The sequence below is a fragment of the Arvicanthis niloticus genome, chromosome 1 (genome assembly GCF_011762505.2).
Source record: "Arvicanthis niloticus isolate mArvNil1 chromosome 1, mArvNil1.pat.X, whole genome shotgun sequence".
NCBI classification, from domain to species: Eukaryota; Metazoa; Chordata; class Mammalia; order Rodentia; family Muridae; genus Arvicanthis; species Arvicanthis niloticus.
In genome coordinates this window covers 2,315,140-2,376,087 of record NC_047658.1, presented here as the reverse complement: position 1 = coordinate 2,376,087, position 60,948 = coordinate 2,315,140, and the positions used below count along the sequence as shown (strand labels likewise).

General features: G+C 47.1%; 2 protein-coding genes across 5 annotated transcripts; one reads left to right on the top strand and one right to left on the bottom strand.

Moving 5' to 3' along the window:
* The first annotated feature begins 2,761 nt into the window (after positions 1–2,761).
* On the top strand, positions 2,762–21,865 carry Ccdc61 (coiled-coil domain containing 61). 4 transcript variants are annotated; one of them, XM_076928489.1, is made up of 15 exons: positions 2,840–3,117; positions 3,634–4,689; positions 8,821–8,979; positions 9,221–9,303; positions 11,718–11,875; positions 13,343–13,498; positions 18,583–18,793; positions 18,876–18,958; positions 19,392–19,561; positions 19,661–19,736; positions 20,172–20,317; positions 20,407–20,485; positions 20,646–20,706; positions 21,348–21,420; positions 21,565–21,865. In XM_076928489.1, the coding sequence occupies exons 2-15, from the start codon at positions 4,644–4,646 to the stop codon at positions 21,660–21,662; spliced, it is 1,599 nt and encodes a 532-aa protein (XP_076784604.1). In that variant the 5' UTR covers positions 2,840–3,117; positions 3,634–4,643; the 3' UTR covers positions 21,663–21,865. The 4 variants fall into 4 exon arrangements, with proteins under 4 accessions (XP_076784609.1, XP_076784604.1, XP_034341176.1 ...); XM_076928494.1 differs by lacking the exon at positions 3,634–4,689 and having other exon boundaries at positions 2,762–2,890; XM_034485285.2 differs by lacking the exon at positions 3,634–4,689.
* A 434-nt stretch (positions 21,866–22,299) lies between these two features.
* Pglyrp1 (peptidoglycan recognition protein 1) lies at positions 22,300–27,804 on the bottom strand. Its single transcript, XM_034485307.2, has 3 exons — positions 27,483–27,804; positions 23,355–23,476; positions 22,300–22,565 (listed from the first exon to the last, which is right to left on the bottom strand). Exons 1-3 carry the CDS (start codon positions 27,728–27,730, stop codon positions 22,387–22,389), a joined length of 549 nt encoding a protein of 182 aa, XP_034341198.1. The 5' UTR covers positions 27,731–27,804; the 3' UTR covers positions 22,300–22,386.
* Between the last annotated feature and the right edge of the window lie 33,144 nt (positions 27,805–60,948).

Genomic DNA, 60,948 nt, shown 5'->3' with positions numbered 1-60,948 from the left:
ATTTCATCTTGACAGCTACTTTCCCGATTCAGACGACCTTCCAAATCACTTTAGACTGTCCTCATTGACTCCCACCCATGCGCGCCATGTGATCCATCGGCAAACTCTGCCACTGCTACCTTGAGAACACACGCAGATGTAACCACTCTTGCCACCTCCACTGTGTCCACCCCTGTAAAAGCCACCATCGCCTCTCATTCGAATTATTTCTTAGTCCTTTGCTTAAAATTGTTTTATTGAGGTGAAATTTACATAACATGAAACTAACCATGTTGAAGTGCATGAGCCAGAAGCATTGGATCACATTTACAGTGCTCTTCAGTCACTACCTCTATCTGGTTCGAAGGCATTTTTAACACCACCTCCCTGTAGCACCCGGCATTAATAACCCACCTGTTGTCTCTATGGACTTGCCTGATCTGGACATGCCATGAAATGGGCTCATAGATCACGTGATGTTTTTGTGTGTGACACCACTCACATAGCATTGTGTTTTAAAGATTCAGCCATGCTAAGGCATGTATCAGTACTGCATTTTTTATGACTGAATAATATTCCACTGTAAAGGTGTGTCACATACTGTCCACTTGTTCGTCCTTCGATGGCTGTTCAGGCTCTTCACATACTGTGGCTGCAGTGAACATTGCTTTGGTGAACATTCATGTATCAGTATCTGTCTCTCTGTTTTCAGTTTTCTTTTCTTTCTTTCTTTTTTTTTTTTTTTTTTGGTTTTTCAAGACAGGGTTTCTCTGTGTAGCTCTGGCTATCCTGGAACTCACTCTGTAGACCAGGCTGGCCTCGCCTGCCTCTGCCTCCCAAGTGCTGGGATTAAAGGCGTGCGCCACCACCGCCCGGCTGTTTTCAGTTTTCTTGGGTGCAAACCTGGGAGTAGAATTACTGGGTTATGTGATTATTCTATTGCTGCAGAATAATATATCAATATTCAAGATATTCATCTTTATTATTCAAGAATAATATTGTATATGTATGTATGTGGTATTAGTACACATATGTGTGCATGTGAAGATGTTCTGTGAGAAAACTTTTCCTAGGGAGATGCAACACACATGTCTTCTCATCCTAGATAGGAAAACTATGATAGATCAAAATATAGATACCACCAAAGTCCAACTTGGTCAACAATGAGTTTACGTCTAAGAGCAGAAATGACTCAAAGACAGCTATATCACCAAAAAGCCCACCTCAGTATGGGTGACAGGTCACCAAAGCTAGGATCCTGGAGCACACTGCCCAGCCTGCAGGCAGCTCAGCATGTTGGAGAGTGTCCTTTCCAAATGACTGTGGTCTAAATCTTTACCAGGCAACTTGGCTGGTTTCTGCTTCTTCCAGGCATCTGATCTGCTGTCAGAGTCTTCTTTGAAGCTTTCACTACCACACCCCTAGATCCTTCCTGGGAGATTAGGCAGGGACTCTACCACTGAGCCACGTCCCCAGCCCCTCACTGGGGGATTCCAGGCAGGGGCTCTACCACTGAGCCACGCCCCCAGCCCTTCACTGGGGGATTTTAGGCAGGGGCTCTACCACTGAGCCTTTGTCTGCCTACGCACAGACCAGAGGTGAATATTGCATGTCTTCCTCAGGGTCTCTACACCTTAATTTTTGAGAACAGGATCTCTCATTGAACTAGGAGCTCAGTGAGTGGCTAGGCAGGCTGGCCAGTGAAAGCCTGGTATCCTTTGTTTTGTTAGGAATAGGATGCTGTGTTTGCAGCACATGCACCCTAACACACACACACACACACACACACACACACACACACACACAAATGAAGAAAGTGTAATCAAATAAACAAGTAAACTACTCTAGCCTGATGCGATGTGCTTTTAATCCCAGAACTCAGGAGGTAGGGGGCTGTCGGTGAGTTTGAGGATAGCCTGATCTATATAGTGAAATTCAGGCCAGCCAACACTATAGAGTGAGATATCTGTCTCAACTTCAGGAGGTTGGGGAGAAAGAAAAGAAAGAAAAAGAGCGCTGGCTGTTCTTCTAGAGAACCTGGAGGTCAGTTTCCAGCATCCGTAAGGTGCTTCACAACCATCTGTAACTATAGTCCGAGGCGTCTTCTGACCTCTGCAGGCACCAGGCACACTCGTTGTGCACACATGCAGACATAAAACTCATACACATAAATTAATCTAAAACTATTGAAAATAACGCTTACTTTGCTGTGTTGTTTGAGCTTTAATAAAACCAAATTCCATGCCAGGCATGGTGGTACAACTCCCGTAATCCCAGTACTGGGAGGTGGAGGCAGGAGGATTAGGAGTTAAAGTATGTATAGGGTGTTGGAGACCAGCTTGGGCAATTTGAGGTTTTGTCATGCACGCACTGACAAAGCCAAGTCTAGCAAAGTAATCAGGCATACTGACCTCTGAGAAACCTGGACCTGTCCTTATACTTGAGAATATCCTCCAAGCTCCGGTACTCGGAGGCCAGGACCCTCCTCTGAGCTTGTACCACACTCTCTTCGGCCCCTCCCTTCTCTGTGGGCGCGGCCTGCCTTGCTGGGAGGGGGGGCGTGGTAGGCGGAGTTAAAATTCTATTTCCGGGATCCTCCCTCCTTCTATTCCAAGGGACCACCTTTTTCTTATGATTGGCAGTATGTCTACCCAATAATCATGGAAAAAAAAACCCATACGCCATGGAGGTCTCCTTACACGTGTTAGGAACGACTCTTGCAACTAGACCAATTGCAAACTTCCGAAGGCGGGTTCTCCTATAGGAGGCGGGACAGAATGACAGGCGTCACTTTTGACTTATGGAAACATGGCTGCCGATAAGACCACACCAATCAGAAGTGAGAGGCCCGGATGTAGGCGGAGCTAAAACTTTGGCGGTTGAACCGCTCGTGAAGAGCAAATACGTGGAGGTGAACAGCGAGTACACGGGTGCTGGTGCGGGCGCGGGCTCCAGGCGCGGGCTCCAGGCGCGGGCAGTGGGGCGTCTCCGGAGCACAGATCCCTTCACGCAGGTGGACGCCAGAACCTATGCAAGCTGGACGTTTCACAGGGTCTTTAATGCACCATGTTGTCGCTCGCGGGATACGCGGTTAGAACTTAGAGGTCCCTTACCGAATACTGCACTAGAGCTTGTGAGGTAGAGCTTTATTTTGTATCTTTTACACCCCGCGGAGTGCGTGGGGGGGGGGTCCCCGAGATGCCGTGAGTTCCGAACTTGAGTTGGTTTGAAGGATGGGGGAAGGAGAAGTCAGGGCAGGAGCTCTCCAGGGTTGAGGCTCCAGGGTTGAGGGTGTGTTCGTTCCTACCCTATGAACAAGAGGCGTAAAGTTTACCGTGTGCACACTCTGAGCAAGTTATTTTACGTGAAATCACTTTTAACCCTCCCCGCTTTCTCTGCAGTGCTAGATAACAAACTTATGCATGTTAGTCAATAGTTCTACCACTACTGCTGAGCTCAAAATGAATTTAATGTTTTGTTTTTGAGACAATGCTTCACTTTGTCTTTGAATGCATATAAATTATTGTGTGTTTGCACAAGTGTGTGATGGAGGGATTCATATCACAGGGTGGGTGTGTAGTGACAGTTTTGGAATTTTGGTTCCTTTAAAAAACACAGAAATACTATAAGAATATGTTTTTGTTTTAATCCCAGGAGTACCAGTTGGACCATCCACAGCTTACTATGATTTGCCACTTGCTCTAGCAGAAAAACGGTTTTGCCAGCTGCTGATTTTTTCGATTGTGTGATGTTTGGAATTCTGGGAAGTTTTAGAGAGCATATACTACTAGGGCCCCAAAGAAGTGTGTCTGTGTCTCTCTCTCTGTGTGTGTGTGTGTGTGTGTGTGTGGTTGTTGGTCATTTAGGAAGGTTGGTTGTAGTTTGTTAGTAGCCGAGGTCAAAGAGGTCAAAGAAGAAACAAAAGGAAAGAAATTAGATTCAGGGGTTTTCCTAATTACCCTCCCTCCTCTGTCCTCGTTTCTTTCCTATCTAGTGTTAGGGGGTGAAACTGGGTGATAAAGTGGGGAAAAGAAGAACCCACAAAGTAGCAGAGACCAGCTACATGGCTGTGGAGATCAAAGGACAGCACTGGAGTCCAATAGCTCCTTCCTCCTTTATGTGGGCCCTAGGGGTCAAGCTCAGCTCTTTAGGTGTGCACAGCAGGAAGCTTTACCCATTGGGTCATCTGGACAGCCCCTCTGAGTGAACCCTGAAACATCATAACAAACCCTACAGCGGTACGTACTTGGTATTCCAGGACTAGGGAGCTGAGGTGGAAGGACTGGCAGTTTGAGGTCAGTCTGGGCTACAGAATGAGTCTGAGGCTTGCTTTCCCTACATGGAGAGACCTCGTCTCAAAATGAAACAAACCAAGAGAAGAGAGGGTGGGCTCTGGTATCTGTTGGCCCAAGTTTGAGCCCTGGCATTGATTCTGGGATCCACTACTAAAATAATATGGCTCTGGGCAAGCTCTTTAATCCTTTCATGCCCAAATTTCATGTTCTGTGGGATCACTTTTCTATACCACTTCCATCACCCTGTTAACCCAGTAGTGCCTCCCAGATGTCTCTTTCCAGTGTCCATCTCTGCCCTGAACTCTGTGCTGTATCCAGAGGCCAACTCTTCTTTGCTTGGAAGTCCAGCTGACATGGAGTTGCCCCCAAATGATTTTTCGGTATCCCAATTCAGCCTGTCAGACCCTTCTCTCAGGTACTTAGGGCCTGGTTCTTCATCATTCCTTCCCTCCCATTAAAAAAAGTGTATACACACACACACACACACACACACACACACACACACACACACGGTGAGACTATCTCAATAAGTTAGGGTGAGGATGAATGTTGCACAGTTGGGAGAGCGCTTTCTTAGCTTGCACAGTTGGGAGAGCGCTTTCTTAGCTTGCCTGAAGCTCTGGCTTTGATCCCCAGTTCTGTGAAAGCCAGCCAGGTGTGGTGATGAGGACCTGTAACCCCAGAATTTGGGAGGTGGAGGCGGAAGGATCAGGAATTCAAGCCAAGCCTGGGTTCCATGAGACCTCTTTGTAAGCAAGTGAACAATCAAGTCCTGTGTTTCTCTGTTAACCCCTCCTGCATCCTGCCTGCTGTTCCCTAGGCCCCACCAGCTCACAGGATCTCCAGGTAGTCAGAGCTCTGTTTTCCCTCTCCACAATCCCACACCTTCGGAAATGCCTTGCTTGCACTATTGGGACCATGAAGGTCTTGGTGTCTTTTGGACATAGCAAATACATGCTTCATACTGCTGTTTCCCCTTCCTCTTGGATTGGCTTCCCCAGATGTCTGAGTGATTTCCCCATTCTTGCCAAGGGTCTGGGTCCGAGGCCTTGCTGGCAGCTTGTCTAGTCACCTGGCTTTACTTTGTCTCTTTCAGAGCCACTACATCCTTTGTTTATTCTTTTGGATTTCTCAGATCTGTCCACTAGTGTTGGGCTCCTGAAGAACACATAGGTAGAAAGTTAGTATGCTAGAGTTACGTACCCTTCCTCTGGTCTCCTCATCAAGGAAGGTGGAGTAGAGAGCTGGGAGGGGCTCCTTCCTGCAAATGGAGTCAGCTGCAGCAATAAACTAGACACACTGTAGTGCCCCCAGGGCCTTGGAGCTGAGACTAGAGAGTGTCAGGAATGACCTTGCATGTATTCCTAGTGCCAAGACATGATCCCCATAGGTTGGCATTCCCCCATAGGTTGGCAAAAAGATCTATGCCAGGCCAAGGTACTGAAGAGACAGGAAAAACAACTATCAGAAAAGTTTGTTTTTATTTATTTATATTCAAGGGACTGGAGCCTTGTACAAGGCGGTGAAGTGCTGTATGACTAAGCAGTGGCCCCAGTCTCTTACTTGTGGATTCTAGGCAAGCTGGCTGTCTTCTGCTGAGCCAAGCTTGCAGGCTGTGGGGATAAAGTTTACGTGGCCTCTGGGCTGTCAGCTAAGAGTGGGCGGTAAGGGGAAGTACCAGGCATCTTGTGCATTGACTAGCTCAGTCCTCACTTTACTACAAAATGGCAAGTACCTTACCCATGGCACACTGGGGGGTGAGTGAGGAGCTTTGATCTGAACCTGTGGGTTCCAGGCCTGCAGCGCTGATCGCAAGGCATGTGCCTGTGCTTGAGTCAAAGGCTGTGAGTCAGTGCTTGAAGAACCTTGGGAGGGAAGCATAGCTGGATAGTGAGTAGGAGATGGCTGCTGTTCCTAACCGTAGGAGCCTTAGTTTCATAGTCTGTAAAATGGGGGGATGATTGTAATGTCACCAGAGTAGTAGAATTAGGATGAGACACTGAGTTGGTAAGTGTGTTTTGGGGACACCCTGGATGTGCTGGGAAGCTGCAGGGTATATTGTAATGGTCTAGATTGTGGGGTGTTCTACACTTGACTTTAGCAGAAGGCAGAGAAACCATGTTCAGTGGCCTGAAGGGCTTTTGTTGCTGGGACTCCTGGGGGTCAGCGGAGGGCAGGCTTCATTGTATGTTGGGGAAGAGCAGGGTGAAGATGGAGAGAGCTCAGGCTAGCTCATATTCATCCAGAGTTAGGGAGAACAACTCAGAGTGGGGTGGAGGTCAGGCTATGTGGCATGGTGTGGTGTGTAATATTCTTGTGAGAACCCAGTAAGGCTAGAGATGGGTGGGGGTATAAAGTGGCTTGTGGGCAAACAGCCTAGGGTGGGCTGTGGACAGCGGTTTGCCCATGGTGATGGTGGGGTGCAGTGGTAGGGCAAGCCCAGAGTGCTTCAGGGTTCTCTTTTCTACTGAAATTTTGGAGCACGGTTCTGGGAGGAGAGCAGTGACCTGTAGCCCCCCTACCCCCCACTCCCCCGCATTGATTGATCCCTACTTCATTCTATTCTCCTGGCTTGAGGCGAGGGGAACCAGCACATTGCTTCTCTCCATTGCCCTCCACATTCTCTTAGGACCCTGCCCCCTGAATTTTCTGTCTGAATTGTCATGCCCCCTTTTATTCTGCTTCAATTCTGCCTACACATTCAAAGTTCTAGCCCACGCACACATCACTTTCTGCCTGTGTTCCATATCCCCGTATTTTACCTGAATTCTGCCCAAACTGTACCTAACGCCCTCCCCTGACCCACAGGCTCACACGTTTACTGCCTTCCCTCCCCCACAAACACAAGGATGCTGGTCAGAGTGGGATTAGAAGAGAAGCCCAGAGAGATGGGCAGGCTGGATGTCAGTGACCAGGATGAACTTCAGGTCCTTTAGCACATATGGTATGAGCAGGTAGAGGGAGGGAGTCTCAAGGAAGTGAGAGGGACTGGGCCTGGATAGTCTCAAAGGTGGGGAGGGCTGCCCAGGGGAAGAGAGGAGGCTGGGGGGGGGGTTCCACCCTTGCCAGGCCTTGATATCACACCCCAATACTACAGGCACATGGGATACCCCTTGACCCACTTCTGCCACAACCTCTTGGGGTTGCTCTCACACACACTAACAGTCTCCCAGCCTCCAGCCCTCACTAAGGGAATCTCAATCTCTTTCCCAGGGCTACAGGTCACTGTAGTTTCCCAGGGCTACAGGTCACTAGTGGTTTGGCTCCCACCATGCGCGGCAGCACAAGGAGCAGGAAGTAGAGGTCTGCCAGGAGAGGGGTCCTGAGACAGGAGGAGAGGAGTGCTCTGGGAGGGAGTTGGGGCTAAGGAGGGAGCTGGCCAGAGTGTAGGCCTGGTTTGTGGAGTTCTTGCCTGGCAATAGCTAAGGGACATTTTCCAAGCCTCTAAGAGGTGATGGGAGGGAGTGTAGGTATGCATCGAGGAGAGTGGATTTTAGGCCTGTTATTTAGAGGGTGAATGTCTGGACCTAGGTGGTGGGAGTGAGCCCCAGATGCTGGGCAGGGCTGTGTGACCCAAGTGATGCAGGCTGGAGGACAAGGTCAGTTTGACAATGGGGCTGAGGGAGCACGGCTCCCTAGGACTTCTACCTTAAGTGCTCTAGTAAACTGCTGCCGTGGCTGCCCTGTGCGGTGGCGGTGGCGGTGGCGGTGGCGGTGGTGGCAGATGCTTCAGCTGACTGCTGTGCGGCGCTCAGGTCTCTGGGTGGGGCCAGAGATAATACTCCAAGCTTCAGAACTCCTAGAAAGTAGAGGCGTAATTGCTACGGGCTTCCAGATTTTATGAAGTCCTCCATTAAAAAACGTTCCAGAAACCAGAGTCCCAAGCCAACATGGCTGTGTGTATTTTCTTCAAACCTGTTCCAAAACCAAACCAAACTAAACAATAGCAGTGATGCCAAAGCCACCACTACTACCACTAAAAACCCAAAGTTGGAACTTTGTGGTGTTGGCTGCGTTTTGTTTTGGGGATAGGATTTCTGTTTTGAGATCTTGTTATGCAACCCAGGCTGGCCTCAAACTTTTGGCAACATTTTCTGCCTCTGAGTGCTGGGATAGCTGGTGTGCACCATCATGCAGAGCAGAGTCAGTTTCTGGATCTATCGTTCATCTCAGGAGAATGAGGTCACTGTTCTGTGCCTTATTTCTTGTCTGAAAGATGAGTTTAAAAAATGATGCCTTCCTACCAGAGCTGTTAATGAGGATTAAACTGGGTAACCGCATATAAAGCACAAAGAACTGTGCTGGGTGTGGCCATTCCAGAACTGGGAGGCTGAGTCAAACCAAGTCTCGAAAGACCAAGGTTGAGGGACTTGGCTGGGCTCAGTGCTTAAGAGCGCTGGCTGTTCTTCCTGAGGACCTGGTTCAATTCCCAGCACCCGCATGGCAGCTCACAACCATCTGTAACTCCAGTTCTGGAGGCAACACTGTCTTTTGGCATCTGTAGACACCAGGAGTGCCTCTAGATCTGTCTTGTCCCCATTTTCAGGGACCCTGGCCATGGACCAGCCAGCTGGCCTGCAGGTGGACTACATCTTCCGGGGTGTGGAGCATGCTGTGCGGGTGGTGGTTTCTGGGCAGGTACTGGAGCTGGAGGTGGAGGACCGGATGACAGCTGACCAGTGGCGTGGAGAGTTCGATGCCAACTGTGAGTATGCCTGCTGGGTGGGCTCCCCTCCCGTTGCCCTGAGGTCAGCTTCCTCCCAAAGCTGAGGCTGAGCCCAGCTGTGCTCTTGCCTCTCCTGAAGCTCTTCAAGGTGGGTTGGGAGTGTGGGTCCTGTTGATCTGCCAGAAGCAATGGGGGGTGGGCAGAGCTGGAGAACCTGAGCATGTTGCCTTTGGGCTGGGCAAGTGGTCAGACCTCAGGAGGAACTTTTCTTTCCACTCAGTCATTGAAGACTTGACTCATAAGACAGGGAACTTTAAACAGTTCAGCATCTTCTGTAACATGCTGGAGTCGGCCCTCACCCAGGTAAGGACCAGCTTCAGGGACGGAAGTTTTTGTTACCCAGAATTTGGGGTGTGAGACTGCATGGTTACTTGATGTATGCAGGGTGCTTGGCTGTCAGAGCTTCTTTTGCACATGCCCAGTGGGTCTGATTCTGGTGACAGTTACCCTCACAAAAAAACCAAACCAACCAAACAAAAGTATTGCTGGGGGTGTGACTCCATGGTAGAGTGCTTACTTAGCATGCTAAAGCCTCCGGTTAGATCACCAGCACCTCATGATCTGCCATGATGATGTATGTCTGTAATCCCAGAATTTATGTGGTGGTGGTTAGAGGATGAGAGGTTCAAGGTTTCCCTTGCCTACTAGTGGGATGGAGGCCAGCCTGGAATTTGAGAGACCCTGTCTCAAAATGATAAAACAAGGGGAGCTGTGGCAATGGCAGTTAAGAGCACTGGCTGCTTTTCCAGAGGACTCGGGTTCAGTTCCCAGCACGCACCTCAGGCAGTTTACAACTGCGTGTAACTTCTTTTGCAGTGGTTCTTACGACACCATCTGACCTCTGAGGGCACTTGCACTCGTATGTACATACCCCTCCAAGAATTAAAAGTAAAATAAAGGCTAAAACCAAAAAAGAAAAGAAAAGTAGATTCAGGTCCCAGGGAAATGTAAAGCAGAGAGGAAAAGCGTTCCATGGATGATGTTCTTGTTAAGATATTGGCGAAGGCTGGCGAGCTGGCCTAGTAGGTGGAAAGGTGCAGCTTGGCGACCTGAGTTCCACCTGGTGGAGGGACAGAACAGAATTCTGGAAGTTGTTCTCTGACTTCCACATGTAGCACATGAATGCAAGCATTCACTTGCATGCATGCACGACACACACACTAGTACTATTAAATAAAATATGCAATAATGTTTATGTTAGAAGTACTGTTTGTTCTTACAGGTGTACATTTTCAGGGAGTTCATAATTTTTTTTTTTTAAATTCTGAACCTTTTTTTTTTTTTTTTGAGACATTGTCTCATGTCATGTAGTCCAGGCTGCCCTAGAACCCTCTGAGCTTACTGTGTAGCCAGGGATGATCCTGAATTCCTCATCTTCTTGCTTCTGTCTTCCAGTACCTGGAATACAGGTCAAGGCAGCATTGTGGTCTTGTGTATGTGGTGCTGGTGGCTTAAATGGTGCTGGGCTGGAACCCAGGGCTTTGTGCATACTGGGCAAGCATGCTACCAACTTAACCCCTGCCACAGTGTTTTGGAGAAGTGGCTCAATGGCTAAGAGAACTTCTTGCTTTTGCAAAGAGCACAGGTTGGTCCCCAGCACCCACACAGGGTGGCTTACAATAGTCTAAATAACAGGCAGTGAACGGCCTAATATGGGTGCTGGGAATCGAACTCGGGTCTTCCAGAAGCACAGCACAACTCTTAACCTTTGAGCCATCATCTCTCCAGTCTCCTGACTGCATTGGTGTGGACTGCTTGTCTGCACTAACACACTAATGTGCACAGGTATATCTTCTGGAAAGTTAGTTGCCAGGGCATTGGCCACCTTATCAGGTGGCTTTTATTGCGTGCCTGTCATCTCAGCATAGGGAAGGTAGAGGCAGGATGATCAGAAGGCCATCCTTAGCTACAAAGTGAGTTCAAGGCCAGCCTGGGTTACATGTGATCCCCATCTCCCCCAAACTAGAAAACACCTCAACCCCAAACCACACAAAACCCCACTGATGGGTCTTGCACTTTCCATGGGATGTGTGACCTGTACTACTCCGTAATGCTGTGTGTGGGAAGTGACTGTCTATGAGTTACTTAGAAAACCTGAATGCTGGCCCATTTCATCCACTGCTGCCACTGCTTGATTCCTTTCTTTCTGACCCCCTTTCTCTCTATTTCTCTTTCCTTTTTTCTTTTTTCTTGTCTTTTCTTTCCCTTTCCTTTCTTTCATTTCATGTAGCTCAGGCTGGTCTTAAACTTGCTATGTGGCTGAGGAGAACCTTGGACTCCTTCCTTATCCTCATACCTCCACCTCCCCAGTGCTGAGAAGACAGGCATGTGCCACCAAGTCCAGGCTTTGGCTGAATTTCTACTAAGGGGTCAGTACTCACCAGTACTTTGTACTTGTTAGTGTGGCTGTGCACAGCAGGAAGGACATGTGTTGTTTCTCTTAGGAAAATGGTTTGGCCTTGTGACCCTGCATGTGTCTGATAGCTCTACAGACTCGCAGGTGTGAGGTGCCTCGGTACTTAGATTCTCTCCAGTATATTCCTCCAGTCATGTCTTCCTGCCTGCCATTGGTCAGTGTCATGCCCACCAATCTCCTTGTCAGGAAGCTCGGGCACCCTGTGACCTGGCACAGTGTCTGGGAGGGTGGCTGTGGTCCTAGGGTGGCTGTGAATGTCCTTGGCATCTCCCTTCCTTCTCTTCCTCCTCCTCTCCCACAGAGCAGTGAGTCTGTCACCCTGGACCTGCTCACTTACACAGACCTGGAGTCTCTGCGCAGCCGCAAGCTGGGGGGCCGTCCGGGTGCCTTGGCCTCCAGGTCGGCCCAGCTCAACTCCAAACGCTACCTCATCCTCATCTATTCTGTGGAGTTTGACAGGTGGGCACGGGGCCTGGCTCGGGTAGGTGGCAGGGGTGGGAGGAGCCCCAGTGCCAGGTGGCTGGAATGATTTTACTTCACCTGCAGAGTCTGTGGGCTTTGTGTCATTTTACTGTTGTGACTGGCTGCAGGTGGCAGAATGGTCAGTGCTGTTTCCTTACGCTATGCAGTTGAACATGCCTTGCACATGGTAGGCAAGTTCTCTGCCCCAGCTACGTCCTCAAGTGCTTTAAACACAATCATTTACCACACAGCTATCCAAATTGCAGCTCAGATTCCTGTTAGGGACGTGAAATCTTTCTGTTTTGTTCTCTGTGTATTTGAGGAAGGAACAGGGCTATATAAGCCCTCAGCGGGTCACTCACAGGTGGCCCAGAAGTCGCCGTATCCTGGGAACTGGAGCTAGACCTCTGTAAGAGCAGCCAGTGCTCATGACTGCTGAGCCATCTCTCAAGCCCCTTCCCTTTAAAAAGTTTTTAAAATCTCTTATTTTATGTGTATGGATGTTTTGCCTGTACATATGTCTGTATACCTCAAGCTGTAGTGCCTGCAGAGGCCAGAAGAGGGCATTACATCCTCTGGGGCTAGAGTGAAGTTGTAGGTGCTGGGAATGGAACTTGGGTCCTTTGCAAGAACAGCAAGTATTTTAAACATTGAGCTATCTCTCCAGTCATTCTGTGCCTCTCACTTTTGTTATTTATTTTTGCCCATCTTTATTTTTAAAGAGAGATTCTTGCTATGTAGTCCAGCCTGGCCTCAAACTCATGGAAGTCCTCTAGCCTCAGCCTCCTGAGAGCTTGGATTACAGGCTGGAGCAAGCACACGTAGCCAGGAATGGTTCTTGAGTAGCTGGGCATCAGGGTCTGTGTGTCCTGGTACCTGGGCTGGTGCCTGGGCTAGTGACTGGGAAGCTGGCAATCCCATAGGATCTGCATGGTGGGCCCCCACCTGAAGGCATCCTGACATTGCTCCAGCTCAGGGCCGACTTAGCTCAGGCCAGATAGTGTCTTTCTGGGAGATGCTGGGTTATGTTGTGTTTGAAGATAGCTCTTCCTGTAGAGTTCATGTGACAGTGCCTTCTCTGCAGGCATGACAGGACAGTCAGGCAGCACTGTCTAGCCAGCCAGGTGTCCTCAGAATCCTGGAGGCAGAGGCTCAGAGGCACCAGAGCTTAAATGACTTGGCACAATGGTATGTGGGACAAAGAACCTAGAATCAACCACTTTCCCAGCACTCAGGAGGAAGAGGCAGGTAGATCTCTTAAGTTTGAGGTCAGCCTGGTCTATGTAGAGTTCCAGGACAGCCAGGGCTACACAGACGTTGTCTTAAGAACCCAAACAAGTGAAACACCAAGAATGCAAGCTCCTGGGGACTGCAAATGCTTGTGTTTTTTGACTCACAGACCTGTGCTCTCGGGTAGGTGGATCTTGGCCTCTGAGATGCCATGGTTCTGATCCCCTCTCTCAGGATTCACTACCCGCTGCCCCTCCCGTACCAGGGTAAGCCTGACCCAGTGGTCCTGCAGGGCATCATCCGCTCACTGAAGGAGGAGTTGGGTCGCCTTCGAGGGCTGAATAACGGCCAGGATGCTCGGGAGACAGAGATCTGGCACCTGAGGGAACAGTGAGTCTGGGGTGTGTGTGGTGGATGGGGGTGTGGTTGATGAGACAGGCACTGTCTGTCATCTGTTTCCTTGGGAACACTGACCCTCTCCTTCTGAACCCTGCCTCTGCCTTTTGTTGGGTGCTGGGGATTCAGCACGGATTGACAGCCCTGGCTCTGTCTTCCTGGGCCCCAGGCCAGTAAGGGAGATGTGCAGATGGAGATTCAGCGTATGGGGTCCCAGAAAGAGGGACAGAAGCAGAAGCATCATCAGCCAAGGTGATGCAAGCCAGGCTGGAAGGTGGGCTGAATAGCCTTCACCCTGACCTCTTGGTGTTGCCTGGCTCTCCGCCCGGGGTACCTAGCCAGTCACCACATGAACATGTAATTAGATATGGATCAGGTGAGGAGGCGGCACAGAGGGAGCTGTGACCAGGATCTGTTAGGTCTTGAGGTGGGTTAGGTGAAGGAGTTAGGAAGAGTGTGCTAGGTTGAGGAAGCAGCATATGCAGAGTCCATGAGGCCGGTGTGACAGTGGTGAGAGCAGGAAGAGATTGGAGGCTTCCGGCACACTTACTGACTCCTGCTGTGTTCTGTCATCTCCAGGCAAGGGTTTGGTTTCCACCTGGAAATGGCCAATTCTTTAAGGAGGTCTTTAAAAAAATTAAGTGTGTTCATTGTGTATAATGTGAATGGTGAGTACGTGTATGTTTTGGGGTACACATACCATGGATGTGTATGGAGTCAGTATTCTATATTTACATGGCTTCCAGGGGTAAAATTCAGGTTGCCAGGCATGCGTCACGGACCAGCAAGCACACTGAGCCAGCTTGTGGATCCCCTTTTTCTTTCTTTAGAGAAAAAGTCTTAGGTATTCAAGACTGGCCTTAAGCTCTCTGTAGTCAAGGATGACTTTGAACTCCTGATGGGCCTGGCTTATGTAGTGCTGGGATCCAATGTGTGTTAGCACCATGTGTGTTAGCACCATGTGTGTTAGCACCATGTGTGTTAGCACCATGTGTGTTAGTACCATGTGTGTTAGCTAACCAAGTCACGTCTCAGTCCCAGACTACTGTTTGTAAGATTCATGTTCTTATGTATTTGTGTCTGTGTGAGGGTTTGTGCACATGTGTGGATCCATGGAATTCAGACAGTGGCTGTCCTCACAGGAGCCCTATGAGACAGGCATTGCTGTCATCACCATGTTCAGAGATGCTAGGGGACTTCCGCAAGGCACACAGCAAATTATATGGCCAGGCTATGCCTCGGATGCAGCCAGAATTTTGGCACTGTTGGCACATAGGTGCTGGTCCACCTGAGTGCCAAATGCTGCCAGAGAGGAATGGCCTTCTCTTGAGGGTGGGGATGTGCAGGGTGGCAGGCCCCATGGGTACTGCTGATCAGAGGCGAGGTGGAGGAAGGGCACAGTGGGAGGCTGGGGCCTCATCCTCCATCCAGGCCATACCTGTATGCACTTCCCAAATTGACCACAAGGTTATGACCTCTACCTGTCTACAGTACTGGAGAGGGCACCTTGAAATCTCTGAGCTGGTGGTGTCTCCCCCTGTCCTGTTCCGACTCTGCCAGTCCCTCTCTTGGAACTCAAGGCTTGCTATACAGACCAGGCTTACCTTGATCTGTTGGCCCTCTTCCCTCTGTTCTAAGTGCATGTGTTACCACCTCCCCACAAAAAACTCCTCAGGAGGAAGCTGCCCTACAGGGGTGGTAGTCCAGGCATAAGGCAGAAGGGCCATGCTGACAAGTGTCCATTCTACAGAGGTTGGTGGTAGAAAGAGAATGGCGGAGAATGGGGGTTACAGGTGTGCCTTGCTCAATGTGTGTGTACACTTACTTTAAAAACAAAACCAAACTTTCTATGTGTTTGCTAGTTAGGCAAGGCTATCACTGCCTCTGCCTCCCAAGTACTGAGATTATAGGTGTCCACCATGTTTTGCTCTTGTCTTGTTCCCCTCCTTCCGTCCTTGTATGGGTCAGGGTTTCTCTGTGTAGCCCTGGCTGGTCTGGAACTCGCTCTGTAAACCAGGCTGGCTTGAACTCAGAGGCCCACCTGTCTCTGCCTCCCAAGTGCTGTGATCAAAAGTGTGCGCCACCACATTTTGTCACTTCTTGAGATTGTTGGCTAGACTGATGTATTAAGGGATGACCTAAGTTCATAATTCTTTCACTCTTGTTGGCTGGAGTAAAGAAGCATGTCCCTGAGGTGTGTTTCCCCAGGAGTGATCACTGCTGAGTCTTTTTGCTCATCTCTGACAGAACATAGAGTTGGCTTCCATTCTCCACAGACAGGTAGCTTAAAACATTGGAGTAGGTTGCTGTTAAATTAAAGGTGCACACACACCTTTAATTTTAGTACTGTGGATGCAGAGGCAGGCGATGGATCTCTGTGAGTTCTAGGCCAGCCTGGTCTACAGAAGAGTTCAGGACAGCCAGGGCTACACAGAGAAACCCTATTTGGAAAGACAAAGCAAAACAACAAAAACAAAACAAACCAAAACCCTCCAAACAACAACAACAATGACAACAAAAACAAAACATTGGAGTGGGTCAGTGAGATAGCTCATCCTGTAAAGGTGCATGCCATCGAGCCTGCTGCTCTGTGTTCAGTCTCTGGGACCCACGTGTTAGAAGGGGAGAACCAATTCCCACTCATTGCCCTCTATTCCACATGAACGCTATAACACGTGGGTGTGTCTTGTGCATACACACAAATAAACACAATGAAAATAAAACCAAATGAAAAACCACTGCAAGTGTATTCTGTCTCCCTCTGGAGGCAGTGTCTGAAATGGTGTTCACTGGGCTGCAGCGCAGGCATCAGTGGGCCATCTTCCCGTAGGCCCTTGGGAGGATCCCTTTCTTGCCTCTCCAATACCTGGGAGCTGCAGCTGTTCTGTGGCTTATGTCCTAGCACTCTGGTCTGAGCCTCTGTGGTCACATTTCCCTCCCCTCTTCTGTATCTAATCGTTGTGATCTGCCCTGGTAATTCAGGAGAGTTCTTTTGTCTCACCATTCATATCAGATCTATAAAAGTCACTTGTTGCCAAATAGTGGAATGTTCACAGGTTCCAGGAGAAGACCTGGGCATGGTGCAGGGTGTGCAGGGAGGCAGTATTCAGTTCATAGATGTGACCTAATATATCCATTGCAGTGGAGTTTGATCTCATGTTGGTGTTGTCTTTGGCCAGGTGGACCTGTTCATGTTGGGTTCTATATCCTTTTGGAAGAGCTCCAGGAATCTTTTGTTTTTCAAGTCCCAGACATAGGACCCAGACCTTGTGCATGTTAGGCGAGTGTTCCACCACTGACTGATCTATACCCATACTGGGGGATCTAGGCAGGTGCTCTACCACTGAGCCACGCCCCCAGCCCCTCACTGGGGGATCTAGGCAGGGGCTCTACCACTGAGCCACGCTCCCAGCCCCTCACTAGGGGATTCTAGGCAGGGGCTCTACCACTGAGCCACGCCCCCAGCCCCTCACTGGGGGATCTAGGCAGGTGCTCTACCACTGAGCCACACCCCCAGCCCCTCACTGGGGGATCTAGGCAGGGGCTCTACCACTGAGCCACGCTCCCAGCCCCTCACTAGGGGATTCTAGGCAGGGGCTCTACCACTGAGCCACGCTCCCAGCCCCTCACTGGGGGATTCTAGGCAGGGGCTCTACCACTATTTTTCCAATATGTTTTATTTATTTTATCAGGAGGTAATGTTAACATGATCTGTTGTTACATTTATAATTTTTTTTTTTTAGTAGAAAGGGCCAGAAGGCAAGTACAGTCTTAGAAAAGGAATATACTTTCTGTTCTTTTTCCTTGAATTTACATCCATTTTTTTTCGGATGCAGAAAAATCAGTTTCCAAGGAAAGTAACAGTTTTTTAAATGATTATTTTTGTCTGATGTGCATTGGTGGTTTGCCTGCATTCCTGTCTCTGTGATGTCGTCAGATATCAGATCCCCTGGAACTGGAGTTACAAGACAGTTGTGAGTTCCACGAGGGTGCTGGGCCCTTTGAAGGAGGAGCCAAAGCTGTTAGCTGTCGAGCCATTTCTCCAGCCCCAATAGCAATTATTTTCTTTATCCTGAACAATAACAAGGCAATCACCAATGAGACTTTGGAGGAAAGGTTAGATTTCTTTGCAGCCCTGAATTTCTTTGACCCCGATTTTCTTTGGTCCTGAATCTGTGTATCACATTTGCTAAAACCCTGTATTCTAGTCACATCATATCATTCTGCAGTGTTATTCTTCCTTTGATGTACTTTTGTTTCTTGGAGCCTGTTGATTGTCCCCTCCCCGCAACCCTGGTGATAGTTCCTGAGGCAGGAGGATTGCTTGAACTCAGAAATTCAAGATCAGTCTGAGCAATATAGCCAGAGCCTACATAAAGTATTTTCATAGTTCCAGAGTCAAGGGTGCATCCAGAGAGGCCCAGTTTCTCTGTCTGTTCCTTCCCTCTCCCCATAGGCAGCCCCTTCTCTATTTGAAAGTTTTTCATTTAAGCTTTTTAAAGATACGAACAAACTCAGATCATTTTTAGCCCCTCCCATTTCTTTTTACAAAAGAGGACTTGGTGCATATATTCTGCACTGTGTGAAATAGTGAATATCAGCTCTCCTTCCTTTTCACGGAGGCGCTTCACTGTGGATGTGCAGGGAGATTCAACTAGCTCTGTCCATGGACACTTGGTTACCTTTGCTTCTTGCTATTTATGCGCAGCAGGGAAGGAAGCATACGTGGCGTTTTCTTAAGGGTCTTTGAGCAGAGTAGCGATCTGCTCAGTGTTTTTGGCTGGCAAATAAGATGATCTGGCTGGGAAAGGCTTGGAGGTGGGAACAAGGTCAGTTGGGCTAGGCTTGCTGCAGGCATCTTTTAGGGAGGTCACCATGTCACTAGGGCAGATGTGCCTGCCCTGGTGGATGGATGAAAGTGAAATGACTTCAGTATCCTTCTTGTTTTGGAGGGAGTTGACAGGAACAGACCCTTGACCGGGGACTGTATTCCTTCTTCCTGGGGAGCCTTGGGGATTGTCATCTGTGGAGCAGCGGGCAGGGACTCTCAGTGCTCAGTTTCCTTCTCCGCCTCGCAGGGTGACCCGCTTGTCGTCCGAGAAGCGAGAGCTGGAGGCGCAGCTGGGCCGTACCCGAGAGGAGGCTCTGGCAGGTCGGGCAGCTCGCCAGGAGGCCGAGTCGCTGCGCGGGCTGGTGAGGGGCCTAGAGCTGGAGTTGCGGCAGGAGCGCGGTCTTGGGGGTCGGCCCGCTGGCCGCCGCAGCCAGGATTGTCGCCGACTGGCTAAGGAGGTGAGGGGGCGGATGCGGGAGGGGGCGCCGCGGTGGACCTCTGCCTGCTCTGGACCTCGGTGGTCCCTGTTTCCCTCCGCAGCTCGAGGAGGTGAAGGCATCGGAGCGCAGTCTGCGTGCAAGGCTCAAGACACTGAACAGCGAGCTGGCCCTGTACAGAAGGGGGTGAGAGGCGTGGCCTGTGGGGAGGTGGGGCTAAAGGAGGGGTGGAGTGAGAAAATGGCTTTGGGAGGTGGTAGGGTCCTGTGGAGAATTTAGTAGGGCCTGGAGGTAGGTCGGTGGGTGTAGGGTGAAGCCTGAGGGCCTAGAGATCCCAGAGCTAACTGCTAACCTTGATAGGCATAGGAAGGGCTTCCAGGGAGCTGTGAGAGAAGGAAGACCTCGGAAAGAGGGGTCTGGCGAAGGTGTTAGGATGTAGGGAAGTGGCAGGTCCTGGAAAGGACTTGGAGAAGGTGTGGTTTAGAAAGGTATCTGTGAACTGGGTGGTAATGTTTGGGGAGATAGAATGTGGGCCTCAGGGTACAGAGGAGGTGCATGTGACACCAGAGTGGGGGTGGGTTAGTGGATGGGAAGCTGATGGTGGACTCCATGCTCCCAGGAGACGCACCTTGCTGCCGCCGCCGGTTGCAGCTAGGGAGGACCGAGCTTCATCGTCTCGGGAGCGCTCTACCTCTCGTGGTCGCGCGGCCACTCGCTCCTCGTCGCGGGAGAGCAGCCGTGGGGCCCGGGGTCGCGGCCGGCCGGCACACCCCTCGCCCTCACCCACAGGTCAGTGACCACCCCCGCTTGCTGTGGAGAAGGCGAAATGGTCTAGGGACGACAGGTACGGGCCGGTTTGTAAGCCAGCCTCCTCCCTACACTGTCTAGGTAGTCGTGCGCCCCGTTTTGACCCCACGGCCTTTGTGAAAGCCAAGGAGAAGAAGCAGAGAGAGATCAGGATGAAGTAAGTCAGTGCCAGTTTTCCACCTGTGTTCTGTGCTGGGTCCTTACCGCACTTCTTCCCACCTCTCACCAACCTGTAGCTAAACCTTGTCTCCTCTTCTCTGGGCTCCCACTTCTCTACACCCCCACCCCCTTTCCTTCATTTTCCGTACCGAGCTAACCTCTCGGGTCACCTAACTCTGCTTTCCTCTGCTCCCATCTCCTCCCTTGGTCCTGCTCTCTTTCCTTGTCGCTGTTACCCCTGCACCGTGATTCAGTCCCTTCTCGTGGCCCCGCCCCTCCTGATCTCGTTTTGTTCTCCTAACCCCTTAGGTGCACTGCTCATTTTTTCCCACCCTCACATATCAGCGTCTCCAAGTGACCTCTGGCTGGCCACCGACTCTGGCTGTGGCTGGTTCCAATCCCCGCAGTGCACATTCCTAGTCTCGTTTTCTAGGCAGCAGCAGCAGCAGCGGAACCGAATGGGCAGTGGAGGAAGCGGGGACGGTCCGTCCGTTTCATGGTCTCACCAGACTCGGCCCGCTGCTGCTGTGACCGGCCGAGGGGACGCAGCTAACCGCTCCCGGAACCGCAGCTCCTCTGGTAACCAGCTTGGAGAGGCAGTGTCGCGGGCTGCGGGCAGTGGGCGGGCCATGTGGTCTGTGGGCCTCACGCCCTTCGTCTCCCCCTAGTGGACAGTTTCCGCAGCCGCTGCTCGTCAGTCAGCTCCTGCAGCGAGCTGGAGGATTTCTCCCAGTCAGTTTCCAGAAGGTAATGCTTGGACTGGGGGAAAGAACACTTTGGAAAGGGTGCCTGGGGAGAGTGGAAGCAGTCTTTTTCAGGGAAATTAGATGATGGAGGTTGCAAGGCTTAAAACCACGAAGTGGGTCAGGAGGGAGGTACCGAAGATAACTCTGTGGTCCTTTTCTAGTCGTCGCTGCCGTGGCCGAGGGAAACCACCCAGTCCCACACCCTGGAGCGGGTCCAAGACGGTGAGGCTCATTCCCAGGCTGGGAGATGGGGAGGGCAGTATTTAAGCTACAGAAGATCAGCCATCATTTATATTCTGTGATTCTCTATCCTGGGGATACCGGGCTGTAGAGGGGACTCTAGAATGACCCTTGAAGCAGGGTGTTTGGGTAGACAAAATCTTAGTGGCCACAATATGTTGTTTTAAGTTTTGGACTGAGGACGTGGCTCAGTTGGTAGGATGTCCCCCTAGCTAAAGGCTCTGGGGTCCATATAAAGTGGGTATAGTGACATTGTCAAACCAGCACTCGGGAGGTAGAGGCAGGAGGATTCAAAGTTTAAAATCAGCCTTGGCTACAGAGTGAGTTTGAGGCCCACGTGAGTTACATGAGATCTTGTGTCAGAAGAAAAAAAGGAAAAATATTCTTGTCTCAAGTAATGGCAGCTCCTCCAGCCTGGCCCGTCTTGTGTCGTGACTCAGGAAGCCTGGTTAGCCTCTCTGCGCCTCAGGCCTCCTGTTCATCCCTTGGATGGCTCTTGTGTCAGGAGGAGGCTCTTGATATAGTGGCGACCTGGAGATCCTCAGATTCAGAAGTCCCTGTGGGACTTGGGGAATAGGAGTAGAAGGGGTTTGCCTGACCCATTTCCTGCCTCTCGTCACCAGAAATCTACCACTCGAGAACGGAATAATCACCAGAGACACTTGGCCAGTTCTGGGGGCTGGGTCCCCATGAAAGGTGAGCCCAGGGTGTCCCATATTTGTCCCTCCTGTCCCCTTCTTCTCTCATCCCAGAACCCTTTGGAGGTGATAACAAGGGCAGTTTATTGGTCCTTGCTGCACTGCCCTTCATGGTCCCCACCCCGAACCTTTGTTTACACAGAGTACAGTTCCGACTACCAGGGAGCTGACATGGCTGAAATAGATGCCCGCCTGAAGGCTTTGCAGGAATACATGAACCGGCTGGACACCCGTTCATGACTCTGGAGAGGTGGTACCTTGATTTCTCATTCTACCACTACCATCAGTGGGTCTGGTGTGGAGGCAGTGCCCCTTCCATGTTCCACATCTCCAGGTGCTCCTGGAGTCTCAGGTGTGTGAGACCCTGACTCCCTCCTCTCCCAGGAATGCATTCTAGGAGAAGAGGGTATGTATTTTGTAAATAAATATGGTTGTTCTTGGGACCCCCTAGCCTGTGATTCAAGGGTAGGCCTGGAGTGGGCAGAAGTGAGGATGGAGTTGACAGTGCTAACTAACCTGGAGGCAGGAGGGCAGCAGTGAACCCTGTGTCTCCAGAGGAGTCCGAGCAGAATTAGATGTGCCTGGCTGTATGGCAGGGGACTGGGATCTTGCAGCATGGCCCATATTGTCTGTTTCTTTTGAAAGGCTGTGGGTGACATTGGGACCTGCCTGGTATTGATTTCTGGGCTCTCACAGGAGACCTCTAGGTTCTAAGCTGCAATGTTGGTTCTGAGCCAAGCTCTCTGGGGTCTTAGTTCAGCATTGGGCTGTTGGGTTTTCCCACACAGTGAGAATGGAGTGGAGTGAGCAGGAGGAATAGCCCGAGATGTGTGCAGAGACAGTGAAAGGGTGGTGGTCGAGCTTCACCGGAGCATGGTTGGTGCTGAGTTTTTATTGGGGTCACTGGGAAGGAGCAGGTGGCAGGAGGGATTTCAGGGTAGGAACTCCACAAGGTCTCAAGGTCTCACTCTCGGTAGTGATCCCAGCGTTGGATGACCTCATAGAGCTGGTCACCTGGAGAGAGAGTGCTTTGCACATCCCGGTGTCCTTTGACCTCATAGTTGGATCTCAGGAAGCCCTGAGACACCCCACATTTCAGAAGATTTAGGGCAGCACGGAGGGCCCGCTTTGCGGGTACCCGGTCTACAAGGGGAGGAACAAGATACAGAAAGTTAGGTGGGCTTTTTTGAAAGGCAGAGAGGTGTGGGTAAACTGCCTTTTGTGTCAGCTTCCTCATCTGTGAGGAGAAAATCAGGCATCTACCCATAGGGCTGTAGGAAATAAATAATTAACTGTCAATAAACCACAAAAGGAAGCTTAGCACAGGGGGCCCTTAGCAAGCATTGCCTGTTATGATTGTCACTTGGCCCTGGCCCTCCTCTGCTCCCAGGCTGTTGGGTCTTATCCAAACAATTAGCTGTCACCTATGAAACATGTCTTAGGTACCTAAGAATTAACTGGTTGATTTGAGATAGGGTCGGTAGCCCAGGCTGGCCTGGAACTCTTGTGTAGCTGAAAGAGATCGGCTTGAACTGGTCATGTTACCGGCTGCCAGGGCCTGAGATCAAGGTTTGCACGATGTGATTTGAATCCAGGGCCTTGTGCATGCTAGGCAGGTATGCTATCAACTGAGCTACAGGTACTACCATATTTTATTTTGCTGAGACAGGGTCTTAAACTCACAGTCCTTTTGTTTCCACCAGAGGAGTGCTGGCATTACACCGGTATACTGCTGTGCTTGACTCCCCCCAACCCCAATTTAGTGCAGATCAGCTACTCCCAGCATAGGGTCTAAATGACCCTATTATCCAAAGATAAAAATGAGGTACAGGTCTTGAACTCTCTTATTAGAGATATGAGCATATAGGTGGCAGAACCTGTAGCCCCCTTTACTCCTTACACCATCCCCAGTGCAGGACACTCAGTACTTACCCATGTAGTTACCCATGAAGGTGATGCCGATAGACATGGGATTCCAGGTGGGCCCTGTGTGGTCACCCTTGATGTTCCAGCCTCGGCCTTCATAAACATGACCATCCTCTCCAATGAGGAAGCTGTGAAGGAGGGGAGGGGCAGAGCTTGAGAAGGGTAGGAAGCTTCAATGTCCTTCACTCATCTTCTACAGTATTAAAGCAACCACACTCATTTCCTGCACCTCTGTTCCTTGCCAAGCATCTTTGTAGGAACTGGTGAGCACCTACCCCCAACTTACATAGAATCAGAGAGGTTCAAAGTCATACAAAAATCATCATTAATCACACAGCAAACCATTGCCTATGGGTAAGGTTGAGGTTTATTGTCTCCTCCTGTCTCCCCATGCCTGTGAACTCACCACACCACACATCAAGCCTCTAAGGTTGGTACTGCTGCCTTCCCACAGGCTCAGCTGACAATTAGGGACTCAGAAAGCTACTTACTTGCACAAAGTTACAGGCTCAGACGGCTCTGCCCCTCAGAAGTCTGTCCTTGGGCCAGTGAGATGGCGCATCCAGTAAAGGCCCTTTACTAAACTTGACAACTGAGTTCTATCTCTGGGACCTGTCAGAAGCCATCTAGGAAAGGCTAAGGGTAGCAGGTAACTTTCCTGGAGGTGGCCTACCATTTTTTGTATGGCTTAATATGGGTGAGCTCTGAGAGGCAAGGTCCCAAGAGACTTCAACCCAGGATCGATTCTTGCAGCTGATATGCCTTTCCTGTCACTGTTGCATAGCCTAAGGGTTCCTGGACAGCATCCTTTCCTGTTGGGCAGATTTCCTGCAGATCAACATGAAGATGAACTTTCATGAATTAATGTTGTTTAGATGAATTACTGATTTTATAGAACTCCTGATTTAATTCATGTAATTTTAGGAAGAAAGTTTAAGGAGATGATTGTAATTGTTTTGCAGAATGATGTAATACAGTCAGACTAAAGAATAGCATGTGCCCTCCTCCTAGAATAGTGAGTAAAGGCTGCAGAATGAGGAACACAACGAGCTTTCAATTGTTGCACTAAGAAGAGAAATTGGCTTGGGACGGATTTGTGATTAAGGGAAAACTTTCATTCTAGGTCAGGTCCAAGGATGAGGCCACAGGTGTGCACTGTGATAAAGTAAGGCCGTGGGAAACTGGCTTTGAACTTATAATGAGTTTATAGATGAAATATTGCTTTGAACTTAATATCAGCATCCTTCTGTAACTCCCGTTCTGTGTAACATTTTATTTATGAGGTAAGTTTCTAAGAACTTTTGTCTATAAAAAGGTCAGAGAAAAGAAATAAAGTGTGGCTTGGGAGTCTCTGCCCCATCCATCGATCGATCGATCCATCTAAATGTATGAGTGTGGCATTTGGGGCTCAGCCTCTTCCACCAAATGTATATATGTATGTATCTGTTGTCTATATTTTGTGTGTAGGTATATGTGAATGTAGGTAAGCAAGCATAAATACCTATGGAGTTGATTGAGACAGGTGGCCGGGCCTGACCAGTGTGTGTGTGTGTGTGTATTTGCTTGTGTAAAGGATTTTAATTCTTCTCCTTTCTTTTCTCCCTCGTTCACAAAGAATTAATGAGTCCCAAACCTCTTGACTAGCCAGCAAGAGGTCCTTGAGCCAGCGAGGAAAGAAATCAGTGCTTATTAAAGCACACATAATAAGATTATAAGGCCAGGGATTGTCTGTCTTTAGTCTTCATTCAATGCTGTGTCCCACCCAGAACACTTGTTCCTCTAAGGTTGGCTCAGGCCCCCAGCAGGGACCAACATTCCACGGTGAACTGGCTGATTCCTGCAGGTTGTCCTCTGACCTCCACACAAACATTATGCCGCGTGTCTGCCCCCAGCCAAATAAACAAATGTAAAAGAGTGAGTCTCCAAGGATGTTTGCGTTGGTCCAGCCTGCCTTGGCTCTTGGAGTCCTCTCAGGCATGTGGACTAAAGGTGGAGGCTCATCTCTCTGGAGGTTTCCAATCCTAGCATGGTACCAGATCTGTGAATCCTACTCATTAACCAAGTCTCATCTGAGAACCACCCCTGGTGGGGCACCTTGGAGCTAGATCGGCAGCCTCGAGTTGGATGGTAGACGTGCTGATGAGGCAGAGGATGCTGCCACTTAGGAAGCCAGCTCACAGCCTGCCTCACAGGAGACTGGATCAAGATGGGGCCGTGGACACCCAGACCCAGTCTTAAGCCTGGTGTCCTGGCAAGCCACGGGCCTTTTTCTGGAAGAGTAGTGGACACTTTGGTGTGTGTGAGGCAAACCTGTCTTCAGCACAGGAACAAAAGTCCTGTCACTTTAGAGAGATTCCAGATCCACCAGCGGGGAAGCCACTGGCCGACTCCTGCATCCCCTTTGTATTACGATGTCCTAACTTTCACACCGCCTGGCCTTGGGTGGAGGCACTGTGTGCTTTTACAGGGATGCCTGTAAACTGCAGCCACCATCATAAGATAGACGTAGTCAAGAGCGTCCTATAGGGGCTGGAGAGACGGCTCAGTGGTTAAGGGTGCTTAATGCCTTGCAGAAGACCGGGGCTCGATTCCCGGGACCCACATGGTGGCTCACAACTTGGAATTCAACTTCAAGGGGATCCAGTGCCCTCTTCTGACCTCTAGGGCTCTTGCACACACATGCTGTATAGATATACACTGATGTATAGACATGCCCACATACACAAAGAGAAACATGCACATGCACACAGATATCTAAATAGAACAAACCCAAACACAGGCAAGGAAAGTGAGGCTCAAGGCTGTGGCCCCAGTTCAGTCTTCCCCACACTCCACTTCAATCCAGGGAAGGAATTTTGATGTTGGAGCCTTAGAATGATTAAAATCTCGGATGGAATGGCCTTAAGACATTTTTTAGGTTTCTGACCCTCTGGTGTTTGCAGAGCAGTCTGATGGACTGGGAACCCACATTTTCAGTAAATTCTGTAGCTGCTTGGCTTTTTAGCTCAGCCTTAGAAGTCATAGGGTTCAAATATTCCTTTTGGAAACAGGCCCAGGTATGACACCCTGGCCTGTGACACTGAAAAGCAGGTGTGACAGATGGCTATGTACTTCCAGGTCCATCTCTGCAGACCTTTGTGGCCAGCCAGTGGGAGCCTACTAACAGCTGGGTCAGTCTATGCCTGTCCCTCACCCAGAACCTTCTTGTGGATACTGTTTGACCTCAGTCCTCACCATGACTTTTGGGTCCCTCTCCCACCCCCACCCCCATCCACCCTTACTGGAGAGAAGATCTTGCTGAGAAGCCCAGGCTGGCCTTGAACTCACAGCAGTTCTCTTTCGTCAGCCTCCTGACTGCTGGGATTACAGGCATCAGTACCATGCCTAGCACAGCAAGCCTTCCCTTCCCCCCCCCCCCCTTTTAAAGCATGTGTGTGTGTGTGTGTGTGTGTGAGTGAGAGAGAGAGAGAGAGAGAGAGAGAGAGAGAGAGAGAGAGAGAGAGAGAGAGAGAGATGTCAGGACACCATCAGTCCATCAATAGTTGGTTTTCTCCTTCTACCTGGGTTAGAGCTCAGGGTGTTGTACTTGCTAGCGAGCGCCTTTACATGCCAAACTATCTAGAAGTCCTTTCTCCGTGGGTTCCTCGTCCACCCCAAACCCACCAAATCTTTTTCTGTCTTTATGCACACAGGGCTATAGTGATATGCTTCAAGCAATGTCCCCTTCTAGAACTCTTACATACAGGAGACATTAGCCCATAGATTTGGGGCTCCTACCGTATGTTATCCAGTGTCTTGGGTATTTGGTATTAGGGGCCATAATACCATTGGCCTTTGCAGAAGAGGAGGCTGAGCTCTGAGCATCTGTTTCCCTGGCCCTGCCTTGCATCTCAGGCAGCAGTTTTCCCATTGATGCCAGAACTTGATGCAAGGCTCAGTTAGTCTGGTGTCCTGGCAAGGCCTCGGCCTTTAGGAAAGATATATGTGAAAGTAGAGCAGGGGACACCTTGTGTGTGAAGCAAAGCCTGTCTCCTCTTCAGGGCAGAAAGCCTCAGCACCCAAAGGAGACAGCAGATCCAGCACCAGGAGAATTGGAAGGTGTGGCTGACCTCCTCCAGCCCACTCCATACTCACTTGTAGCCTACGTCACACCAGCCCAGATTTTTCATATGGTAAGACTGCACATTGCGGGCCTGCTGTTCACAGGAGTCCGGGCTGCTGCAGAAGCTGCCCGCTGTGTGTGAGATCACCACGTAGCGAACTGGGTGCTTCAGGCTCTTGGAGCACTCAGATGGCAGGGCCTTCCACTCACTGCGGGGCACGACGAAACTGCAGGAGGCTGCCAGGCCCAGGAGGGCAAGGAGAACACCAGCAAACAACATACTGGACAGGACGCACAGGACTGCGGGCCGCGTATGAGTCAGGCCCTGGCCCTGTGCCCTTTATCTTCTGGGCAGGGTGGGGAGTGGCAGAGGAAGGGCTTGCTTTGTATCTGGGCGGGACATTCCAGCCCTTGTTTCTGAGGACCCCAGGCTCAGCTTCCTCCTTTAACAAGGGTGGAACAGTGATATGGCCTTGGCTGAGTGTGGGATAGGTGGGGAGATGGGCATTCTTATCAGGAAGGGCACAGAGGACTGGAACATCCAGTTATTGCCTGGAATTTCCAAGGCTTAGATCTCTGTGGGGCATTGTGTAACCTAACAGGAACTTGCATAGGTAAGGGGCCCAGGGCTTTGGCACAAACTTCCTTCCTGCAGGTGGGGCTAACAAAAGTTTCCTTTTAAGAATGTATTCCTGTATAAGCTCTCGTGTAGCTTAGGATGACTTTGAACTCACTGTTTAGCCAATGACCTTCAGCTTCTGATCCTCTTGACTCCACACCCTGAGTACTGAAGTTACAGGTGTCCACGGCCACTGCACCTGGCTGCAGACCCCCGTGGTCCAGGTCTGAAGATGCTCAACCCTACGGGGCAGGCAGGAGACTAAGTATGTGGAAGCCCATTTCACAGTTGAACTAAAGTACTTGGAGACTGGAAGTTGCTTCCCAAGAAACGGCAGGCAGTAGTATTTCCTGTCCAGAGTCAGACTCAGAGCCCGCGTGCCTGCATCTCAACTCCAGCTATTTTCTCCTGTGTGAGCCCACATTAACGACTTAACCTCTCTGTGTCCACTTGTCTGACTGAAATATGGAATTGGTAACAAGGTTTCTGACCCTCATGGTTGATGAGAATGAACTGGGTTGGATGTCTGGCACACTGTGTAATGTGTGCATCACTCCTGTTCACTCAGGCCAGCTCCTGACCATGGTGTGGTTTGCATGGGTGACCACCACTTCTCTGGAGAGAAGTGACTGGGTGCAGAGGGCCACATTCACTCAGGTCTTTCGGAGAGCTGTCCCGGGCTTCTGTCCCACCCAGACTCCAGTTGCCATGCCTCCCACAACTCATGGGAAGTCAGGGCAGACAGCCTTGTTCTCTGCTTTCACTTTGAATGCTTTTGGGTATTCCTCCATTGGAGACTCACATTCTCCAGGGACCTTTCTTACTTTTCTTCAGTAAATCTGTTTGCTCATAAGTAAATAAATAAATAAAAAAATTTTATTTACATTTTTTTTTTGTTTTGTCATGCTACAGATGGACCTCAGGGCCTGTGTTTAGAAGGTAAAGCACTTTACCACTGACCTATGCCCCAGCCCCTCACTGGGGGACTCTAAGCAGGTGCTCTACCACTGAGCCATGCCCCCAGCCCCTCACTGGGGGATTCTAGGCAGGGGCTCTACCACTGAGCCACGCCCCCAGCCCCTCACTGGGGGATTCTAGGCAGGGCCTCTACCACTGAGCCACACCTCCAGCCCCTCACTGGGGAACTCTAGGCAGGGCCTCTATCACTGAACCATGCCCCCAGCCCCTCACTGGAGGATTCTAGGCAGGGCCTCTACCACTGAGCCACACCTCCAGCCCTTCACTGGGGGATTCTTGGCAGGGGCTCTACTACTGAGGCATACCCTAAGTTCTGCTTTGTAATATTAAAACTAAGGTTCCTTGAGGTTCTTCTCTTTGGCACTTTTACAGGGTCCTCATGGGAGCAGAGTAGGCTATACATGTTTAGCATGTTCAGGTGTAGCAAGAAGGTAAAGGTTTTGATGGTAATCTGACACATCTGGAATAAGGGAAGCACATGCTGTCAGCAACAGTGAGATATTTGCAATTCACTGTAAGGGTCTAATAAGTGACTAAAGAATATTACTAGTGGGGACTGGAGAGATGGCTCAGTGGTTAAGAGCACTGACTGCTCTTCTAGAGGTCCCAAGTTCAATTCCCAGCAACCACATGGTGACTCACAACCATCTGTGATAGGATCCAATGCCCTTTTCTGGTGTGTCTGAAGACAGCTACAGTGTACTCACATACATGAAATAAATCTTAAAAATAAAAAATATTACTAGCGTTGAGGATGACCCTCAGAAAAGGCCAGCTCAGATCTGAGCTTTGGTCCCACAGAGCCAGACTACATGCTGGGAGACCACTGACGGGAGAGAAAGCAAAGTCCAGGTGGGAGAGTGGAAATATTGATAGTAGTGGCTCTGAGTGAGATAATGCTGGGGTGGGGGGCTGGAGAGACGGCTCAGTGCTCAAGACCACTGGCTGCTCTTGCAGAGGACCTGGGTCTGCCAGGCACTCAGTACAGCTCCAGGGGATCCGACCTCCTCTCCTGGTGTCTGTCTGTCTGTCTGTCTGTCTGTCTGTCTCACACACACACACATACACACACACATACACACACACACACACACACACACTCACACACACAGCTAGCAGGGAAGAGCCCATGACTTGGTGGTAGACTGTACATCCATTCATTCACCTAGTAACTATTGAGTGCGTGTTACGTGCTGCCCATCACCTGAGGTCCTGGATGCAAGGGGAGGTAAAGAAGGACTCAGCTTCCTGGCTTGAACACTATGGCAGACAATGCTCTTCCATCCCCTCAAGAGAGAGGGCCAGTGTGAAACAGAAAATCTGCTTTAATTGGATTTGCTGGTGTGGCATGCCCTAGGGAGGAGTATTAGGCAGGACAATGCACAGAGCCTGGACTCAGGTTGGGGGAGGAAAGCAGAGGGAGCTGGAGCCCTGGGTCTGTGGGGACCTGCTTGGCAGAGCTACATGTTGGGACAGGTGCTGAGCACCAGTGAGCTACACACATTTCAGGGCTGGCATTGGGGACACTAAATGGCCCCTGAAAGGCCCTCCTGTTAGCCAGGACCTTGGCATCTGAGAGCAGCACCTTCAGCCCAGAAACGGAAAGAATCTACCCAAGTCTCTTGGGACTTGGAGACAATGTGGGGCAGAGCTCACAGCATGTGCTTCCCTGAGAGATTGTTCCTCCTGCGTGGGGACAGAGGACTCTAAGCATGCTTCTGAGGCTGTTTATTGCTCCTGTTTGAGGGTTTGAGGCCACCATCACTGTACAGCCCTGGTTGGCCTGGCTTGGTCTTGCTACCAAAACTGTATTGACCTCGAACTCACACATATCTGCCTGCCTTTGCCGCCAGGGTGCATGCTGGGATCAAAGGACTGTGCGTAGCAGTTACTTGGTTTTGAGGCAGAATCTCAGGCATTCCAGCCTGGCTTCACATTTGCTGACCAGCTGAGGCTGATTTTGAACTCTTGAACTTTAACAACCCCCTCAGACTCACTGCTGGGTGGGCAGGGGGTGGGGGTGATGGGGGAGAGAACAGAAGTAGAAGGAAATCTAGGACCATGTCCAGTAACAGAAGCTAAAGGAAGTAAACATGTCAAGAAGGAAGTGGTCACCTGCTGTCTTTTGTCCATATCTGTGTTTTTGTTTCGGGTTTAATCTGGAGGCTGACTGAGACAAAGCGGGGTTGTATTTTTTCCAGACCCCCTACCAGAAGCTGGAGAACTTGCTAGTTCTCATCGGATTCTGATTGGCTGTGGGTCTGTGGGCCTCCCGTGCACAGGGAGGAAGACCACCTGAGGCAGCCTTTTAGTTTGTGTTTTCCCAGGAACATCCTTCTGGGTCCGATGTGTGTATTCTGTTTGTACTTTTTGTCCTCTCGTACAAAATTTTCTTTGATTCCTAGGATGGGACAGGCAACAAAGCACCCCACTCAGCTTGGTCCTGAACCATTTTAAGGACTTTTTCGGAGTCTCAGGAGACTCCGGTCTGGTTGTTCATACCTGCAAAACTAACCAGGAGTAAATGGTTCACCTATAAAGTGAGATGGTCTGAGGAGGGTTGGCCTTGGCCCCTGCCTTGCTCAAGCCCCTTTCTGTCCTCCTCCTGCATAGGTAAGGGAGGAGGAGCCCCCGACTCCCCTGACTCTCCTGATTCCACTCTGGCCCGTACTGTCCAGAGGACTGACCCTACTATGGCCTTACCCCTCTGGGCTACCCTCAGATGCTCAGGGGGGACAGTTTATAACATGTGTCATTTGCCAGTAATGATCTTTGCAATTGGAAGTTACAGGACTCCCCATTTTTAGGCCACCAGCTGTCACAGGTCTTCCAGATTCAATTATGCTGACTCACCAGCCCACCTTGGTGACTGTCAGCAACTGCTCCAGGTCCTCTTTACCACAGAGAAGAGAGGGGGAGGGGGAGGATATGGTGAGGGGGAGAGGGTGAGGGGGAGAGGGGGAGGGGGAGGGGATCGTGGGAGCCACCAGGAAATTGGTTCCAGGAGCAAGTGGATTGCCCACTCAAATCCAGGCTGGTTTCGGTGCAGCCTTTCCTTTGACTTGACTCAGCTGGGACTTTAACACTTCTGAAGATTAAGGAGAGGCTGTGTGTCTACTGACAGATCCTGATGGGGGGCCTCCGAGAGGCTGCCAGACAGCCCACCAATTTAAGGTGAGCCAGGTGATGCAGGGAAAGAATGAGAATTCCAGGGAACATCTAGAAAGACATTTTAAAGCCTATAGGACCTACACTTTTGACCCAGAAGCCAGAAAGCATCAGTCAGCTGTGAACATGGCTTTTGTTAACCAAGCTGCCCCTGACATCCCTTGGAAGCTTCAGCCACTGAATGGCTTTGCAGCCTGCCTCTGGTACCCGAAAGCCAGTCTCTGTTTGCCTTTGAATGGCAAGACTTGGAGAGATGCTTCAAGGGACAACATGCCTGCCTCAAGGATTCACAAACTCACCCACCATCTTTGAGGAGGCAGTGCATGAGGTATTGGGTGAGTACCTGCAGGCCTACCCCCAAATAACTGTGCTCCAGTTTGTATTTCTGGCCCCTGACTTGGAGACATGCCAGGAGACTGTAGAGTGAAAAATTATAAAGGCCATTTTATGAAATATGTATAGATTTTTCGCCTTAGACCTGAGCAGATAAGTGCAGATTCCAGAACAAGGAACTGAAAATAAGATTTCAGGCCTTCACTTCCCTGGAGCACATTCCAGATGGGAGGACATTATTCCCTGAATCAAGCCTCAAACAATAGGCCCACCTATGGGTGAGAGAGGCCCAAGGCAGGAAGACACATTCCTGACTACAGATAAAGATGCTGCCACCTAGGTGGGACTGTAGCCAGAAAAAGTAAAGATAGTTAATCTGAAATGGCAGGATAGGACACAATGACATGGTAAAAACCACATTTTTGAGAAGAATGAGTGTGCAGAGTGATTTTCACATGACTCTAGATCATTTGGGCTGGATTTCTCTGAAATGTTCCACTGTTCTTAGTTACCCCTCCCTCCCTTGGTCTTCCCAGTGCTATGTTCAAAATTTGTAAAACAACCAATCATGTGTAGCTGCTCGAAAGTACAACCAATCATATGTAACTGCGCCAAATTTTCCCGCTCTCCCCAACCCCTACCCATAAATATCCCAAGTTTCCTGGGTTCTGGATCGGAACCTCTATCTCCTGCGTGAGATATGTTCTGGCCCGAGGGCCCTCATCATTAAACCTCCTCTGCAACTGCATCAAGAAGGTCTCTGGTGTGTCCTTGAGGTGTGCAGGCCCGGACTTGGGTGAGGGTCCCCTTGCGGGGGTCTTTCAGAGACCACATGAGATCTGCCACAGGAGCTGAGTCAATTGGCTACCAAGTGACTGCTAAGAAGGCCCAGCTTTGTCAACTTGAGGTTACCTATCTGGGGTACATATTCAAGGGAGGGGGCGATGAACACATGCTGTTAGATGCCCTGGAAACAAAGCATCCCAGTTCTGTCAAACCGAAGGCAAGTACAAGAATTTATGAGATCTCTTGTGTTCTGTAGATTTTGGGTGCCAGGGTTCATTGAGATAGCCAAACCGTTATATGAGGCCACTAGGGGCCAAGAACAGAATGGACCCCTGAGATGGACATGACATTTAGACTCTAAGAAGCAGCTTATTGGAGGCACCGGCTGTGGCCCTCCCACACATTCACAAGCCTTTCTACCTGTATATGGGTCGGAGAAAGGAGATAGCAAAGGGTTGCACCCAGACTTTGGAAATGTGGACAAGTGTTAGGAGCCACGGTGAGCGTGACAACATTCGCCATTACAAGATGGCACGGGCATCCTGTGCTCCAACAAGTAAACAACTAACTGCGCAGGTGCAAAAGGCAAAAGCGCGCCAAGCCACTGCCCATCCCGGGGCGTAATATGGGGTGATGAGTGAACAGCCAATCAGAAGTGAACACACCACTCTAGGGTACATATAGCAGTGCCTTTCCCGGGCTTGGGGTCTTCTGCTTCTGCTGATACAAGAATAAAGCCTCGCTGTAGTAACCACCCGAACACTGCCTCACGTGTCTCTTTCGTGGGCGAAGGGGACTCGGAAGGGGCACGGAATATCTGGTGCGGAAACCCGGGAATTTCAAGGCGCCTCGGAGACCCCCTGAGACTCGGGGCGGGTTAAAAGACTACAGGATCGAGGTACGTCTCTGAGAGATATGTTTGGGGTGGAAGCCTTCGTTGCGAGCAGATTGTCACCCATTGTTGTCACTGCACTAGTTGGCCTCTTTGCTTGTGTTGTTTCTGCTTTTAGCTTATTTGTGTTGTGGGGATCCAGCTCGCAGCACAGCTAGTAGTGCAGGTCTTTCAAGAGAGGTCCACTCCAGGGTATCAGAAACAGAGTGTGTTAGCCGGCATCAGGCCAAGGAGTCTGGGGAAAAAGATAAGGCCAAGGAGCCTGGAAAGGAGAAGCAGGCAAAAAAGCCTGGGCAACAGAGACAGGCTAAGGAGCCTGGTCAAAGAAAAGAGTACTCAAAAGGAACAGGGGCCACTGCAGGGCCTGTTAAGGATAAGGACCCTTCACCGGCTGGTGAAGAGAGAGTGGAGGTCAAAAGGACCCCCCTATACTCCATTAAGGAGCTTGCTGCCATAGACCTTAGCAGCTCCGAAGAAGAAAGCCTAGAGGAGGAGGCAGCCGCCTATGCAAAAAATAACCGTTCTGAGATAAGATTAAGAAAGACCTTGAGTCTCTCGGCCCTGCCCTTGCCACCGGCCTATGTCACGGTTTTGGCACCAGATCTAACGCGCTCCCCTGAGCCTAGCATCCGTGGGAGAGAAAGCACGAGACGCAGAGATTGGGTAGTTACTGCAAAACGAGGCTTTTTAATCTGTCTCACACACGTGGAAAAACGCGGAGAGGCACGGAAGGGAAGGGCTGTGGAAGGGGCCTGGCTTAAGTACAGTCTAGAGTGACGTATTCACCTCTGATTGGCTGTTTGCTCACCACCCAATATTCAGTGACTTTGGCACGCCTTTCTGCCTAGCAGCTGCGCAGATCACTGTTTACATCTGGAGAAGACATGAGGCTAGCGCCAACTTGGGGTGGCAGATTATATTGCGGCTCCTTACATCTCCCCCTGTTTAAATTATTAATATGAAACAGCCTTTTGCCTATTAAATGTAGTACCAAATAAGATTTGAACTCAAACCCGATCAAGCAAACTCCATCTTGGGGGAATAAGCGATCAAGAGCTTATAGCCTGAAGATTTTTCCTTACCCTTCCAGGTGCAATGGAAACCAGTCCTCTGGGTGCACGGGCTAAGGAAATGTAAAGAGGCATTGACACCCATTCCTGTGCAATGGAGTATAGCTCCCAGGAGTGCAAGGGCTGTCAACCTATTATTTAGGTACCACAATTATTTAGGTAAGGGCTGGCTGGACTAGACCTCTCATCTAACCCAGTGCAATGGGCTGAGCCCCTGGGGTGCATAGACTGAGAGGGTCTCTGTCATAGGCTATTTTCTTAGCCTAGATAGTCAAATTTCAGGGAGAGACTCTTGCTCTAAGGCTGCGAGTGCTTAGGCTTTAAGCTACCTTGTCACTTTTTTGTTGGACTCTGAGCTTACAAACCAACCATCTATGAATACTAATTCACATCATAGGGCTGTACCAAGCAAGCCTATTCCCGCTCTTTAGAAAGAAAGAAAGAAAGAAAAGGCAGAAGAAATTTAAGAAGTAAAATCTCCACGGGAAACAGGTTCCATCCGCACTCCATCAAGGCTGGAAATCCGGATTTGCAATTGCTGCTGTACCTGGTCCAGCTTCCCATTACACTTTCCTTTTAAATAAGCAGAAAGATTATGGCTTTAAGTAAATGCATCATTCACAAATCTCAGAGGTGTAACACCTGGATGTGGGGCTGTTGACACACAGCTTATTTGAACCACATCCGTGAGCTGCTTCACATGGGCTTAGAGCCAATCAACTCTCTGATTGACCAAAGTCTATTTTAAGTCTCCATAATGATGTACTGAGATGGGCACAAAGGTAGGCACATGCACAACCAAGACTAGGTCTAGTGATCCATTCCAGCATTGTGCTAAAAGCATGTAACATTTTTACAATCCAAGGTATCAGAATTATTCTGAAGGTTGGATAACATAAAGAAAAATGAAGGGTCTACACACACCAACACCAGTTGTGTAGATGCATTTTTAAACACCTTATTAATTTTTAATGTTATTCAAATGGCTAAAGATATTAAATCTTGTAGCCGAAACATTCTGCACTTTATGAAACATATTTAACAAGACAAAGGCAGATATACCCCTTATTAACATTTTAAAACAGTGGCTACAACACATAATTTGTGTTGAAGCAAGATAAACTCAAGAAAATACACATGTGATTTAATTTAGGACTTACATCCCTTTGAAAACATTAAACAGAGGTTTTAAATCCTCCAATGTTAAGCTTAAAATGAGGTTTTAGTCAATTAATATCTCTTAACAACTTTTAAAATCACTAAGAGCAAATCAAGATTAAAAGTAAACTATTTTCCTTTGCATGTACACTCACAAGCCAGAAGATGGCGTTAGATCCCCATCACAAATGGTTGTGAGTCACCACGTGGCCGCTGGGAGTTTAGCCTTTATATTTTAAATTAAGTCAAGCCTTTAATGGCTGAGCTATTTTTAATGCCAACTTGACTCAAATATTGAAAGACACTGTCTTTGAATCCTTTTTTGAAGTAACAAGTATTTAAAAAAATTTTTAAAGCTCATTATATTGAAGCAATAGCTTGCAGAAAAAATTTCTTTAGAGAAATCCACTAATAAAATATCACATATGAATAATACACACCAAAAGATTTAACCTCTTAACTTTTTGTATTAAAGCAACAACAAAATTTATATATATATATATATAATGTAAAACATTAACTATTTTTTGAAGCAATTATTTTTAAACAAATATCGCTCCATGGGCTTTTAAACATTATGAATAAATTTATTACCTGTAAACCTTTCACCTTTATCAGAAATGTAAAGGAATGGTATAAAAATATCTTTTATGTAAACATTTATTGAAATGGTAGCTGGAGAAGACAAGTTATGTTGTATAAATCTTAAATTTGAACTTTATTTTGGATTAATTTAATAACCAATCTTTTTTGTCCCATGAGAATATCGGATAAAAGCCGATTTTATTCTCTAATAATTGTTACACATATTAGAGGAATTTAAAGCATTTCATTTTTAACAACTTTGATTATAAAGGAATTAAAATAATTTGAACCATATTTTATAAGCACATTTCTAGGATCTGGTCTTTAGACTCAGAACGAAAGCTGCTGGGCTTTTTCTGGGCACAGCCTGCATGTCTTAATTCAAATGTAAATGCACTTAACCTCCCTCTGCCTGCCGAGGTTTGGCGATTCAGGCGCAGTCCCGAACTGAGCGATTTTGCTTTTATTTAAAACCTTAAATTTGAACTAAAAGCCTCTGGAACAGTTTAAGATCTGATCAAAGCCCACAGCGATATACTCATTCACAAATGGCTGGAGAGTCAGAGCTGAAATCTTGTAATCCAGCTTCCTTCTTTATGATCCTCAGACAGTTCCAGCTCCGCCTCCTGCGCTGTGCCTGCACCTGGGGGGGGGGGCAGAGACTCCAGGCCTCGCTCCGCCATCTCGACTGACTGCACCAGCCGTGTGGGGACCCAAATTAAATTGTCTTCACCTGTGAAATAAGCACAAATAGCCCCTCTTCCCGGCCCGCAGCACGCACCTAGGCAATCTCGCAGCCTCCCGTTCCCACGAGAGGCGGCTGCACTGCCGCGTTTTTTTTCCCGTTTTGTCGCGGCATCCTCTGCCTGCCTGTGCCTCCCAAGTGCTGGGATTAAAGGCGTGTGCCACCATCGCCCGGCTTGCTTTGTCTGCCGCATGTAGCAGAACTCAGACGCTCTCCCAAAGACTTTTATAAAGGCGGATTCCTTTTTTCTCCCACCTTCCCCCACCTGCCGGTGGTTCCATGGACTCTGCAGCAGTCCGTGTTCCCTTTGAACACCCCCTTTTATCACCAGGCCTTTTTTGTAGCCTGCCAACACACTTTAGTTCTGATATGTCCGAGTAGCCATAAAACAATTGCAATATGAGCAAGAGTTTAATTAATGGAGTGGCCGCGGTGGATTTAAATCCGCTTGTCATGACCCCTACTTCAGACATAACTCCCAAAGGTGTACCTCGTACAGCCGCAGCAGTCTTTCAACCTTCCTCGAGGCTTGGGGTCCCCCCCCCCTACCCCCACCCTCCCCCACCCCCTCCCCCCTCCCCCCTCCCCCCCCACCCCCCGCTAACGCGTAGAAATTTCGCCGCCTGGAAATTCCGAGCGCCTGGAATTTCCTGGGTTCTCGGCACCAGATCTAACGCGCACCCCCCGAGCCTAGCATCTGTGGGAGAGAAAGCACGAGACGCAGAGATCCGGTAGTTACTGCAAAACGAGGCTTTTTAATCTGTCTCACACACGTGGAAAAACGCGGAGAGGCGCGGAAGGGAAGGGCTGTGGAAGGGGCCTGGCTTAAGTACAGTCTAGAGTGACATATTCACTTCTGATTGGCTGTTCGCTCACCACCCAATATTCAGTGACTTTGGCACGCCTTTCTGCCTAGCAGCTGCACAGATCATTGTTTACATCTGGAGAAGACACGAGGCTAGCGCCAACTTGGGGTGGCAGATTATATTTCGGCTCCTTACAGCGTCTCTAATTCATTTCTCAGCCCAGGAGATTGGACACAGCTACAGCTGGCATTTCCGGTCTTTGAAGGGGCAGAAGGGGCCCGTGTTCATGTCCCAGTAGAGTATAGGCAGGTCAAAGAATTAGCTGAGGCAGTATGTGCATATGGAATTGGGGCTAATTTTATCATATCCCAAGTGGAGAGATTAAGTGCAGCTGCTATGACGCCAGGAGACTGGCAGGACACAGTGAAGGCGGTACTTACCAATATGGGCCAATATTTGGAATGGAAAGCGCTCTGGCATGAGCAGTTACAAGCACAAGCCAGAGCTAATGCAAGCATTGAGGGTCAATAGTTATGGACTTTTGACATGCTGGCAGGAGTTGGTGCGCATACCAACGACCAGACTGCTCACCCTTGGCAGGTATATGCACAAATAGCAACAGCTGCTGTTAAGACATTATTATGTGTCATAAGGATTTAATTACTTTACAGACCTCATACCCCTTATTATTAAACATCTTGGAACAGTGGGGTCTGCATGTTGCTACTGAGAAAGTTCAATTTTCAGAAATTGGCTCCTTTTTAGGGACGGTTATCTATCCAGAAAAGATAATCCCTCAGACATTGGAGATTCGTAGAGACCATTTACATACTTTGAATGATTTTCAGAAATTATTAGGTGATATAAATTGGTTAAGACCATTTTTAAAAATTCCCTCGGCCGAGCTGAAACCTTTATTTGATATTTTGGAAGGGGATGCTCATATTTCCTCACCGAGGGCCTTAACACCGACTGCGAGCCGTGCTCTACAAGTAGTAGAAAATGCTTTACAAGATGCCCAACTAAAACGCATAGATGAAACCAAAACCTTTGACTTATGTGTTTTTAAAACTAGACACTTACCAACTGCTGTGTTATGGCAGGAGGGGCCTTTGTTATGGATTCATCCCAATGCTTCTCCCGCAAAGATTATTGAAAGGTATCCAGATTCAGTCGCTCAGCTTGCCCTTCGTGGACTAAAAGCAGCCATTACCCATTTTGGAAGGGAGCCTAAGGTTTTGATAGTGCCTTATACTGCCCATCAAGTCCAAATATTAACGGCGACCTCTGATGTTTGGGCAGTGCTGGTTACTTCCTTCAATGGTCAAATAGATAATCATTATCCTAAGCATCCCATCTTACAATTTGCCTTAACTCAAGCTATCATATTTCCACATATTGTGTCTCAGGAGCCACTCCCAGATGGAATGGTAGTTTATACGGACGGGTCAAAAATAGGAGTGGGTGCCTATGTGGTTAATGATAAGGTTACATCCAAATAATACCATGAAACCTCACCTCAAATTGTGGAATGCCTAGTGGTGTCAGAGGTTCTGGAAATCTTTCCAGGTCCCTTAAATATTGTTTCAGATTCTTTCTATGTGGTTAATGCAGTGAAAGCATTAGAAGTTGCTGGGTTAATTAAGACATCTAGCAGACTTGTAGAAGTTTTTCAAAAGATTCAGCTTACCCTGGCTAAGTGAAGATTCCCTGTCTTTATAACTCATATTAGGGCTCACTCAGGCTTACCGGGACCTATGTCCCGTGGAAATGACCTGGCAGATTGAGCCACAAAGTTGATTGCAATTGCCCTTTCGCCAAAATTGGATTTGGCTAAAGCCTTTCATAAAAGGTTTCATGTGACAGCTGAGATGCTACGATGCCGATTTAACATCACTAGAAAAGAGGCTAGAGATATCGTGACTCAATGCCAAAACTGCTGTCAATTCCTACCTGTTCCCCATACTGGAATTAACCCTTGGGGAATTAGGCCATTACAGATCTGGCAAATGGATGTTACTCACATCCCATCCTTTGGCAAATTACAATATTTGCATGTCTCCATTGATACCTGTTCTGGAGTTATGTTCGCCTCTCCATTGACCAGAAAAAAGGCGGCCCATGTTATTCATGCAGCTTGGAGTGCCTGGGGAAAGCCTAAAATCCTTAAAACTGACAACGGACCAGCCTACACTTCTCAAAAGTTTGGACAATTTTGTCGCCAAATGGAGGTGACACACCTGACAGGTCTTCCTTACAACCCTCAGGGACAGGGCATCATTGAGCATGCTCATCGTACCCTTAAAACTTATTTGATAAAACAAAAAGGAGAAGTTGAGGAAGCTCTGCCCACGGTGCCACGAGCTACTGTTTCTCTGGCACTTTTTACTCTCAACTTTTTGAATTTGAACAGTCAGGGCAACACTGCGGCTGATCGCCATTGCCTGGAACCAACTCGGCCAAAAGAAATGATAAAATGGAAAGATGTTTTGACTGGTCAATGGAAAGGCCCGGATCCTATTTTAATAAGATCCAGGGGAGTGGTTTGTGTTTTTCCACAGGAAGAAGACAACCCATTTTGGCTGCCAGAGCGACTGACGCGGTGACTCACGGTTCCTGAAAATGACCCCCCCAAAAGATTCATCTGCAGACGCTCTCAGTTCTCATTTGGCCTCTCCTAAATTGGGTTCCTGGTATATATAGTGAATTTAGATGGCTATCCTATCTGCTTTTCCAAAACCTATGCCCTTGCCTTCTTAAAAGGTGCCACTTCTGCTAAACAGAATTTCTCCTATACCTTTAACTATACCGAGCGAATTAATGCCTCACTCTAGTTTGTGTGTATCCTCCATTTCTTTTCATCTTATCCAACCACTCCTTTAATACTTGTACCAATGTAACTTGCTTTATGTCCCAGTGCTGGTCTGCTCTTGTCTATAAGCAGGCCCTAATAGCCAGAATACCACAATGGATCCCTATCCCTGTTCAGATGTCTGGGACCTTGACTTTATTTTGACAGAAGAGAGATTTTGATATAATGGCAGCCATTGTCACTGCTATTACCATCTCTGCAGCTGCAGCTGTGACAGCCAGCATAGCCATGGCTAATCAAGTTACAACAGCTACTGTTGTTAATCAAATTTCAGAAAAGACTTCTGAGGCTTTGACCACTCTACAGAAAGTGGATGCACACTTGGCATCAGGCATTCTGTTGGTCAATCAGAGAGTTGATTTGCTCCAAGCCCATGTGGAACAACTCACAGATGTGGTTCAGATGAGCTGCGTGTCAGCAACCCCACATCTATGTATTACACCTCTGAGATTTATGAATGATACATTTGTTCAAAGCCATAATCTTTCTGCTTGTTTACAAGGGAATTGGACTAGGGAGCTGGACCAGATGCAGCAGCGATTGCAGATCCGGATTTTGAGCCTTAATGGAACACGAGTGGACCCTGTTACCCCTGGCGATTTTACTTCTTGGCTTACCTCTGCCTTTTCTTTCTTTCTTAAAGGGTGAGGATAGGCCTGTTTGGTGCAGACCTATGTTGTGGATTAGAGTTCATGTTATGGTTGGTCTGCAAGCTCAGAGCCCAACAAAAACGTGACAAGGTTGCTATCGCCCAAGCACTCGTAGCCTTGAGCAAGGATCTTACCCTGAAATTTGGCTATCTAGGCTAAGAAAGTATCTGATGACTGAGACCCTCAGTCGATACACCCCAAGGGTTCAGCCCATTGCACTGGGTCGATGAGAGGTCTAAGTCTTGCCAGCCCTTGCCTGAATAACTGTGTTACCTGAATATTTAGAGGTGTTTGCGAGTGGGTACTCGACAGGGAATGTTCCACGAGTGTGGATAGATTTCCTGAAAGTATGCCTGATTGCACAAAGGTTTGATGCCAAAACCTCCTCTCCACGCTCAGACGGCTGCTGGGCGCTCCAGAGTGGAGGCTCCCTTTCCCCAACAAAAGGCATCGAGATGGGTATGGGAAGTATTATTCATTGCACGACGACAAGAGAAGAAACCCATTACAATATCTCATTTTGCACAGGGGATCAGGCCTCTGCTTTCCCTCACTGAGTTGGTGCCGTGCTTGGTAGGCAAAAGGCCTACCTTTATTAAGATGGCAAAAGGCCATCTTAATAAAATTGAAAGGGCGAGATGTTAGGAGCCGCGGTAAGCGTGACAGCATTTGCCATTACAAGATGGCACGGGCATCCTGTGCTCCCACAAGTAAACAACTAACTGTGCAGGTGCAAAAGGCAAAAGTGTGCCAAGCCACTGCCCATCCCAGGGTGTAATATGGGGTGATGAGTGAACAGCCAATCAGAAGTGAACACACCACTCTAGGGTACATGTAGCAGTGCCTTTCCCGGGCTTGGGGTCTTCTGCTTCTGCTGATGCAAGAATAAAGCCTCGCTGTAGTAACTACCCGAACACTGCCTCACTTGTCTCTTTTGTGGGCGAAAGGGACTCGGAAGGGGTGCGGAATAGACAAGACCTGTGGCTTATTTATCTAAGAAGCTGGACCCACGGGCTGGAGAGATGGCTCAGCGGTTAAGAGCACTGACTGCTCTTCCAGAGGCCCTAAGTTCAAATCCCAGCAACCACATGGTGGCTCACAACCATCTGTAATGGGATCTGATGCCCTCTTCTGGTGTGTCTGAAGGCAGCTACAGTGTACTTGTCATATATATAAAATAAATAAATAAAATCTTTGGGTTTAAAAAAAAAAAGAAGCTGGACCCACTGGCCCAAGGATGCCTGGCCCACCTCCAGACCACAGCTGTCCCTGCCCTGCTAGTCAAGGATGCTGACAAAATAACCACGGGACGGGAACTTGTTATCACCACCCTACATGCTATTGAGGGACTCTCAAGAACCTACCCAGCTGGTGGCTGTCCAACACCAGAATGATAGACTTTCAGGCTCTACGTTTGAATCACTCTCGCATAAGATATAACCCATCATCTGCCTTAAACCCAGCCCCCTGCTACCTGACCCATCCTCAGATGCACAACATGCTCGCTCTGTAGTTCTGGGGCACATCCAGAACATCAGGCTGGACTTGGCTGACATACCCTGGCCAGACAGATGGGAGCAGCTTCATCCAGTATGGAATCAGGTATGCAGGGGTGGTGGTAATGGACTTGGATTCTGTGATCTGGGCAACTGCTTTGCCACTGGGAACTTCAGCCCAGAGAGCTGAACTAAAGGCTCTAACCCTGGCTTTAAAACTGGCAAAAGGGGCCATAGCTAACATTTACACTGACGGCAGATGGGATTACTGACTGCTGAAGGAGAAGCCATCAAAAATATGGAAGGAATAGTTGCTTTATTGGAGGCATCATGGCCTCCTCTCAAAGTGGCCATAATTCATTGCCCTGGGCATCAGAAAGAGACATCAGAAATAGCCTGAGGGAACAGCTTAGCTGATAAGCCAAAAGGGAGGCTGCCCAGGCTTCCACTGTCAGCATCATGGTAGCTCTGCTGCCCCCTGTGCTCCCAGCCATCCCTGATATACAGCTAAGAACAAATGAGATCAGGGGAAATGCCAAGGAGTTTACAGAAGAGACGAATGGTCGCTGACCTCTGGGGGAGGGGGGGCTGCACCATTCCATCTAAGGACTCATCTGTGAGATTTGTCAAGTTTCACACCTGATCACCAAAAACTGAAGGAAGTGCTGTGAGGGGCGAGGTACAAAGTATTTGACTTAGGACACTTGGCTGATCAGGTAACTTCAGACTGTGCCACCTGCCAGGCTGTCAACTCCTTAGGCCCCAATCAACCAGAATCAGGGGTCAATGGCCGGGGGCTAATTGGGAAATGGATTGATTATACAGACATAAAACCAGGAACATATGGATTCGAGTACTTGCTAGTTTTTATAGATCCCTTTTCATGATGGGTAGAAGCTTACCCTACAAAGGAGACTGCCAGTGTAGTGGCAAAGAAGCTTCCGGAAGACATCATACCTAGGTATGGATTTCCTACCCTGCTTGGGTCTGACACTAGAGCAGCACTCATCTCTCAGGTAACTCAGTCTCTAGCACAGATTCTGGGGACCAGTTGGAAATTACATTGTGCATACAGACCCCAGAGTTCAGGGCAAATAGAGAGGATAAATTGGACCCTGAAGGAGGCCTTGACCAAATTAACCCCTGAAACTGGTGGTGACTGGGTGTTCCTCCTTCCATATGCTTTATATAGGGCTAGGGACACCCCATATATTCTAGGTCCCCTCCCCTTTTTGAGATCCCATATGGGAGGCCCCCTCCCATGCTGCCTAACCTCCAGACTTACTCCATGCATTTATGGCCTGGTTGTCAATAGGACTGAGGATTTTTATGTCTTCAACCAGCTAGTACCTCCAAACAATTGAGTTAAGAGGGTGGCCATTTCTGCTGTGTTACTAGGTTCTCTCCTTAACATAGGGCTGGCTGGAGCTGCTAGTGTAGGAGCCTCAGAAACATCTCAAGGATTCAAGGTGGCCCATAACTGAAAGGGGGAAATGAGAAGGCTAGGCTGGTTCCACCTCAGGCTTCACATGGCCAGTTAAGGAGACGAGGCCTAAAAACTGGGCAGGTCCACGCAAGTCCAGGCAAGTCAATTCTTAATAGGAAATAACCCAGGCTCCAACCTTCACACCCAGGTAATGGAATGTCCCAGCCACCTGGCCAGAAGCAAGGACAATGGGTCAGCTGCAGTTTCCAGAGACTTCCTCAGCTGCTTCCTCAGTAACAGTTCCCAGACTTCCCTAGAGAGTTTCCAGTCCCCACATCCCAGTAATGGATATTCATAGAGATGAACCCACAGATTAGCATAGAGGTCACCTACCCTGAAATTCCCTAATGTGCTTAAATCCGGCCGGCAAGCTCAATTGGGTGTCTCTCTGTTCTGGTAATGGGAGACCCCAGCATGCTGGACTTCTGCAGAATGAAACACTCTTTGCATTAATATACCATTTGAGTCCAAGATACCATTCGTCAGCGAATCATGAATCCTTACAATAATAAATGATACCCAGTCCAAGAGCCAGCCATTCAGAGACACAGTTAAACCCGTCTCACTTTATATGCAACTACTAATTTGGGATGAGGTAACGGTTGAAAAGCCAAACACAAAATAACAAGCCACTATACACAGTTAGCAGCAGACATTTGACAATTTTTAATGAACAATTATGGTTTTTTGAGAGATAGGATGTCATTATGTTGCCCTGAGTAGCCTGGGACTGGCTACATAGACCAGGCTGGTTTCAAACTAAGCAACTAATTAATTAAAACAACAACAAAAAAAATTGAGACAAGGTCTTTCTGTGTAGCCTTAGTTGTTCTGGTACGTCCAGGCTGGCCTTGAACTCAGATATTTGCCTGCCTCTGCCTCCGGAGAGTTGGGACTAAAGGTGTGTGCCACTATATCTTCTAATTAAGAAAAAAAATCTTGATTATGTATATGTGCCAGTTTGTGTGTATTTCTGTTTGTGGGTATGTGCATGTGATGGTTTTTATATGCTCAGCCCAGGGAGTGGCACTAATAGAGGGTGTGGCCCTGTTGGAGTGGGTGTGGCCTTGCTGGAGTAGGTGTGTCACTGTGGGTGTGGGCATTAGGACCCTCGTCCTAGCTGCCTGGAAGCCAGTATTCTGCGAGCAGCCTCCAGATGAAGAGGTAGAACTCTCAGTTCCCCCTGCACCATGCCTGCCTGGATGCTGTCATGCTCTTGCCTTGATGATAATGGACTGAATCTCTGAACCTGTAAGCCAGCCTCAACTAAATGTTGTTTTTATAAGAGTTGCCTTGGTCATGGTGTCTGTTCACAGCAGTAAAACCCTAACTATGACCATGCGTATACGTGTGGATACCCGCTGAGGCCAGGGCATTGATCCTCTGGGCTGAGCCACCAGCTGTAGGTGCTGAGACTGAAATCCAGGTCCTCTGCAAGAAAAGTATATACTCTTGCCATCTCTTCAGGCCATAACAATAAACATTTTAAATTTTCATTTTGTTTTTATGGTTCTGGGCATTGACCCCAGAGCCTCAACCATAATAGGAAACACTTCAATAGAAAAATGTTGCCCATAGTGGTAGTGTATGTCTGTAATGCTAGCACCTGGGAGGTGGGAATAGGGGTGTCAGGGATTCAAGAGCAGCCTCATCAATAGTAAGTTTTGAGGCCAGCCTGGCTACATGAACCCTCTCTTCTTTGCTCCTCTCAAAAAATATATAAATAAATAAAGGTACAAAAGAACAAAAGATACATTTATAACATTTACCACATTATGTCCATAATTTGTTTTGTTTTGTTTTTGTTTTTCGAGACAGGGTTTCTCTGTGTAGCCCTGGCTGTCCTGGAACTCGCTCTGTAGACCAGGCTGGCCTTGAACTCAGAAATCCGCCTGCCTCTGCCTCCCAAGTGCTGGGATTAAAGGCGTGCGCCACCACCGCCCGGCTATATCCATCATTTTAAGAAGTGATTGATGCCATCATCCGATGCAGGGCAGAGGAGGCTTCAGCACATTCCTAGTGGAGAGAACAACTGGGAAATGCAGTGCAGTGATACATATTCACTAAGTATTTACTGACCTATCAAGCCTGGATTCTGTAGTGTCTTGACCAATGGTTCGGTGGCCAGGCATGGCCCTGCACACCTGCAATCCCAGATGCTCAGGAGACCGAGTGTGGAGGATCTTGAGTTCAAGAGTAACCTGGGAAACATAGAAAGACACACCTCAAACAGGAGAGGAGAGAGGATTGGAGCTCAGTTCTCATGCTCGCACAGCCTCTTACCAGTTGTGCACTCTCATCTTTACAGTGCACCTTTTTTCCCCCATTTTCTTCCCCAACTTCTTTTCTTCCCTCTTCCCTTTACATTCCTCGTCTTTCTGCTTCTAGGATATGGCTCAGTGGTAGAGCCCCCGCCTCTTATGTCCCAGGTCATGGGTTTCACATGGGCACTGCAGGCCTTTTGTAAACGTATGGGACTATTTCCACATTAGATCCAGCATCACCTAAACCAGGTAATGTAGTCCATGTGTGTAATTACAAAGCCACAGGAGGCTCACGTTCATGGTCATCTCTGGCTCTGTAGGGAGTTTGAAACTAGCCTGGGTTACAAGAGACCTTGTCTCCAGCAGAAGCATACAATGGGCTTCTTCTGCAACAGACCACAGCTTTCCTTCCTCTTTATTTCGAGAAGGAACTGGCTTCTTGCCCCACTCCTTTACCACACAGGTACTTCCTAGGGCTGTTTTCACCCTTACCCTCAAGACTCAGGCACCCTTTGTGTAAAAGGTTTCCTTGACCCTCCTGTGCTTTAAGGATGAAAATCTTGGTAGGTTGAAGAATCTGTGGACACGTTAGAAGTTTTGCCCATTGGGAGATGGCTCAGCAATTATGAGTACCTTTTGCCCTTGCAGAGGATCCAGGTTTGGTTCCCAGTGCCCATGTGGCAGCTTACAACCATCTGTAAGTCCAGTTCCAGGGGATCTAATTCTCCTCAACATCATGGGCACCCGGCATGCACCTATGTGGTACACCTACATACTTACAGGTGAGACACTCATACACAGCAATGACGTAAAAACAAAAACAACATAAAACATTTCAGTTTAGGAATGTGGAGTCTTTGAGAGAACAATCCCCGCCTCCTCCTGTTCAAATCCCTATTCCTTCTGTCCCACCATGGGGGGGGGGTGGGACTCCTTGGGTAGCCCACCAATTGTGCCCCTGCTGTCTCATACCCAAAGACAGGGAGCTTTCGGGTTTCACCTGACCATCACCCTTGCTTACTACTTCAGGGAAGTGGCTTGTACAGGCTCTGGAAGGAGGTTAACAGCTGCTGACTCCATGGGTCATGGGTCTGTGGGGGCAGATACATTCCCTGGTTCTTAAGAGAGTCCTTACTGTGTGTGAAGTCTCAGGTTTGAGCTGAAGGCAGTGAATAACATCCCATATCATTTACTGAGCACCTACTATGTGCTCTAACCTGTTACAGAAACAAGGGCTGTGAACAAGAGAGGTTTCTATCTTCACAGATCTTAGTGGGTAAGAAAAGATGTACATAAAAGAAAAAACGGACTACTAACAAAAGAAGTATGTTATATTTCACACAATTACTCTCTCTGGTTGCCTGAAGCTTCAGAATTCTGGGGCTATTAATACCTTTGACATCTGGGATTTCTGTGTGTGTGTGTGTGTGTGTGTGTGTGTGTGTGTGTGTGTGGGGAGTCGCGATGCACGGGGTTCCCGCAGTTCTCTCATTTCTCCACCAGAGGGTGCCGTGTCCCCATTTACTGCGCTTTCTTACCAGCATAAGTAAAAGTAGCTGCTGAACCCCTAAGGGTTTGTGTTGTTTCCTCCCTCCCGCCCCCACCGCTCCTTCCTGTCCACCTCAGCAGTTCACTTCTGTTAACAGCAGAGGCAATCGCTATGATTACTAGCGGCATAGACTTTCTAGGTTTTGTGCTGATCTCCCAAAGTCACAAATTACACCTCTAATGCTTGACCTTCCAGTTTGAGAACAGCCAGGAAGAGAGAAAGGTGGTCCAGAGGAGGGTTAGCCTTGAGGGAGGGCAGGGAGGAGAGGAAAGACCAACAGTTGGGAACTTTTAAAGAACGCCGGAAGAACTGTTGGAAGAATTATTGGGATGGAAACCACTGGAGTGTATGGGGGCGGGGCTTACACTTCATTCCTAGGACACTTAGGGACCGACCCACAGAGGGGTACTTAAGGATGAGAGTTATGTGAGTGATTTTGCATCTTTGAAAGATCAGTCTGGCTCTTGTTGGGAAACAAAGGAAAGTATGTGAAGCTACTGATGTTATTGGAGGAAACTTATAACCATGGAAACTTCTGGAAGCCAGCTTGCATTCATAATTAATGTGGCCAGCCCGTGAGAAGTCAGAGAAGATACAGAAAGTGACTAGGTTTGTGCTGGTCCTGCTGGACCACTGGCACTAGCCTCACCTCAGTGTCCCTCTCTTACCAAAGCTTTTCCGCTCCTCCTGGTGATCCCGCCTTTGCTGAGCTGTACATGGCGCTACATGTCTCCGCGGGGGGCTGGCTGTGGGGACTTAGCCATGTCAGGCTGCTGTTCTCTGCTAAGGGCCCTGGAAACATACAAGCAGAGGCAGGTATTTAATGCACAACACATAACTGTGATATGAAAACCAGATTATCAGTGTAAGATTTCTGAAGTGGCTTAAAGGAGATGGAAGGCAAAAAGAGGCACCTGACCCTGAAGAGGCTGGACCCCTTTTAGTCATGGCAACGGGACATAGTCCCATCCACATGGGTAGATGAGAAAACACCAGCAGGAAAGATGTCAGTGACCTTGTTCGTATAGGAGAGGAACTGACCGAAAGTCAGTGTGTGTGTGTACCTGCACTCCAGTAGTCACTCCCTTTCAGAGTTACTTTGCCTGCCCGCAAAGGGAGCTGGGAAGTGTAGGTTTTTTTTTTTTTTTTTTTTTTTTTTTTTTTTTTTTTTTTTTTTTTTTTGCAGGAAACCAATCAGTCCGGATCTGCCAAGATAACAGTCCTCACTCAGCCTCACTCAGTCAAAACTTCAAGGGCCAGGTGGCAGTGGGAGGAGGGACTTGTAAGGGTGGGACTCTTGCCGAGGAGAGGAGAGAGGATGGGTTGTGATCCGGATGTAAAGTGAATACAAAATAATTAAATAATTATTAAAACAAACAAACTTCATGGGCTGTGGATATAAACTGAGAAAAACCTATTTGCTCAACCCTGCCTGACCTCCGGCTAAAATTGAGTCAGCCTGACTCTCAGGTATGCATAGCACTTAGGTACCATAACTCACTCTCGATTGCTCTGCTTCTACAAGTTCAAGGCTTTCTGTTACCCTTCCTGATCAAACAGTGATACCGCCTGGTTACACAGCTGTGCCCTCATCTTATTCAAAGTGCATTCCTGTCATGCTTGCTAACAGCCATCATAGCTACGTCAATGGGACCTACCAAACTTGTGGCTGTTACCTTTATAAGGCCCCTGCTCACTCAGGGGCCCATCTCTTTACACATGGAGTCACAGGAGTGTGTGTCCCCCCAGCAGGGTCTGTGGCTCAATAAAAATTTCAAATTCATAAAAAGCTTGTCCTGGTCTCCTCCTCTTGAGTGAGAACAGCCCGATTACAACAGATGCCTTAACTAAAAAAAAAAAAAAAAAAAAAAAAAAAAAAATCAAGATTTGTATGTCAGGTGTGTTCATACCTTTCACCTCAGCACTGGGGAATGGAGGTAGATGGATAATCAGGAGTTCAGAGCCAGCCTCTGCTAGATAGTGTGTTTGAGACTAGCCTGGGCTATATTATAGTTTGTCTCAAAAACAAACCAACCAAATAAAATGTTAAACACTCCTCAAAAATAAAAACTGTTATCACATGTCAGTTAAAATATATCAAAATGCATTGTTAAAAAGTTTCCTAGCTCCTTAATGAGCTAGCCAGCAGGGAGGGAGAGAGCTTCCAGTTCAGTTCTGACTTGAGGTCACTATGTCCTGGACATGTGGTATCTGCAGCAATAGGGTCTAACCTTCTGGTCCTTCCCCTTTTCTCTCCAAGCAGAAGAAAATTTTCTATCAAAGGAAACGACTGTTATAGAAAGATAAAGCCTAAAGGGACAGGAGATTTCATATTATAGTAAAAACAATTTTTTTTGAGACAGAATCTTACTGTGTAGTTCTGGCTAGCCCGGAACTCACAGAGACCCTCCTGTCTCTGCCTCCTGAGTGCAGGAATTAAAGGCTTGGGCCACCTTACTTGGCTTGAGTTTTCTTTCTTTCTTTCTTTCTTTCTTTCTTTCTTTCTTTCTTTCTTTCTTTTTTTATTGGATATTTTATTTACATTTCAGATGCCATCCTCTTTCCCCATTTCCCCTCCCTAGAAAACCCCTATCCCATGCCCCCTTTTCCTTTTTGCTTTTATACAACTTTTTAAAAATGTTAATCAAAGGCTTTATAAGTTTGGTATTGCTCAATCAGAAGTGTAACCCAATACCCAACCTAGATATATCAACTATCTTTGACTGGTGGAGACACATGAACATCTGCCTCCATGCCTCCTCCTCTTTCTCTCTCTTTCTCTCTCTCATCACCTAGCTTCACCCTTCCTGTTAAAATAAAACTTTTCTGTCTAAATACAATTAGAGCATAATTATTCCTAATTGTACCAGTGAGGTACAAGATAGTCCTAATACCCAGTCCATCATTTTGTTGACTAACCAGCACCTCTGTCGTCTATCCGAACTGAAAACAATTAGTTCTGAACCTGGCTTTTTTCTTGGCTTTAGAATGAATGTCATCTGAAAACCATCCACTCAGATCTTTTCTCTCAAAGTGAATACCAGGATTGGCTATGAGACTATAAGTTTTCAACCCCGTCAGAAATCCAGCATGACTGAGTTAACTATAATTGTGGGAAGCACAAACCATAGCTTCTAAAACTTAGCCAATTTATAGAGACTGCTGAACACCTGGACACTCCCTATACTACTGAACGTTGGAGCATCCAATCTTCAGCCTTCTGGCCCAGAATCATCTGACAGACCTTAGTGATGCAGAATTATTAAGGGCTGATTACTCTGTCTAGGCAGATATAATCAGTCGACTAGTCTGCAAGTGTGTCCTTTTCTGGACAGTAATTTGTCTGTAGATGGAAAGAGGCAATTCTTGCCTAGTGGCTGTCACTGAACAACTGGAGTAACTCCAAGGATGCTCAATTTCTTCTTAGAATCCAAGACAGGAAGCTGTCAGGAGCAGACAGGTCTCTAATGAAAATGAACATTAATATAGAAATGTTTGTAACATCAATTCTGTGGACTTCTGATATTTTGAAAACCAACTATCTATGTAAGGTAACCTGGACTGTTGTCTGTTAACTCCTCTCAGCTATTCCGGAATAGAATATAGAAAACACCCTTATAATAAACTCCAAGCCATGAATTTGCTATAGTCCCTTAACTCACAGGCTGACCATCTCAAATCAGTTTAAAAAGTTAAAGAAGGACTGGGTCTAAGCCTTGTATTCCTAAGTGTGTTATACAGGCACAATGCCTATGAGAGTAACAATATTCATTTCCCTTTTATATCAATAAGAAGTTCATACCAATGAAAACCTTAAATTTGAAATCAAAGTAAATTTTGTACTATTTAAGAAATTATAACTTCATCTTGATAATAATTATACTGATTTCTACCAATACGTTATGGCTGTGCAATAAATCCTAGCTAATCCTCCCTGTTCCAACAAAACCACTACTTTTCCCTAGAAAGACAGACCAATATTAATCACTTTAGTCCCCAAGCCCAGGGAATAGGGGCGTTGACTCTTCTTTAACTTCTTCAAGCTGATTTTGGGCATTGAGATATTAGAAGAGGAGTGGGGGGAAGAGTAAGTTGATAAACCTCTGATGCTGTGTCTTCACTGCATCCAGATGGAATTCCAGGACATAAGAGGTTCGAGTAGGTCTGCTCAGTTTGCTTGATGAGTAGATACACCAAGGCTGATCATTCTGCAATATACAATTCTCAAAACAAGTTTTAGTATGAAGATAATTTTTTTTAGAGGGCTGACCTTTTATTAAAGATGTTGGTTCTAACAACCTTTTTCTTTTTTTCCTTTTTAAATTGGTTATAATATTTACATTTTAAATTTTATCCCCTTACCCCATTCCCCCCACCACCCAGGAACCCCTTATCCCATCCCCCCTCCTTTTGCTTCTATGAGGGTGTGATTTTCCTGTTTCTATGATGCTGTTTCCGTTAACATAAACTGTCTCCTAAATTTCTAAATCCTTCCTTTTGTGTTATTAAGTCACCTTTCTTTCTTTCTTTTTTTTCTTTTTTCTTTTTTTCATCTTTTTAAAAAATTGGGTATTATATTTACATTTCAGATTTTATCCCCTTACCCCACTTCCTCCCACCACCCAGAAACCTCCTATCCCATCCCCCCTCCTCATGCTTCTATGAAGCTGTTCCCCCACCTACCACCCGTCCCCACTATCCCCTCCCTACCCTCACATCCCCCCCCCCGTGTTCGTTTTTCATGGGACCAAGAATCTCTTCTCCCACTTATGCCCGACAAGGCCATCCTCCCCTACATATACGGCTGGAGTCATGGGTTCCCCCCCTATTTGTTCCCAGGCTGGTGGTTTAGACCCTGGGGGGCTCTGGTTGTTTGGTATTGTTGCTTTCCTCCTGGGGTCACAAACCCTTTCTGCTCCCACATACACATGGAAGCTGAACAATGCCCTACTCAATGATAACTTGGTCAAAGAAGAAATAAAGAAAGAATTAAAATTTTTTTTGAATTTAATGAAAATGAAGGCACAACTTACCCAGACTTATAGGACACAATGAAAGCAGTGCTCAGAGGCAAACTCATAGCTCTGAGTGTCTTCAAAAAGAAACTGGAGAGAGCATACACTAGCAACTTAATAGCATATCTGAAAGCTCTAGAACAAAAAGAAGCAAATACACCCAAGAGAAGTAGATGGTAGGAAATAATCAAACTCAGGGCTGAAATCAACCAAGTAGAAACAAAAAGAACTATACAAAATATCAACAAAACCAGGAACTGGTTCTTTGAGAAAATCAACAAGATAGATAAAACCTTAGCCAGATTAACCAGAGGGCACAGAGACAGTATCCAAATTAATAAAATCAGAACTGAAAAGGGAGACATAACAACAGAAACAGAGGAAATTAAAAAAACATCAGATCCTACTACAAAGGCCTATACTCAACAAAATTGGATAATCTAGATGAAATAGATAATTTTCTAGACAGACACCAGGTACCAAAGTTAAACGAGGAGCAGATAAACCATCTAAACAGTCCCATAACCCCTAAGAAATAGAAGCAGTCACTAAAAATCTCCCCACCAAAAAAAGCTCAGGACCAGATGGGTTTAGTGCAGAATTCTATCAGACCTTCAAAGAAGACCTAATATGAATTCTCTTCAAACTATTCCACAAAATAGAAACAGAAGGAACACTACCCAATTCATTCTATGAAGCCACAATTGTGCTCATACCTAAACCAAAGGCCCAACAAAGAAAGAGAACTTCAGACCAAATTTCTTTATGAATTTGGATGTAAATATACTTCATAAATTTCTCACAAACTGGCTCCTGGATCTGAGGCCTGGACTAGACCTCTGCCGGGTCTGCTGTTATGTGGACTCCGGATTCCTCCTGAGACATACTGGAGGCTCCACGGATCCCACAGCCAGCATTAGGTAGGAAGACCCACATACTGCCCTAAGCCCATAGCTGGGTGCTGTGAGCGCTCAGATTCCAGCAGATACCCCCCTCCCCGACCCTGCGGAGTAGCACTCCCCTTCTGGCCCTCTCCCGGATCTGAGGCCTGGACCAGACCTCTGCCCAGCCTGCTGTTGTGTGGACCCCAGATTCCTCCTGAGACATACTGGAAGGTCCACTCAACCCAGAGCCACAGAGGAACAACTGAACTCAGAGCTTCAGACAACATATCCTGAGATATCCTAGAGGAGACACTGCACCCAGAACAGCAGACACCTAGCTGGACTGCTACCTTGGAGGCACCATATCCTGAGGCATCCTAGAGGTACCACTGTAATCAGTACAGCTGGAAAAGATCACAGAGATATCTGAACCCCTAGGAGATCAGACACAAGCAAGATAACTGGAAAGAAAGGCTTCAGTCAGAGACAGCAAGTACAGGCAGCACTAGAGTTAACCGGATGGCAAAAGGCAAGGGCAGGAAGGCAAGCAACAGAAACCAGTTACATGACATCATCAGAACCCAGTTCCCCCATCATAGCAAGCCCTGAACACCCCATCACACCAGAAAAGCAGGATTCAGAACTAAAATCACTTCTCATGACGATGATAGAGGACTTTAAGAAAGACATAAATAACACTCTCAAAGAACTTAAGGAGAACAATGGTAGACAGATAGAAACCCTTAAAGAGGAAACACAAAAATCCCTTAAAGAATTTCAAGAAAATGCGACCAAATGGGAAAAGGAATTAAACAAAACCATGCAGGATCTGAAAATGGAAGTAGAAACAATAAAGAAATCACAAAGGGAGACTACCTTGGAGATAGAAAACCTAAAAAAAAGAATCAGGAGTCATAGACACAAGTATCACCAACAGAATACAAGAGATGGAAGAGAGAATCTCATGTGCAGAAGATACCATGGAAAGCATTGACACAACTGTCAAAGAAAATGCAAAATACAAAAAGCTATTAACCCAAAATATACAAGAAATCCAAGACACAATGAGAAGGCCAAACCTAAGGATAATAGGAATAGATGAGGGGGAAGACACCCAACTTAAAGGACCAGAAAATATCCTCAACAAAATTATAGAGGAAAACTTCCCTAACCTAAAGAAAGAGATGTCCATAAATATACAAGAAGCCTACAGAACTCCAAATAGTTTAGACCAGAAAAGAAATACTTCCCACCATATAATAGTCAAAACATCAAATGTACAAAACAAAGAAAAAATACTAAAAGCAGTAAGGGAAAAAGGCAAACTAACATATAAAGGTAGACCTATGAGAATTATACCAGACTTCTCACCAGAGACCATAAAAACCAGAAGATCCTGGACCGACATCATACAGACCCTAAGAGAACACAAATGCCAGCCCAGACTACTGTACCCAGCAAAACTGTCAATCATTATTGATGGAGAAACCAAAATATTCCATGACAAATCCAAATTTACATAGTATCTCAACACAAATCCAGCACTTCAAAGAATAATTGATGGAAAACTCCAACACAAGGAGGGAAACTACAACCTAGAAAAAGCAGGAAAGTAATCTTCCAAAAGCCATAAAAGAAGGTAGCTACACAAACATATCTCCACTGCCAATAACAAAAATAACAGGAAACAACATTCATTTCTCCTTAATATCTCTTAATATCAATGGACTCAATTCTCCAATAAAAAGACATAGACTATCAGACTGGATACGTAAGCAGGACCCAACATTTTGCTGCATTCAGGAAACGCACCTTTGTGAAAAAGACAGACACTACCTCAGAGTAAAAGGTTGGAAAACAATATTCCAAGCAAATGGTCCCAAGAAACAAGCGGGAGTAGCGATTCTAATATCAAATAAAATCAGTTTTCAAACAGAAGTAATCAAAAAAGATAAAGAAGGACACTTCATATTCATCAAAGGAAAAATGTACCAAGAGGAACTCGCAATTCTCAACATCTATACCCCAAATGTAAGGGCACCCACATACATAAAAGAAACTTTACTAAAGCTTAAAGCATACATTGCACCTCACACAATAATAGTGGAAGATTTCAACACCCCCTCTCAGCTATGGACAGATCATGGAAACAGAAACTAAACAGAGACACAATAAAACTAACAGAAGTTATGAACCAATTGGACTTAACTGACATCTATAGAACATTTCATCCTAAAACAAAAGAATATACCTTCTTCTCAGCACCTCATGGCACCTTCTCCAAAACAGACCATATAATTGGTCACAAAACAGGCCTCAACAGATACAAAAATATTGAAATAATCCCTTGTACCTTATCAGACCACCATGGACTAAGACTCATCTTTGACATGGACAAAAACAACAGAAAGCCCACATACACTTGGAAACTGAACAATGCTGTACTCAATGATAACTTGGTCAAGGAAGAAATAAAGAAAGAAATTAAAGACTTTTTACATTTAAATGAAAATGAGGACACATCATATCAAAATTTGTGGGACTCTATGAAAGCAGTACTAAGAGGAAAAATCATAGCTCTAAGTGCCCACAAAAAGAAAGTGGAAAGAGTATACATCAACAACTTGACAGCAAACCTGAAAGCGTTAGAACAAAAAGAAGCTAATATACCCAAGAAGAGTAGACAGCAGGAAATAATCAAACTCAGGGCTGAAATCAACCAAGCTGAAACAAAAAGAACTATACAAAATATCAACAAAACCAGGAACTGGTTCTTTGAGAAAATCAACAAGATAGACAAACCCTTAGCCAGACTAACCAAAGGGCGCAGAGATAGTATTCAAATTAATAAAATCAGGACTGAAAAGGGAGACATAACAACAGAAACAGAGGAAATTAAAAAAAATCATCAGATCCTACTACAAAGGCCTATACTCAACAAAATTGGAAAATCTGGATGAAATGGACAATTTTCTAGACAGATACCAGGTACCAAAGTTAAAGGAGGAGCAGATAAACCATCTAAACAGTCACATAAATCCTAAAGAAATAGAAACAGCCATTAAAAATCTCCCCACCAAAAAATGTCTGGGGCCAGATGGTTTCAGCACAGAATTCTTTCAGACCTTCAAGGAAGACCTAATACCAATCCTCTTCAAGCTATTCCATCGAATAGAAACAGAAGGAACACTACCCAGTTCGTTCTATGAAGCTACCATTACACTCATACCTAAACCACAGAAAGACCCAACAAAGAAAGAGAACTACAGACCAATCTCTCTTATGAATATTGATGCAAAAATACTCAATAAAATTCTCGCAAACCGAATCCAACAACACATCAAAACAATTATCCATCAAGATCAAGTAGGCTTTATCCCAGGAATGCAGGGATGGTTCAATATTCAGAAATCCATCAATGTAATCCACTATACAAATAAACTTAAAAAAAAAAAACCCACATGGTCATTTCACTAGACGCTGAGAAAGCATTTGACAAAATTCAACATCCCTTTATGTTAAAAGTCTTGGAAAGATCAGGAATTCAAGGCCCATAACTAAACATAGTAAAAAGCAATATACAGCAAGCCAGTAGCCAACATCAAACTAAATGGAGAGAAACTTGAAGCAATCCCACTAAGATCAGGGACTAGGCAAGGCTGCCCACTCTCACCTTACCTATTCAATATAGTACTGGAAGTCCTAGCTAAAGCAATTAGACAACAAAAGGAAGTCAAAGGGATACAGATAGGAAAGGAAGAAGACAAAATTTCACTATTTGCAGGTGATATGATAGTATACTTAAGTGACCCTAAAACTTCCACCAGAGAACTCCTAAACCTGATAAACAACTTTAGCAACGTGGCCAGATATAAAATCAACTCAAACAAATCAGTAGCCTTCCTCTATTCAAAGGATAAACAGACTGAGAAAGAAATTAGGGAAATGACACCCTTCACAATAGCCACAAATAAAATAAAATATCTTGGAGTGAATCTAACCAAGCAAGTGAAAGATCTGTATGACAAGAACTTCAAGTCTATGAAGAAAGAAATAGAAGAAGATCTCAGAAGATGAAAAGATCCCCCATGCTCCTGGATTGGCAGGGTTAACTTAGTAAAAATGGCCATCCTGCCAAAAGCAATCTACAGATTCAATGCAATACCCATCAAAATTCCAAATAAATTCTTCATAGAGATAGAAAGAGCGATCTACAAATTCATTTGGAATAACAAAAAACCTAGGATAGCGAGAACTATTCTCAACAATAAAAGAAATTCTGGGGGCATCACCATCCCTGACCTCAAACTGTACTACAGAGCAGTAGTGATAAAAACTGCATGGTATTGGTACAGAGACAGACAGGAAGATCAATGGAATAGAATTGAAGATCGAGAAATGAACCCGCACACCTATGGGCACTTGATCTTTGACAAGGGAGCTAAAACCATCCAGTGGAAAAAGGACAGCCTTTTCAACAAGTCGTGATGGCTCAACTGGAGGTCAACATGTAGAAGGATTCAAATTAATCCATTCTTATCCCCTTGTACAAAGCTCAGCTCCAAGTGGATAAAGGACCTTCACATAAAGCCAGATACACTGAAACTAATAGAAAAGAAGTTGGAGAAGACCCTCGAATACCTAGGCACAGGTGAAAAGTTCCTGAACAGAACACCAATGGCTTATGCTCTAAGATCAAGAATTGACAAATGGGACCTGATCAAATTGAAAAGCTTCTGTAAGGCAAAGGACACTGTCAACAAGACAAAATGGCAACCAACAGATTGGGAAAAGATCATGACCAATCCTACATCTGATAGAGGGCTAATATCCAATATATACAAAGAACTCAAGAAATTAGACACCAAACAACAAAATAACCCCATTAAAAATGGGGTACAGAGCTAAACAAAGAATTCTCAACTGAGGAATCATGAATGGCTGAGAATCACCTTAAGAAATGTTCAATATCCTTAGTCATCAGGGAAATGCAAATCAAAATAATACTGAGATACCACCTGACACCAGTCAGAATAGCTAAGATAAAAAATTCAGGTGATAGTAGATGCTGGCGAGGATGTGAAGAAAGAGGAACACTCCTTCATTGTTGGTGGGGTTGCAAGCTGGTACAACCACTCTGGAAGTCAGTCTGGCGGTTTCTCAGAAAATCAGACATAGCACTACCTGAGGACCCAGCTATAACACTCCTGGGCATATACCCAGAAAATGCCCCAACATATAACAAAGACATATGCTCCACTATGTTCATAGCAGCCTTATTTATAATAGCCAGAAGCTGGAAAGATCCCAGATGCCCTTCAACAGAGGATACAAAAAATGTGGTACATTTACACAATGGAATATTACTCAGCTATTAAAAATAATGAATTTGAGAAATTCTTAGGTAAATAGATGGAACTAGAAAATATCATCCTGAGTGAGGTAACCCAATCACAAAAGAACACATATGGTATTTACTCACTGATAAGCGGAGATTAGCCCAAATTTTGAAACAACAAAGATTCAACTACCAGATGACATGAAGCTCATGAAGAAGAAAGAACAAGTGAGGATGCCTAGGTCTTTCTTAGAAGGAGTAACTAAATACTCAAGGGAGCAAATATGGAGACAAAGTGTGGGACAGAATCTGAAGGAGAGGTTATATGGAGACCATTCCACCTGGGTATTCATTCCATGTGCAGTCACCAAAAATAGACGCTGATATGGATGTCAGGAAGGGAAAGTTGACAGCAGCCTGATAAGGCTGTCTCATTAGAGGTCTCCCAGAATCTGACATACCCAGAGGCAGATACTCACAGCTAACCATCAATCTGATCAAAGGTTCCCAATGGAGAAGTTAGAGAGTAAACTGAAGGAGCCTAAAGTGTTGGTGGCTTCATGAGGAGAGCAACAATACCAACCAGCCAGAGCTCCCCAGGGTCTAAACCACCAGCCTAGGGGCACATATGGAGAGCCACATGACTCCAGCTGTACATGTAGGGGAGGATGGCCTTGTTGGGCATAGGTGGGAGATGAGGTCAATGGTACCTTGAAGGCTGAGCACTGGGGGTGGGGGGTAATCTGAGGGTGGGGAGGGGGATTGGGGGGTAGGTGGGTAAACACCCTCATAGAAGCAGGAGGA

What these genes read in the sequence shown, in the direction of transcription:
- Ccdc61 (XM_076928489.1), top strand. Translation starts at nt 4,644, where the DNA reads ATGATTTTTCGGTATCCCAATTCAGCCTGTCAGACCCTTCTCTCAG. An exon ending in CCTGGAGCGGGTCCAAGACG is followed by an intron (nt 20,707 to 21,347) that starts GTGAGGCTCATT and finishes TCTCGTCACCAG; the next exon opens with AAATCTACCACTCGAGAACG. An exon ending in GGGCTGGGTCCCCATGAAAG is followed by an intron (nt 21,421 to 21,564) that starts GTGAGCCCAGGG and finishes TTGTTTACACAG; the next exon opens with AGTACAGTTCCGACTACCAG.
- Pglyrp1 (XM_034485307.2), bottom strand. Translation starts at nt 27,730, where the DNA reads ATGTTGTTTGCTGGTGTTCTCCTTGCCCTCCTGGGCCTGGCAGCCTCC. An exon ending in TGGTGTGACGTAGGCTACAA is followed by an intron (nt 23,477 to 27,482) that starts GTGAGTATGGAG and finishes CCTCCTTCACAG; the next exon opens with CTTCCTCATTGGAGAGGATG. An exon ending in CTTCATGGGTAACTACATGG is followed by an intron (nt 22,566 to 23,354) that starts GTAAGTACTGAG and finishes CTCCCCTTGTAG; the next exon opens with ACCGGGTACCCGCAAAGCGG.